At 39.0% G+C, this 72089-nt stretch overlaps 1 long non-coding RNA gene across 1 annotated transcript; it reads right to left on the bottom strand.

Annotated features, from left to right (window-relative positions):
• Positions 1 to 27932: 27932 nt before the first annotated feature.
• On the bottom strand, positions 27933 to 49262 carry LOC309484298. The gene is made up of 4 exons (XR_014200834.1): positions 49186 to 49262; positions 36774 to 36875; positions 28754 to 28840; positions 27933 to 28350 (listed from the first exon to the last, which is right to left on the bottom strand). It is a non-coding gene; the product is annotated as an uncharacterized lncRNA (long non-coding RNA).
• Positions 49263 to 72089: the final 22827 nt, after the last annotated feature.

Raw genomic sequence — 72089 nt, 5'->3', positions numbered from 1 at the left:
ATAAATCATTCAATGGCCTAGGACCTCAATACATTGCAGATATGCTCACTGAATATAAACCCAACAGATCACTCAGATCATTAGGATCATATCAGCTAGAAATACCAAGGGTTCATTCTAAACATGGTGAGTCTGCTTTTAGCTATTATGCCAGCCGCAGCTGGAACCAGCTTCCAGAAGAGATCAGAGGTGCTCCTACAGTGGTCACATTCAAATCCAGACTCAAAACACTTCTGTTTAGCTGTGCATTTACTGAATGAGCACTGTGCCGCTGTTCGTCCGACTGTTTGTACTGTACTGTATTTTACTCTATTTTTCTAAACTGTTTTAATTATTCTTATTTCTTTTAATTATTTTAATTTCTCCTATGTCAGCAGGGCATTTAGCCCGAAACTGTAAATGCCCACTCAGAAGGTGATAATGTGAAAGTGACGTGTATTAATGTGGGTTTGAAAGTAGAACAGTATTTAAATGACGATATTAAAGTTTTCGTCTGAGAAAGAATGTGAACGCAGTGCTAAAGTGCTAAAGAAAGTGAAAAGAACGTGTGAGTAAATGAGGGAGAAAAGAAAGTTAAAGGAAAGTTGATAGATGGAAGTCGTAAGAAGATTGAAGGTTAAAAGAAGGTTGAAAGATTTAAGTCTTAAGGGAATCCTTTGAAAGAAAGATCTATAATAATATTCTTTTTTTATTTTTTAAAAGTACTGTATTTTATTTTATTTTTCTAAACTGTTTTAATTATTCTTATTTCTTTTCATTATTTTAATTTCTTCTATGTAAAGCACTTTGAATTGCCATTGTGTATGAAATGTGCTATATAAATAAACTTGCCTTGCCTTCCCTTGCCTTGCCTACTGGGGTGAGGGCGGGACAACCTGTCACTCAAATAAGACTGTCCAATGGTCAAGTCAAGTTAAGTCACCTTCATTTATATAGCGCTTTTTATTGTTTCAAAGCAGCTTTACAGTGATAACAGGAAAATAATGCAACAAAGTTTTTTTCTAGAAGAAAATAGTGTCATAGTCCAGCTTAAGTTAGGTTCATTTTTGTTGTAAAAAAAGTTATTAATGTAGTTAATTTATATATATATATATATATATATATATATATATATATATATAAATTATATAGATTTTATATATATATTTATATATTTGATATATAGCCGCTCTGGAGAAAACCGTGATATCATCGTCCAGCTCAGTTCAGTTCTCATATAATGGTGTCAATGCAGGCAGATCAGCAATATTGTTGAATATTAAATGTCCCCAACTAAAGGCTGGTTCACACGGCAGGATAATTAGGCCGATTTTAGCCCCGATTCACCCCTTCCGACAATCTTAAGGATGCTCCGATTATCGTAAAATAATCTGATCAGATATTCCTGCCGTGTGTGGTGTGTTAAGGCTGCTCTCGTCTGCTCGGAAGGACGTCGGGACCGCTCCGATCTCAAATCGGGGATATCCAACATGTTGGATTTATTTGGCCCGATTTCTTCTCGTGTGTGGTGTCCCCCGAGCACGCAGCCTGTGGACTGTGGAGTGTAGCCAATCAGAAAGCGAGGTGACGAGGCGGCGAGGAAACACCGGGAAATATAATCAAAACAGCCGGCGGCATGGCGCACCAGAAAGTCCGGTGGACGTCAGAGATCATCGCCTTTTCTTTTGATAACGTTTTTTTTCGGTTAAAAACAAACTACAAACTATTGCCACTGCATCCTCTTCGTCCGCCATGATTGTTTACTCTGAAGTCACGTTTGATCTCGAGGTATTTTGCGCGATTTCCCGTCTGATCTAGGAATGCTCGGGAGTCAAATCGGTTCGTGTGTGATGTGTTGATTTTGCCGTGTGGCTGCGCACCACACACTGTACGACCAAAACTGTTAGACCCGTGATTTTTTATCCCCGTGTGTGGGGTCTCTCAGGTTTGGAAAATCGGCCGACAATTTTAAAATCGTCCCGTGTGAACCAGCCATAAGCAAGCCAAAATCCAAAGGCGACAAAGGCGACAGTGGCAAGGAACCAAAACTCCATCAGGTGACAGAATGGAGAAAAAAACCTTGGGAGAACCCAGGCTCAGTCAGGGGCCAGCTCCCCTCTGGCCAACGGACGTACAGTGTATGATTATGATCCAGGCCGCATTACTGGCCAGAAGTCAGATTGGATTGGAACATTCAGAATATTTCAATAGCAGACCACAACCACCCATCCAATCAATTCCCCATGGACAAAATCAAGTCCCACCCAACATTTTTTCTTGTTTGAGAATCCGTTTCACTTGGATATACGTCACAACTGGGAAGAAAAAAAACTATTGCAACTTCCATTACATGACCGCTTTAAAGAAGCTCTTAGCTCAGGCTGTTTGCTGCTCGTGACCGAACTCTCACCCTGTGGCTGCTTTCCAAACACATCTTTTATCCTCATTCATATTTCAGTTTTGTGATCTGTATCTATTGTGGAGCTGAAATGTGAGTCTCAAAAAGCTACAAAAGGATTCTGTCTTCACGGCACGCACAGCCAAGTCGGCAGGGACCCACATACACGCATATCGACAGCATGATGATTTGGAGTTTGGAGACAGATGAAACATAAGGGCGTAAGTGTGTTGGTCAAAAATATTACAATCAGAGACGGTATGAGGAGCAGGACATGGACAATAAAAAGGATGTCTCTCATTCCACTCTAGTTCCCAATGACATGAATCAGTATATTGTGAACACAAATCTGGGCACTAGCAAGCTCCTCCATCCACTAATTATCAGACACTGACGGCTTGGATTCCTGCGGCACAATTACATATTTGTGCGTTCAAACACTGGGATTTCAACAGCTATAACAACGTCTTTCGGATATCATATGTGTAGTTTAGCATGCATCTATGTTTCTGTAAATTGCAATACCATCATATGTGCTGTTCTCCTCCATTTCTGAATCTTTTAAAAAATTCAACAAATTATTATGCAATTTTTTATTAAATTATTTATAAAACATACTAATAGGCTAAATAAAACAGCAAAAATATTACAAAGGGACTATATGCAATTTTTTGTCACACTTTCCTAACATTTTACAGTGTCCTTTTTACACGTTACTACAATAATTACTACAAATTGTGCATAATTGCATGCAACTAACCCCAAAATACCCTAATCCTAACCCTATAGTAAGTACATGCAGTTCATTCTTATTTATTACTCTTATTACTAAGATTAATAAGAGTATTACTCTTAGTAATAAGAATAATAACTCTTATTATTCTTATTACTCAGTATTTAAATGTATAATTACGTTGTAACACCGACACCTTAAATAAAGTGTAATCCAATTAGATGATACAGTGCACTTATTGCGTACATCATACTTATATTTAAAAAGGAAATACCTGCATGTAATTACATGTATGATCACACTGTTGACCATTCCCTTCTACCTTAACCCACCCTTAAACCCACAGACCACCAAGCCTGTAACCTTACCAGTATCCCACTGCAATAACAGGTGTTTTGCAATAAAACACAAACACAACAAATGCATGGTACATATATATATATATATATATATATATATATATATATATATATATATTAGGGCTGTCACGATATGATATTGCGATTATCGCATCCAAAATAAAAGTTTGTATTTTTATAATAAATGTGTGTGTACTGTGTATAATTATTTTGTATATTTAAATACACATACGTGCATGTATATATATATATATATATATATATATAAAAAAAGTTATTTAGATATACAATATTTATATTTATATAATATAAATTATATATAAATCTATAAACTGTATATGCATGCAAATATTTCTTAAATATATGCAAGCATGTGTGTGTATTTATATATATAAAATAATTCTACACAGTACACACACACATTTATTATGTAAATACAAACTTTTATTTTGGACGCGATAATCGCGATATCATATCGTGACAGCCCTAATATATATATATATATATATATATATATATATATATATACTATATATATATATATATTTTTTTTTTTTTTTTGTATGTAGTTAAATACATCAAAAATAAAGGGTGACCCAATTTTTTATAATAATCCTCTATTTTTTTATGACTGAGGAAGGCATTACAACATTTCCAGTAAGCCATTTCCTGAATGCCATGATTGACCAATCGGAATCCAGTATTCCAGGGAGCTGTGTTATAATGAACCATAAACTAAGCACACAGATATATTTCAGATGTCTTTTCCATAAAGCAGGACACTTGCATCCCGACAAACCAGGGGTGTCCAAACTCAGTCGAGGAGGGCCACTGTCCTGTAGAGTTTAGCTCCAACTTGCCTGGAAGTTTAGTATGCTAAGTAATACTTTGATTAGCTGGTTCAGGTGTGTTTAATTGGGGTTGGAGCTGAAATCTGCAGGACAGTGGCCCTCCAGGAGCAGGAATGGACGCCCTTGCTAAAAACCATCTGTCCAGTGGCATTGTCAAGATGAATAATGACTGAACTGACATCTTCCAATAAAAGCTGTTTGTTTAATAATTTAATTTAATACAAATTTTATTTAACCTTATTTTATTTTATTTTACATATAACAACCCTGGTCAAGACTTCCCGAAACAACAGCAGACAGCAACCGCACATGTATGTCAGACTGGAAAGTAAAAGTGTCTCTTGCCATGGACAAGAATAAAGCGTGTAGTGCCACATTTAGCAGCAGAGCACACAATAGCATTTAGCGGAGTTAGGAACAACTTTAGATAGCTTGCTATAGATAGAGAGGTGTTTCCTCAAACAACTGAGGCCTGTCACCAAGTTAGGGAAGTAGAGGTAGTTTGTAAACTTGCTTCTAACAGGTCGTGTTATATTAAAACAATATCCAAAATTATGTTCAGTCATGATTTAAGTTTATAAATGTAAGTTTACTTGTTCACCTAACACTACCGTTCAAAGGTTTGGGGTCTGTGTGATTTGTATTTATTTTTTTGGAAAGAAATTAATTCTTGCATTAAATCTATCAAAAATTACATTTATAATCTTACAAAAGATTTCTTTCAAATAAATGCTGTTCTTTTGAACTTTCTTGTTTTCACCATTGATAATAATCAGAAATGTTAGACTGTTAATCATATTAGACTGATTTCTGAAGGATCATGTGACACTGAAGACTGGAGTATATGATGCTGAAAATTCAGGTTTGATCACAGGAATAAATTACATTTTACAATATAGTACAATAGAAAACATAAAAAAAAATTTAATAATATTTCTCAATATTACCATTTACTGTTTTTTTTTTTTTTTTTATCAAACAAATGCACATTGACTAGCTGTACATTATTTCACTACATTCACTCACATACACAATTAACAAAAACATCATCACCCCAGATTTTTACACTGTTATTACAGAATTTGTTTAAATGCTAAACTTTTAAATGATTATTTTGTTTAAAAATGACTGCAGCAAAGTAATTGTGCATACATCAGGTTTAATCAAATGCATGATGTGCATAATGACAGATGTAAGCCTTTAATATTTCACTGGAACTGGTGGGGCCCAGAGGGGTATGCTGGGAACTTCCTAACGTTTATGAGATGTGAGGGTCTCTCTCTCAGGAATTAGCCTCATGGCCTCTCTGTCATATGACCTTAGTTATTGCTGGATGCATCTGGGCATGTCTTACTGGATCTGATTAGGTGCAAATGAAACCTTCATCCATTGTCAGAGCATATTAAAGAAACGAGAGGAAGGGCGCCTTTGTTCTAGACTTTACAGTCTCTACATATTTACAATACAGCTGAACTACAGCACTGCTATAGGACAGAAAGTGTACATATCATTTGCAGAAGCTGCGAATGTTTAGGATTTTTACAAAAATATTTAAATAAGATAATATTTTTATGTTAAGAACCCAAATAACACATATTGACATATTTCAAGAGAAAATAGTAACTGAAATGGCATATTCTGTATTTTTTTAAAAAAAAATTTGTGTGTGTGATTCCTTCTCTAGCATCAATGCCTGTTTGCAGTGTTTTGTGATAGTCGTGTACAGTTGTGGGTAACACATTACAAATAATGCGTAATCAGATTACTTTTTCCAAGTAACCAGTAAAGTAACACATTGCTTTTAAATTTACAACAAAATATCTGTTACTATTTCAAACAAGTAACACAAAATACTTTGGTTTTTTTAGGCTTATTCATTTCACTTTTGGTGTGAGGGCCTTTAAATTTGCCAAAACTTTTTTTTTATTAAAAAACAAATAAGCAAGCCCATGTCAGAAAAAGTAATGCATTACTGTCCATGAAAAGTAACTAAGTAACATAATTAGTTACTTTTTTAGAGAATACCGTAATATTGTAACGCATTACATTTAGTGGTAACTTTCCCCAGCACTGGTCTTGCATTAGTCTGGCAACGTAAGATCTCAACATCATACATACACAGTGAGGAAGAACTGAATAGTTTTGCACATTTATATTTATATTTATATTTATATTTTGCAGCTTTTCCTGACACTCAAAGCGCTTTACCTATGGAATCTCCTCAACAACCACCAGTGTGCAGCCTCCACCTGGATGATGCGATGACAGCCATATTGCGCCAGAAAGCCCACATCACATCCGCTTATTGGTGGAGAAGAGAAAGTAATGAAGCCAATCAGTAGATATGGGGATAATTAGGAGGTCATGATGATGGAAGAGGCCAATGGGCACATTTGGTCAGGGTGCTGGAGTTGCCCCTACTCTTTTTCGAAAGACATCCTGGGATTTTTTTTTATGAGCACGCAGAGAGTCAGGACCTCAGTTTAACGTCTCATCTGAAGGATGGTGCTTTTTGACAGTATAGTGTCCCCATCACTATACTGGGGCTTTAGGACCCACACAGACCACAGGGTGAGCACCCCCTGCTGGCCTTACTAATACAGCATTCAAGCAATCTTTGTCAAGAACAAAAATGGCTTCAAACAAACATGTCCAAGTTAATGGTTGAATCTGAAGTGTGCAAAATACTGAACAGTAGTTTTTGTGTAAATTCAGGTATTATTGTGTCTTTGTCACAAGTGCACTGATCCTCCCTCACTGCAGCACTCCCTCATTCACAGTCTAGACTACAATTCCCAGCATTCCCCCTGCTCATCACCTGCACTCACTCAGCCATCATCTGCACCTGATCAGCACGCTCATCACCACAGTATTTAAGCACACACCTCAGTTACACGCATGGTCTGGTCTCGTTTATGAGAAAAGGACTACTTTCCTACGTTCCAATGTGCCGAGGGTATGTTTCCATCTCCTTCATGTCTCCATCATCTCCAGTGTTATCTACCTGTGTGTTTAAGGATTACCTGTCTACTCACCGTCAGAGTTACGAGGTGTATGCATCCCCAGTCCCCGATCCACAATCTCCTTCATCACATGCAAAGACAGTAAACATAAGTTATCACCCATTCATCATCTCTATACTGCTAACGCTCTGGTTTCCTTACCTGCAATTCCTATTACTCATTACTTTAATAAATATCTAACCATCAGTCTGAGATTCTACAACAGTTGTGTGGAATATATTTCTATCTGCAATTTCAAATAGCTTCAATATGGCAGCAGCAAATAATTAAAAAAATAAAAAAATAAAAATAAATTGCAGCTTGCAATGCATATATAAAATATGATCACTTTACAATAATAATAATAATAATAATAATACAACTTTTACGAATACTAATGGAGATAAGAGGAAATATTTAACATCACAGCACAATTGCAAGAACAAGTATCTGTTTTGGTCACTTGTGCAACAGACAAATCCACTCTGAGAATCACAGTCATGCTATTAACAGCCAGCGAGCGATGGCATAAATACGACACAAACACAAACAGAGGCAGTTGTGCCAGCCCAGTCTGTGTTCCCTGCCGTCAGTGACTTGAGCACATATGTGTTTTGCAATGCAGATCCCGGCCTGCGACTGGCAGCAGTAAATCCATTTGCTCGACTACGAGGGTCTGTCTGCCCAGGCTGGGAATTAGTGTTTGGGGAGGGGGATCTACCGGCTTCCACTGATAACGTGCTGGCTGAACTAGCCAAAGACTGTCTGCAGGCATGCATTAAGCATCTCGATGGCACTTACCAACCCCTTATTCTGCCTCAACCGTCTCTTCTCAGAAAGCATGGGCAAGGCTTTGATATGGAACTACGGAAAGCAGCTTTTGACTGATTGAGTGTTTTGGGGAGATACTGAACAGTCTGTGTGTGTGTGTGCATATTCGACATAATTTGTGGGCTTGTACTTTGGTGGAAAAAAATGGAGTTGGAGGCAGAAAGCAAGTCAAAAAATGGGAGGAAAAAAATAACTGTAAGTCTTGTTGGTTTTAACAAATGCTTTTCTCACTGAAATTATCTAACACAATGTTTTCAAACCTTTTTTTTTTCTGTATTCCTTAACATATTATCTGCTAATCATTACTGCATTTAGTTTTGATTTTGATTTGTTTGGCTGAAAAATTTGATATGGTTCACTCGCATTGCATCAGTTTCTTAGCTGACGATATGGGGTAACTCCGTTTCTCATAATACTGAAGCCTGATTAGTTTACGTCTGTGAACCTGCACAGACAAATGGCCTTTCAGGCCACCAAAACGGGCAGGGCCGACTGCCTATATAAGTTGGCGCTGGATGCCATTTCCTCAAAATCTTTCTCCTTCAGCGCAAAGATCATCTCCTCATGGACTCAGAAGAAGAAGAAGACAAAAAAGAAGTCTTCCTACTCACCATAGAAAAAGCACCAGCAGCGGATTAATGACGCTAACAGCTCGGTAGCTGAGAACACAGTAGACAGAACTGCAACTGAGAACAACGCTGACAGCTTTGTGCTTCTCCCTTGCGGGAGAGTATATTTCCAAGTTTGTTTCAAAACGCCGCGCCATGAGTGTGGCATTTGCAGGGCTTCCCTGCACCTCTGATGAGCACTTTGCCCACACCTAGCCTCATTCAGAGATGGATTGTTCTGACTGAGAAAACATGAGTCTCATTTCGCTGCGCTCATGGACCGCTTTCTCTTAAGAAAGTGACTCTGCTCCTTGTGCTCCACCGTTAACCGTGGAGTTACAGGGCTGAGCGGACAGGACGAAGTGAGCTAACGCTGGCCCATATCACACGTGCCTCACTCTCCCTACAGCAAGGGGATTCCTCTGTGCTCTTCTCCCGCAAAGACCAGCGCCCGTGGCGGGTGCAAGCAGTTTGGACTCTTTTAAGGGTTCAAAGGAGGAATTTGCCAATGATATTTGCAACTATGGATACAGAGGAGTGGTCGGACTCCATGGAGGACTGGCCTGAACTTGTTGTGAGTTCGGTATAGAGTGGTTGGCCCCGGAAGTGCCTGCCCACAGCCATCAGTGGGCCCGCCGCCAGGGACCTACCCCCTTCATTCATTAGCTTGCCAGTTTGTGGCGCGCCCCCTACTCGGCCTATGTCCAATCTTCTGCTTCGCCCGCCCTCAACATTGTTGACGGCACCAAAAGCTTTCCCCCGCCGACGGCGCTCTGCCCGTCCACAGCCCTGGGATGGAAAGCCAAGGCTGTTCAACCCTCTAAGCCGTACAGGGCCACTTCTGCCTTAACAGCCAGAGCCTATTCTGTGGCCTGTCAAGCTGGATCCGCTCTCCAGAGCTGACAGGACACCAGGTCCTGGTCTGGTCGAACATCATTACAGTGGTGGCCTTCCTAAATCACCAGGGGGGACTCAGGTCATGACTGATGAGTTGCCTCCTTTTTTGGGCTCAACACAACCTCTGCACAGTGTCATCAGTACAGGGTGCATGTGCCAGGCTCTCTGAACAAGGGAGTGGACATGCTGTCCCGAAATGAACTGTCTCCAGGGGAATGGAGGCTCCACCCCTAGACGGTGCAGGTGATTTGAAGTATCTTCAGGTGAGCAGAAGTAGACCCCTTTGCATCGAAAGAGAACTCCCATTGCTCAATGTTCTTCTCGAAGGAACAGGATGTGTTGGCCCATTAAGTTGGTTCCATTAAGGAGGGGCATCCTTTCCCCAGCCAGTTGTGGAGCCTTCACTATGGTGGACTCACCCCATTTACGCTCAAAGTGTATGTGATGGCCATTGTTGCTTACCATGCCCCAATCAGCAGGAAGAAAGAACCTAATTGTGAAGTTCCTTTGGGGTGCCAGAGGGCTAATTCCGTATCTTCCCCTTAGGGCAGGCGTACACGGTGCGAGTTCGGACACTCGGGAGGTCGTGAGATATTGCACACGTTGCGAGTCAGTTTAACTGATAATCGCGTCAAAGCAGCTGGTACACGGCACGACTGTCCTGCACAAAATTTATCCTGAGCCGGCAGCAATCACGTGAGCTTTCGTGCTAAACACAGAGACCGTTAATGTTGCATGCAGGCAAAGCTTCAGATAGAAAAATGACAGAAATGTGTGTGCAAATGATTTGTTGAAAAGCAGAGAACAGTAGCCATTCCTTTCAACATAAAAAACTTTTTTTTGAGAGAGAGAGAGAGAGAAAGAAAGAAAGAGAAAAGTGTGTGTGTGTGTGTGTGTGTGTGTGTGTGTGTGTGTGACAGTGTACTGTATGCGCACGCTGTATGGTTGCTGCCACTGAGGTATAGCCCCATCGACGTGGTTGTGTATGATTAGGGCAATAGGGGACAGCTGGTCAAAATCGGGCCGACTCCCCCAATTTTTTAAACATGTTTAAAAATTATCGGGAGGTCGGGATGGTGCTCATAACGTGCTCGGCTCGGCTCGTAATTCCTCTCACACGCTGTGAGCCGTGACCATGCAAGCATCACCGATTCCACGCGATTTCTCCCGAGTGAAAAAAATCATCTGCGAGCTCGTAAAAACAGCAAAAATCGCACCGTGTATGCCCGCCTTTACAGTTCTGCCCTGGGATCTGTCCAGAGTCCTTAGGGCGCTTCGAGACTCTCCGTTTGAGTGGATTCTGATGACTGAACTCAAACCCCTTTTGCTCAAGACTGCCCTGCTGCTAGACCAGCATCAGTCAAGCTAGTTGGTGACCTACAGGCGCTCTCATTGGAGGTGTCTTGTCTTGATTTGGGACCTAATCACAGTACCATTCATGGCCTTCAGAGCCAAGGTCATAGCACTCCCTACACTTCCTGCTTTGAGGACGAGCAATCGTCACATCTAATCTGCCGGTCCAGGCCATCAGAGTAAATATTAAGTGCTTGAGAGAGTTCCAGCAATCAGAGCAGCTGTTTGTGTGCTTCGGAGGCCGCTCTAGGGGGCTGCCAGTCACGAAGCAGACACCATCTCGATGGATAGTGTAAGCAATAGCACGGGTTCCTTGGGATTACAGTGTCCTATCGGAGAAAAGGCTCAGTCCACCAGTGGAATGGCCTCCTCCTGTGCGTGGTCAAGTGGAGTGTCCACTGATGGCATCTGTGGGGCGGCCGGCTTGTCCTCGCTGTCCACCTTTGCCAGGTTTTATAACTTAGACGTCCCTGCTCTTCAAGCACGGATTCTGCCTGTTTAAAGCTAGTCCCAGGCCCCTGAAAGGGTCCTGCTGGGCTGGGATATCCTGTCTCAAAGAGCTCCAGCCTCCAGTCTGGGCATGCTATGATGGGTAAATTACAGCTTTGCCTCCATGTATTTTCTCCTGATCATAAGGATAAAATAGGGCCCAAACCCCCAAGTGCCCTTGGGCTTGGCTCGCAGGATGGACTCCATCTCCATTCTCCATTCACAGTAAGTGTGCTTCCAGTTTTAATCAGTGTGTACTTTACTTGAACACAGCCCTAACAGTTTGGTTTAAGCATTGAGCATTAGTTTAAGTGACTTTCTAGCAGCTCTCTAATTAAACTACTTAGAGTACTAATCTTTACCCTGATATGAGTAATTTTTAAATGACAGTAAGGATAGACTTCACAATATAGTAATTCTGTCTGAAATGAGTCTCATCTTTATACCAAGATGTTATTAACTGAAATTAAAACCACATCCTATTGCAACATGTAGTCAGTTTTTATTTCATTTTCACTGTGTGTTCCATTCCTGTTTTACCTGCCTGAGTTCCTAGTTAGTTTTCTTGGTTATTAATTAGCTCTACACCTGATCTGTTTTACCTCGATTACCACATTGGTGTATTTAAGCTCTTTGTTTCTTCAGTTCATTGTCTGTTATTGTCAGTATAAACGTCTTAGTTAAACGTGGTTAAATGTTAATCTCCTGTGAGTTTTAGATTGTGGATTTATTAAAGACCTTCATTGTGCGCTTCTCTACAGCCACACCTGACACCTATATTCTCAATATCGTTACTTAAATGACTGCTAATAAAACCTTTTTGATCACACATCTATCACCAATGGTTGCAGCAATAAGCACATTTTAAAAATCAAAGTGTGTCTGAATTGTCATAATGTAGTTGATGGAACCAAGTATATCAAAGTAAGTACATTGATTTTTTGAGATTGTATTAAGAAGTTGGTCTCTTTTATGTAGTGACCATTTTGAATACAATGCTCAAACAAAAATGAAGAAAAAAAAATTAAGGGATAGAACAATTAAGGCTCTGAAAGCATTTTTGCCACAGGCTGTCAACATGATTCACCAAACAGACTTCAATAGAACATTGACAGACAATCAATCATACAGCTTAATCCAGCAATACTGTGGTTTTACAAACAAGTTATGACACCTCTGCATTCTTTTGCATAAGATGGGACCACCTACCCAACAGAATGTAATCACTCCAGGTGTACCTATACAACTGTCATGGAGTTGTACTCGTAAAATATAAACTTTAAAGGCCTGTTATGTCAGGTTTAACAAGTCGTTTTTCTGGATTCAATAAGGAAATATCATCAACATATCATCAGAATGATTTACATACATTCTGATTTACAACATAAACGTTGATGCAAGTAAATGCAGCTGAGGGAAGGCCTTAAGTGCAGCGCTCGACTCAAGATGATCAAATGACAAAGAAGTTGCCACACAATGCTTCAATCAATACAGATTCTTTCCATCAAAAATGACCCGTGGTTAAACACAATCCACATAAGTCCCCCGAAGGGTCATACAAACGCTCCTGTGACTCTAGCCTTCAAAAGAAATCTTTAATCACCCAAGGCTTCTCATTTAGCAATGTCAAAACACAACTATACTCTCAGCAATATGAGTAAGCACACAAGTGAAAACATCCAAGTCGGCTGGTGGGATCGAAGCAATGACAGATAGGTTAATACCGACTGCAGTGAGAGAATTTGACAAATTAGAGCAGCACCTGGGCTGTGATTTATCAGGCTTCTGTGATGTGCCTGCTGGGGAATTGAGAGAGAAAGAGAGAGAGAGAGGAATATGAACAGCTTTCACATAGGAATGCTTTTCCTTGAAATTATTAATAGCATTCTTGACCACAATTCATTTTGACAAATCGGTACTCAGGGTATTAGGATAGTTTGACTGTGTCTAACATTGCCTATACTCCTAGTTTGATAACCTCCCATCTGCAAATTTCTGTAGGATGTTTGATGAAGAGATATCGCAGATGGCATTGCAGGGTGTTCGCAGAAATTCTCAAGGCAATAACCCATACATTAAAAGGATGCGCAAGAGACGCTTTTCTCCCCGAACGTCTTGTCGGACTGTCAGTCAAAGGGAAGCCTGCTGAAAGAGAGTCGGTGAGTTTAACTGTTGGAAATGAGAAACACGCAATTAGTCAGCTGTCAGACAGGCTTTTCTTCATGGCTCAAACACACATCGATCAACACGTCACTATATGATTCTAAATATCTCTGTCAAAACATATAACATTTATAACATGATATTTAACACTTAAGCTGATGAAAATAGTTTGGTTTAACAGAGAGTGAGATAAGCTGGTGTTCAATGTATTTTTTAAGGCATTGATATAACTATTATATGAGGTGTGAAAAAGGTGTTTACATTTTAAATCATAATGTTTTAATAACCTTTAAAGCAGTGGTTCTCAACTCCAGTCCTTGGGACCCGCTGCTCTGCACATTTTGTATGTCTCCCTTATTTAACACACCTGAACCAGATCATCAGCTCGTCAGGAGAGACTCCATGAACTGATTTGAGTGTGTCAGATAAGAGAGACATACAAAATGTGCAGAGCAGCGGGTCCCGAGGACTGGAGTTGAGAACCACTGCTTTAAAGCATATGTTTTAATGCATTTATTTTGATGTGTTAACTGAAGCACATTTAAAGTACTTGATTATAATTTTAACTAGTGTGTTATTCGATACTACATTTAAAGTTAATATTTTAAATGTACTAAATTGAACTTCATCAAATGTGTAATGACAAAAATATTTCAATATACAAGTAGAAATTATATTAAAGTATATTTTAATTTACCATAAATGCTTGTCAGTGCATTCAGTAGTAAACTTTAACCATACTTTAAAGACAATAGAAGTATTTATGAAATTACATATAAAGATTAAGATAAAGATTACTTAAGTCCTATAAGTGGGTCAAAAAAACAAAGTTCAACTAATTTATCATTTAATTTATCATTAAAGTCTGAAAATATGTAGTTCACACATATGTATCTATTTTTAAGTATATTATTTCCATAAAAAAGTATTCTTTTTAAAATTACACTAAAGTGTAGATACACTTTAAAAAAAAAATATATATATATATATATATATATTTTTTTTTTTCAGGTTGAATACATAGGAACAATTAAGGGGCCGATAATCTTTTTTCAGATCAGATCCAGCTCTTTATTTTTATTTTACTTCAACCATTGCTGACAATTATATGCAGTATATTCATTTGTTATTAAAGGGGAGGTTGATTATGATTTCACTTTTCTAACTTTAGTTAGTGTAATGTTGCTGTTTGAGCATAAACAACATCTGCAAAGTTATAACGCTCAAAGTTCAAAGAAAAGGGAGATATTTTATTTCAAAGAAATTGCTCATTATCACTAAACCCTACAATTTACATAAACCCCGCCCCCCGGAACACATGTATAGATTATCAAGACAGAATATGCTAATCAATGACTAGAAGATAACTACACATAAACAACATAAATTCATCAACTAACCATTCAGAAATGTTGTCTACATGTTGTCACTTCTTCTTGAGTCTTTCCATCTTTGTCTGACTCAGGTTTGAACATAAAAGGCAAAAAGTTTTTGAAATTTTCAGTGCATGTCTGTGTGAGTGGAAGCTGTTGAAGCTCCGCCCCCTGTGCAGTAATTAATTTGCATTTAAAGGGACAGACACAAAAACTGTGCGTTTTTGCTTACCCTCAAAAAGTGACAATTTTAAGATGCTATATAGAAACATCTGTGGGGTATTTTGAGCTAAAACTTCACATACACACTCTGGGGACATCAGAGACTTATTTTACATCTTGTGAAAAGGGCATTATACCACCCCTTTAAACAAATGGTATTACAATCATATAATGAGACATTTTGAGTGGACCATAGAATCAGACTGCTGAATTGATTCAGTGAAAATAATATTGTGAGCTGATTCACATCAATGAATCACAATGATGAGTTTAAACCAGAGATGTGAAGAACCAGAAGCATGCCGTCGGATCTGAGTCTTTAGGTGATGTAGGTTCTTATCGTGGTCCTGAGGGGACACATATATCTTTCTATTTCAACTGTGTCAAACAGTGCAGGAAAGGGGACCAGAGGGGGTGTAAGGAAGAGAATCTGTGATTGATGGGTGAAGGGACCAATCTGCTCCATGACCCTTCAAATGGGTGCTGTCTGTAGGGCAATAGCAGGTCAACCGTCAGGGCAGCCTAAAGAAACTCTTAGTGCAGCTGCAAGAAAGACCTTGAACCTTGAACAGTCCTCAGATCATCTGTCACCAAGGAGAACACGAATAGTTGACAAGTCAATGCCTGCAAAGCTTTCTTGTTACATAATATTACTCCACATGATAATGATGGAGGATTGAACAATTTCATGTGACAGTGTCATGTGAGCTTGACTTTACAGAAAAACAATACAACTAACCACATAATATCTTGCAAAAAAAAAGCCAAAGGTTGTGTATCCAATCAAATTCTACATTAATTTGGGGCAAATTCATTTGTCATATGGTAGAATCTAGTCAAATTAGACAGACGAAAACATGGACGAGTAAAAAAAAAAAAAAAAATTACACATTTTGTGTTGCTTTTTATGCAATTGCCAGTTTTTTTTTTACGTTTTTTTTTAAACATAAATAAATGCTTACACTGCAAAAAAAAAAAAATTCTTCTTTTTTGTCCTGTTTTTTTTATTTTTTTATTTTTTTTTTTAGTAAAATGTCTAAACATTCTTAAATCAATATACATTTACCTAAGAAGTAGAAAAATAAACTTGTTTTCCATTTAAATGAAGTTTATTTTGCTGACCCCATTAGCAGATCATTTGTTCTTGTTTAAGCATAAACGCTTAAAGGTGCTCTAAGTGATGTCACGCGTTTTTTAGGCCAAAACATTTTTTGTCGCATACAGCAAACATCTCCTCACTATCCGCTAGCTGCCTGTCCCCTGAACACACTGTAAAAAAACGCGGTCTCTGTAGACACCACAGGCTCCACAAACGGCAACAAAAACAAACTGGGCTCACCCGCACCACGAAACACAACAAACAGTGCTCCAGCCAATAACTGGCGAGAAGTATTTGAGGGTGGGGTTTGGGGGTTAGTGCGCGTGCACATGAAGGGGGTGTGTAGGAGGAGAGAGAAGCATGAAGAGGGAAGTTTGAATTATGGCCGACACACGACCAAAGAGACGACGTTCCGATGAACAAATTGCAAAGAAGAGGGACAAGGATAAGGAACGCGCGAAGTCCCGAATTTACATCGGAAAAACCCTCGAAAGGTGGCGAGAACTCCGCCGGCAGAAGGGCTTCCAATCCGACATTCAGTTGCTCTGTTTTTGCAGAACAGGTAAATCCATTTTTCTTTCTAAATTGACGTTCATGTTCGCCAAACCAACACAAGGATGTAATTAGCTAGAACTATGCAGTCAGCGTTAGCTTTGGTGAATACAACATATATGTTTCTAGCAGCTAGCGATCAATCTCTATTGTAAATGGTCAAGCAAATTCACAGTAGGGCGACAATTTGTGTGAATGATTGTTTTCACCCACTGTTTGTTATGGATTTGAATGTTCATTTATAGGCTATTGACAACTTTGACTAAATTTGTTTACGCCGCCGCCGTTGTTTATGCTCACTGGGAAACGCAAAGCTAACGTTACCTTGCTATTATTGCGTCCTTGTATGGGAGCTAACGTTATAGTTATAACCTCAGGTGGCGAAACGATTTTAAGACAATGTTTCTCTTTTTCTGCATTCTGTTCTGCAATATATAAAAGCATTTATCTAACTTGGTGACATTACACATTGAATGAAGTATCAGTAAAACTTAACTTTGTTTTTAGTGACTACTTTGACTTTCCTTTATGCCGGAAGGGAGGGGAGGGGAGGAGGGAGGGTCTAGCTAGCCTCCGTTTTGTTTGACAACAATTCGAATGTCAACACTCCCGGCATCACTTAGAGCACCTTTAATTTTGATGCATTTTTCGGAAAACAAAACTTAATACCTTAAAGTTGCAGTACGCAATTTCTGAGAAACAGTTGATATTTGGAATAAACCCAAACAAACACATTTCTACCTTTATAGCTCTACCCCCAAGATGCACAAACATACAATGCAAGAGTGGATAAGAAAAACAAAATAATGCTTAAACGTCAAAAGAAATAAAGATGAACATGCAGTACACAAGAGTATATACAAGCAAGAACTACGGTGGCCGAGAGGGCTCAACGCACTGCAACTAAAGAAAACATGCAAATAGAAAAACACCCGCAAATTAAGAAAACATCTTTGTGCGTGAAACATGCGCTCAAACGTTTTCACAAGCAAATCATGATTCATAAATAACTTTCATTCTAATCTAATTTAATCTAAATTTATGAACAAATGTAAACTAAAACCACTCGTACGCAAAAATCACACATACTTGGCCTTACAAACATGTTAAGATAAAATTTTAAACAGATATGAAAGTCCCCGTGAAATCAACATTTTTGTATTTTGGCTTTAAGTATGAATATGTTAGCCTCAAGGTTATCTATAAGCTAGTGTGCTCCAAAACAATGACAACATTCTCATTAACAATTATGATACGATACAATATATTTTATTGTCCCCTTAGGGAAATTTTTCTTGTGCTTAGTGTATGCTGAATTTTAAAATCACACAATACTTAAACCAATCGCTTGTGCATTTAGAAGATAATAAGCGTTCAAAACTTAAAGTCTCTCACTATGGAACAACGATTTTGATGACATCACTTTGCACTTCAGCTTCTCATCAGATTTTCTGTCCAATCAAAGGCTCTCTAGAATCTGAAGCTTCGCCCCCATACTATAAATAGACGCTGAAGCTACGGTTGAAATCAGTCACTTGTTCGCAGATTTACTATTTTCTAGGGTTAATGGCACATAGTGCACTATATAGGGGAATGGGAATGATTCAGACAGTCTGCTCCAGTCCAGAGGCACGATAGCACAGAGTGGATCACATGCGCGAGTCGGCGCAGACCTGAAAACGTAACGGACCCATTTGAATTCTACACAGAATGCTGTATTTTAAAGTGATATGGAGATTAGGAGGAGAAACGGTTAGACAGACTCGGCATTAGAAACAGAACTGATAGAGGAGATAACATCGGTGCCATGCACCAACATAAATTACACACTTTTCAAACTACACATCCTCGGCATGATTATGCTCAGTTTTGCTTAAGTATTTCATATTAAATCTAAAAAGGGAACTATTAGACTGTGGCTGTCTGGGCGAGCTGTGATATAAACAAAATGCTATTGGCCATTTAAAAAAAGGGGAGGAACTGTTCGAAATGTCCCGCTCTGTCTTCCCGTTTCAGTGGAAATTCTGTTAACTCATTGAATAATGCTGGGCATTTCAAGGCATGCCAGTGGGCTTTTAAGTAAGAAAAGGTGCGTTATAGCTTAAAGGATTAGTTCACTTTCAAAACAATTTTTGCTGATAATTTACTCTCCCCCATGTCATCCAAGATATCCATGTCTTTCTTTCTTCAGTCGAAAAGAAATGAAGTTTTTTTGAGGAAAACATTCCAGGATTTTTCTTCATATAATGGACTTCAAAGGCAACCAACGGTTTGAAGGTTCAAATGTCCGTCTTAATGCAGCTTCAAAGTCTCTATACGATCCGAGAAATAAGGGTGTTATCTAGCGAAACGATCAGTCATCTTCTAATATATATATATATATATATATATATATATATATATATAAAAATTAAAAATAAATAGAATATATAAAAAGCTCCTGGAATGTTTTCTTCAAAAACCTTAATTTATTTTCGACTGAAGAAAGAAAGACATGGATATCTTAGGCTATGTTCACACTTAGCGTCTTTTTTCAAATTGCCAGCGTCTGTTCTACATTATAACCCTATGGAGTAAACCGTTTTTTCAAAAAAGTCCTGAGCGCTTTTTTAGACGCCACCGCCGGCGTCTTTTTCTGCAGCTCAGAGCGTCTTTTTAAGTTGAAAAAAGTTCAACTTTTCTGAAAAGAACGCCCTACGTCAAGCGCCTTTTTGACAGCTGACCAATGACAAGCGAGTAGCGAGACCTGTCGTTTCCATAACAACAAGAACAACTGTCTGTCGTGCACCCACAAACGTCTTTGTGAACCGACATTCTCCTCCCCGGTAACTTCAAAAGCCAACGCAAGAGCCAACTTTCTCTTTCTCGACATTTTTTGCATCACACAGCACTAGGCTACTGTTGCAGCTCTTGTTATAGCAGCCCGGTCTCACCCCAAAACGTCATATACTGACGCGTCTTGACCATGCGTCAACATACGACGAAAAGGGTACCCCTTTAACGTCAATATGAGACGCAGACAGAAGCGCACCAGCAGCGCCTCCTAGCGGTACCCTAACGCATACCTAAACCTACCCATAACCCGAATCGTCACATATGGACGTTATGGGGGTACCCTTTTCGTCGTATGTTGACGCATGGTCAAGACGCGTCAGTATATGCGCCAGCCACAAAAGACGCGCTCGGCTGCTATTTGTAACCGAACGCTGCCAGCGTTTTTTTTTGCTAAAAAAACGCCGTTGTCAACTTTTTCTTGTCAAAAAAGACGCTAAGTGTGAACATAGCCTTAGATGACATTGGGGTGAGTAAATTATCAGCAAAACTTTTTTTGAAAGTGAACTAATTCTTTAAGCTGCGGGTAGCTCTGCATAAAGACGCAGATACGCATGTACATCTGGCTAATCAGAGGTCTGTAATGTCTATATAAAAAGAGTTTATCGCGTTTTAACTTGTTTTGAGGATGGCACTCTAGGCATTGCTTGAGGATCTTTCTGTGCGTACTCGCATGCGAGAATGCGTCTTTAGAGAGCGTCATGTTTGCTGAAAGTGATGAAAGAAAGGGGTGTACAGAATGCCCTTATATGGACGTGTTTTAAGTAAATTGACTACGTCTTTCAGGAGATTATTTTGTGTGTATAGCCTGCATTGTGCTCTCTTCTGGAAGCTCTTCTGGAAGCGATTTCTGTAAAAGAAAATATCTCCCTTTGCATTAAACTTTGAGTGTTGTAACTTTGCAGATGTTGTTCATGCTCAAACAGCAACATTACATTACTAAAGTTAAAAAAAGTCAAATCATCATCAAATACCACTTTAATATAGCTAACATTATAACAACAGCATATCTTGGTTCTGTGAAACACAGCAATACCAATGTTACTCACATAAGGAGCAGAAACAACACAACCTCGCCGTCTGTTTTCAGGCCTTCCCGCTTCGGTCTCTCCAGCGTTGGAAAGCTTTTCTAATATTAACGCGGGTCCTAAAGCTCTTGCCTGACCATATCTCTTCTTTTTCCAGTGATATTCCTCTGACCTTTTCTCATTGTATCATAATTTTATCATGTGTTTAGAAAACCAGACAAAAATCCTTTATTATTTTTTATAAAAAAAAATGTTCAGTGTAAGGACATTTTTGTGTACTTCTGTACAATAAACATTTTTGATGTCACCACTTGATGTCCAACATAAAAGTTGGGTCCAGGAGTCTACCTGCAAAAAGCGGTTTCAGGGACATTATTTTGCAAAGAATCATGGGATTTCTAGAAAATCTCAGAAGCATTTTGACAGCACGGTCAGCCGAGCACCGAAGACACAAGGTGGAATATTGTAAGTGCACACACTCCAGTGAAGAGGACTCCAGGCAAGGTTACCTTCTCTTGTTTTGGCTCTCCTCGTGCATGCTTTCAATGGTTCCTCCTCCCTCAGGCCCTTTGGAGAAGCAAACAATCCAGCCCCTCCTCGGGTAGTAACATCTGCTTATCCCTCACCGCCTGTAGCATGGCTCCAGGTTCCCTCTGGCTGGAGCACACAATGTCATTTTCTGTCATGAGCACAGAAATTTGTAGTGACAATGTTAAGGCTTTTAGAAGCTTTGGCCAGCTTAGGTTTGCTGCCAGCTCCGGCCTACACAGCAGAGATGATACGGCCCCTTGTGTCACTCTTTCTTCTCTTCAATTTCAGCAGACACCCAGAGCACAGCGCAGCGTTACTCGTTTTTATTCCCACATCGTTCTGCTTGCATTTTTTTTTCTGCCAATCCTGCTCTTTTTGGCTACTTTTTTATTTTTTTAATTTTTTTTTAGGCCACAACCTTTTCCTGTTAGTACTTATTACTATTCTTGCTTTAAAAAAAATAAAAAACCTTATGGTGATCAGGATATGTACATCAGATTTGAATCTGCATCCACTTGTCTCTTATTCTTTGTGTACTACAACACAGCTCCTACAGTAAAGTATACATTTTTAAATATTAACAAAACTGCAGGCTTTGTAGCTGTGGCGTACAACACTAGGTACATTAAGCCTTGGTGTTCCTTCAGATTATGCAAGTTACAAGTTACATATCTTGTTGTTGTATCAATAAAAGTATCAAAAAGGCCTTGAGTGAATGAACAAATGAGTGAAAAATATAATATAATATACCGTAGAATTATATATACTACCGTTAAAAATGTTGGGGTTAGTAAGTGTTTTTTTTATTATTATTATTTTTTAAATAAATGATTGCTTTTCTTCGGCAAGAACACATTTGAGGTACACCATGAAGCAATAAAAAACAAAACTGCATGCATTTTTCTGCAGAACATTGTTTTGGTTGTGCTTCAGATGAATATGGTTATTATCATACTGCTCATAAAATATTCACTAGGCTTCAATTCAATATTCACTCTCTGTCCACTTTTTTTTCTTTAAAACAGGTGATTCCCCGTAAAGTTAGAGATTTAGCTTCTCCAGGTCAACCTTTCTTACTTCTTGTGACAACTAACCTCTGCCACTCCCACTCCATATATATATATATATATACAAAGTAGCCGGAAAACGTCTCGGGTTACGACTGTAACCCTTGTTCCCCGAGAAGGGAACTCGCACTGCGTCGTCGTCGTGACGACACTATGGGAACGCCCCCAGCGTAACGCATCTGAAGTATGAATGAAATCTGTCCAATCCTGATTGGTGCTGCGTCATGACGTAGTAGATGACGGCATGCCCGGAAGATACAAAGGGACGCTGGCTCAAACACACGTTAGCTACTTTGCGATGAAGCAAGCGCTCTGAACGTGATAGGTGTGGCGACGAGACGCAGTGTCTCGTTCCCTTCTCGGGGAACAAGGGTTACAGTCGTAACCCGAGACGTTCCCCTTCGAGGGAACTCGCACTGCGTCGTCGTCGTGACGACACTATGGGAACGCAATGCCCACTATGCCACACCGTAAGCACGCCACCCTAGTGTGAAGCTGGGAGACCAGGCACACTTAGGACGCGATCACTCTGGCGCCAGGCGTCACAGGGAGTTGCAGACTATAAAATCTTATGAAGGTGTGTGGAGTGGCCCACCCAGCCGCTTCGCAAATATCTTGAAGCGAGGCTCCAGAAAGGAGGGCTACCGAGGAGGCCATGCTCCTGGTAGAATGAGCCCTCACAGCTATAGGTGAAGGCAAACTGCGCACCTGATAAGCCATGGCTATAGCCTGAACAATCCAATTACTGATTGTCTGCTTGGATGCAGGCAGCCCTTTCTTGGGTGAACCAAAGCACACCAACAACTGGTCTGACTTCCTCCACTGAGAGGACCTCTCAAGGTACACTCTCAGGGCTCTGACCGGGCAGAGCAGGTGAAGTCTCCCCTCTTCCGCCGTCACGTGAGGTGGAGGATGGAATGCCTGAAGAACCACTGACCGTGCCACATTAGATGGCACCTTGGGCACATAGCCCGGTCTAGGATGTAAGATGGCCTTAACTCCGCCAGGGGCAAACTCCAGGCAAGTTGGCGATATCGCCAAGGCCTGGAGATCCCCCACTCTCCTCAGAGAAGTGATAGCAAGGAGAAAGGCCACCTTAAGGGTCAGGTTCTTTGCCTCAGCCGACTCCAGTGGCTCGAAGGGGGCCTCAGCCAACCCTTCAAGTACCACCGCCAGGTCCCAGGTTGGGACTCTGGAGCGAGCCGCAGGCCTCATCCTCCGAGCCCCACGGAGGAAACGTACAACCAGATGGTGCCTCCCCAAGGGCCCATCACCTATAGGCGAGTGGAAAGCCGCAATGGCAGCCACATACACCTTAAGTGTGGACGGGGTAAGACCGGCGGAGAAGCGATCTTGGAGGAACTCCAGCACTGAAGCCACTGGGCAGTTAACTGGGTCCACCTCACGCTCTCTACACCAAGTGGAAAACACATTCCACTTCAGGCTGTACAGTCTCCTGGTAGAGGGAGCCCTGGAGCTGAGTAAGGTCTCGACAACATCTGCTGAAAGGCCAGCCTCTAGGTACCGAGCCCCCTCAGGGGCCAGACCCAAAGGTTCCACAGCTCTGGCCGGGGGTGGAATATTGTGCCCCCTGCCTGAGACAGCAGATCCCTCCTCAGAGGGACCTGCCACGGGAGGCCGTCCAGCAGTGCTACAATGTCCGAGAACCATACTCGGGTCGGCCAGCGGGGTGCTACTAAAAGTAGACTGATCCCCTCCCGGCGGACCCGCTCCAGGACTCCCGGGAGCAGAGCGATCGGGGGAAATGCGTACAGACGCAGCCTCGGCCACGTCTGCATCATGGCGTCCAGCCCCAGCGGAGCTGGATGCCTGAGAGAGAACCACAGTGGACAGTGAGACGTCTCTTGAGACGCGAACAGATCCACTTCCACTGGGCCGAATCTCACGCACATGGCTTCCACCACCTCTGGGTGGAGTCGCCACTCCCCGGGCCTCAGCCCCTGCCTCGACAGGATGTCTGCTCCCTGATTTTGGTCCCCGGGGACGTACATCGCTCTGAGAGACGACAGTTTCCCCTGGGACCACAGAAGGATCTGGTGTGCCAGTCTGCATAGAGGGCGCGACCTCAGACCCCCCTGATGATTCAGATACGCGACTACAGAAGTGTTGTCCGAGCGTATCAGGACATGGTGGCCGCGGAGGTCTGGGAAAAAGCTCCTCAGAGCTTTGTAGACCGCCAGCATTTCCAGGCAATTGATGTGCCAAGAAGAGTGCCGGGTCTCCCACAGACCTCTCGCAAAGCGGCCGTCCATGACCGCGCCCCAACCAGTAAGGGAGGCATCTGTTGAAACGGCTTTCCGGCAACATGATGCTCCCAGTACTGGTCCCTGGGACAGGAACCAAGGTTTCCTCCATATGACGAGAGAACGAAGGCATCTGCGCGTTACTCTGATCATACGGAACGGATTTCCCCTCGGGGAAAACCCCTTGGCTCTCAACCACCACTGTAGGGGTCTCATGTGTAGCAGGCCAAAAGGTATGACGTTGGACGCTGCTGCCATGTGCCCCAGCAGTATTTGAAACTGCTTCACAGTGAGGTTGTGGCCTAGCTTCACTCTGGAGACCAACGCCTGTATGGAACCCACCCGAGCAGGAGACATTTGTGCCCGCATCGTCGTGGAGTCCCATACCACTCCCAGGAACGTAGTCCTCTGGGAGGGCGTCAACACGCTTTTCTTCGTGTTGAGTCTCAGCCCCAAGCACCTGATATGAGCGAGAACGACATCTCGATGTCGAACTGCCATATCGTATGACTTGGCTAATATTAGCCAGTCGTCGATGTAATTTAGTACACGGATGCCCTGGAGTCTCAGTGGAGCCAGCACTGCATCCATGCACTTGGTGAAGGTGCGAGGGGAAAGAGCTAGGCCAAAGGGAAGAACCCGATATTGGTACGCTTCGCCCCCGAAAGCGAACCTCAGGAACTTCCTGTGACATGGAAGGATGGAGATATGGAAGTATGCGTCCTTCAGATCTATCGTGACGAACCAGTCCTCGAACTGGATCTGACTCACGATGGCTGGAATTGTGAGCATCTTGAACCTGAATCTCCTCAGAGAACGATTCAAGTGCCTGAGATCTATTATTGGACGCAACCCCCCATCCTTCTTGGCTGTAGAACCCGGACTCCCTGTCTGGCAGAGGAACACGTTCTATGGCCTCCTTGACCAACAGGGATTGAACTTCCTGTTCCATAACCCGAACCTGCTCTGGGCCGACCACAGTCCAGACCACCCCGTTGAACTTCGGGGGAGGGGAGCTGAACTGCAGTCTGTAACCCAGCTCTACAGTACGCAGGGCCCACGCAGATATATTGGGAAGGCATGACCATGCGCCGAGATAATCTACTAAGGGAACCAGCCTCTCGAGGCTGGCCTCGGGTGTCAACCGAGCCTCGTTCCCGACCCCCTGAAGCGGCTGACCGGCAGGGAGCAGTCGAGAATGATTTTCGGTGTGCGTACGCGTTCGCTGCCCAGCCGCAGGTCTTACTTGAGGCGGCTGGAGCGGCGTGCGTGCGCGGGAAATCAGTGTGGCCCGAAGCGTACTGGACGGCGGGAGCACAGCACTGATTCCCCGAGAGCTCCGGGACGGAGGCGACCTCAATCGCTCCATCCCGGGGGGGACAGCTCTCAGCGGTGCGGCCACGCCTAGGACCGCTTAGAGGAAGCCTTCTTCGCCTGAAGGACGGTCCTCAGATCGACCTTAGGCTGGGAGGGCTTACCTCGAGAGCGTCGCCTCCTTTGCCAGGCTCCCTCAGGAGGGGCGCGGGCGGCGACACTCTCTTTCTGCACCTGACGGTGCAAGGAGCTGGTAGACGGCTGAGACTGCCCTTTTGCGGCAGTCTTCCCCGAAGAGCTAGGACGGCGAGGGAGATACTGATGGAAGGCAGCTGACTGCTTTTTCACCTCCTGAAACCTCTCGACTACGGAATCAACCGCGCCGCCGAAGAGGCCAGAAGGCGAAATCGGAGAGTCGAGAAGAAAGTGCTTCTCCCTCTCCTTCATCCCTGATAAATTTAGCCAGAGATGTCTCTCTACGCATACCAGACCAGCCATAGAGCGGCCGATTGCACGGGCCGTCTCTTTGGTAATGCGTAGAGATAAATCAGTAGCCTTCCTCAGCTCCAAAATATCATCAGGGGAAGGACCCTCGCCTTCGTCTAGCTCTTTGAGGAGATCAGCTTGATAAGCCTGCAATACCGCCATGGTATGCAGGCAGCTACCAGCCCGCCCGGCCGCCATAAAAGCTCTGCCCACCAGAGAAGATGTTTCTCGGCATGGCTTGGTGGGCAATACCGGGGCCTTCAGGGAAGATGCGGCCTCGGGAGAAAGATAGCTCGCGAGAGCTTCCTCTACCCGAGGGATCTTCCCATAACCGTACTCTGCCGCCCCCAGTACATTAGCGAAATCGAGCACTGGGGGATTGGAGAGCCTGGCTGAATAAGGTTTTTCCCACGACTTGCACAACTCATTGTGCAAGTCAGGAAAAAACGGAAGGCCCCGGCGTGGAGGCTGAGCCCGGCGCTTAAAGAACCTCTCATCCAGTTTACTAGATGGCTGGACTACAGGTTCTTCCTGTGGCCAATTTATATTTAATTTGGCCACAGCGCGGGTCAAAACCTCCACCAGCTCTTCTTGAGCGGGTGTATGAAGCGGTGGATGGGGCTCCATAACACCCGCCTCGATGCTCACAGCATCTGACCCCTCAGAGCCTGATAGCTGAAGCATCGGTGCCTCCACCTCGCGGGAAGAAGCCGCATCGCGGGCTTCCACACGAGGCGGGAGAGCGTCAGAATCTTCAGACGAGGACTGGGAAGATGACGAATCAGTCCCATGTCCCGCTGAAAGATCCATCTGCGAACCCCATGATCTGCGGTGCCGCGCTGCCTCGGCAACGGCGGGCCCAGAACCACGAGGTTCGCGAGCTTGGCCGAGCTGATCAAATATAGCAAGCCGCGAGCGCAATACCCTCAGCGGCAGCTTCTCACACTCGCTACAAGCGGCTCCCTCGAGAGCCGCTCTAGCGTGCTGCACGCCGAGACAATGCACACACATGAGGTGTGTGTCCGTGCCCGAAATGAAACGTGGACACGGGTGCACACACCTTTTAAACTGCTCGCTTGCCATTTTGATAATAATGCTTGTACAAACAACACCAAATAAGACTCACAGAACACAGAGCGCTTAGCTGAAGAGCAAAAAGCTAACGTGTGTTTGAGCCAGCGTCCCTTTGTATCTTCCGGGCATGCCGTCATCTACTACGTCATGACGCAGCACCAATCAGGATTGGACAGATTTCATTCATACTTCAGATGCGTTACGCTGGGGGCGTTCCCATAGTGTCGTCACGACGACGACGCAGTGCGAGTTCCCTCGAAGGGGAACTTCTATTTACGGATATGATGTGATACGCACAGGTGAGTGAAGTATGTGCAATTTCCCACGAAAACCATCCTGTCAGGTCTAAAATATAAACACTTAGGCTTACCATAGTGAATCAGGGTTTGACAAAAACACGTTTTGAAAGAAGGATTGATGATGTATTGACTCATTATTTAAATTTGGTTTATTTTGAAAAAAAAGAAAATTACATCATGTACTGTACCTTTAAATAAACAATAGGTGACAGTAAAGACATTTATAATGTTAAAAAAGATTTCTATTTAAAATAAATGCTGTTTTTTAACGTTCTATTCATCAAATAATTCTGAAAAAAAAATATTAGAATGATTACTGAAGGATCATGTGACACTGAAGACTGGAGTAATTCTGCTGAAAATTCTGCTTTGCATCAGGAATGAGTGACATTTTTAAATGTATTGAAATAGAAATTGAATATACAATAATATTACAATAATATTGTAAACTAGCAACACAGGCATTTTATCAGCGTTTCAGCAGAATGTTGTGGTTTTGTTGAGTGGAGAGCAGTTCTTACACCTCATGAAGAATAACTGGAAAAACTGTGAACAAAAACAATACTATTTTTACTATTAAAGAAGGAATTATTCCAACCAAACTTGGTAACACTTTATGTTGATGGTCCCTTTTGAACATTCTGTTGACTTCACAACTACATGTCAACTAACTCTCATTAGAGTATAATAGACTCTCTGCTTAATATGCTAACTCTTTATTGTGATGATCCTCCAACAGACATTCTACTGACTATAAGTAACTTTGCAACTACGTCAACTTATTCATCTAACCCTACAAGTCCACTAGTACTCTACTAACACTCTAATGAGAGTTTGTAGACATGTAGGTGCAATGTTACTTATAGTCAACAGAATGTGTTAAAGGGACCATACAAATAAAGTGAAACCCAACATGTTTGAATGCATATCACTTGATTGATTCACTCACAAACTGATGAGTTCAACAATGATTCATGAGTGTTTCTGAGAAGCACATCTCACTTGTGGAACCGGTTCTGAATCATTTCCTTCTTTGCTGTGAAGTATCACAAAATAACACAATAATCACGTGTAAAGAACAAGACCCATATCATTTAAAAATGTGATCGCAGCCACTCAACATGCATGTGAAATCCATGTTTATATTCAGGCATCATCATACTGCAACAATTCAGTAGATTCCTAGTGAATATGTCACTCTCGCTCTTTGTGATCCAGCATGTCTCTCTCTCTCTCTCTCTCTTTCTCTCCAGGTCTCAGATAACCTTGGCCAAGAGTCAGCTGGAGGAACTAATCTGGGCTATTTGCATAGCAGATCCAGAGAAAGAGGAACAGTCTCTGAAAAGTCACTGGCTCTCTGAAGCCCGAGCATCACAGCGAGCTCCACGGGAGGGAGGTCACCGCCGATACTGCTGGGAAAGCACATTATTTGTGGACGCAGCGAGCCGAGCCACGGAGAGACAGGTGGGGGGGCTCGAGTCCCGTCCCACTGAGCTCATCCACCTCCACCTTTACAGGTGCGCCAGCATTCCTCCACTGACACAGACGGATGACATATTTATTAGCTTGTTAAAATGCAGCCTCCCCCATCCACCCGAGTGCTCACCTAGCTAAACAAAACAATTGGCTCCTCCATTGGCTAATTGGGCCGAGCCCCTGTGGCGCGACTCGCCCAAGTGCTTGATGAGGCATAAAATGATGATTAATTAATTTACTGCTCAGTTGATCATCAAACTGAGAGGTTTATGATTTGCACAGCGGTCAGCGTCTCTCTGCTGTTTAGGAACTCAGCGGCGGAGAGATCAGAGCTGAAGCCACTGCCTTTGCTTTGACCTGTGCGCCGGCAAACTTCCACATCCACATCCACACCACTGCACAACATCCTAACATCCAACACTGGCTTATGCAACTATAATATGTTAACGAGACTCCGACTTGCCAAAAATGTATATTAATCAGTGTGGGAGGGGAAAAAGTTGTTGGAGTCATTTGCTTCACAGGGTTGTGCACTGAATTGAGAATATGCTTTAAATAAAAAATAAAAAAAATAAAAAAAAAAAAAAGTTTAAATTAAGCAAACAGGATGTAGAATTGTATTTTGAATAGGAAGTACATAAGGAAGTACATTTGAAATTGAATGAAATTAACATAGCGTTTAATAATTCATTCCATTTTTAGGTTTCAATTTCAGAATATTCCAGTAATATTATATGATATTAATAATAAAACGTTTGGGGTCAGTACGATTTTTTTCAGTTTAGTTGTTCAGTGGTGACAATAAAGACGTATAATCTTACAAAAGATTTCTGTTTAAATAAATGATGTTCTATTCTTCAAATTTATTCAAGAATCAAAAAAAAAAAAAAAAGAATCACGGTTTCCACAAACTGGTTTTCAACATTGATAATGATCAGAAATGTTTCTTGAGCAGGAAATCAACATATTAGAATGATTACTGAAGGATCATGTGACACTGAAGACTGGAGTAATAATGCTGAAAATGCAGCTTTGCATCAAAGGAATAAAATACATTTTACAAAATATTCACATACAAATCTTTTTATTAAATTTAATGCAAATAAATGCAGCTTTGGTGAGCATAAGAGACTTCAATCAAAAACATAAAAAAAAAACTAAAAAACATACAGACACTAAATGTTATATATATATATATATATATATATATATATATATATATATATATATATATATATATATATATATATATATATATATATATATATATATATATATATATATAACTTTTATTTTACTGACCATTGTGAAAGAGCACATTCCCCAGAATACTCCGAAGTCTCATTCTCCTGTATTCGGCCTGACCCTGATGATTTGATTACATGTGAATTATCTTTGCATTAGAATACTCTAGAATTAGATACAGAACATTCACATGAATTATTGAAACTAAAGGACTGTTTGATGCTGAAGCATTAATATGCTTTTGATATTAATAATTAAATCTCTTTTATCAGAGGGGTTAACATAGCGCTGCCATTTCATATTAAGCTTAAATGTACATGTGTACAATGCTAATTCACTCACAGCTACAACATCCTGTGTTCGGATGAGTTTTGACCAATTACTGTCGAGTGTGGATATTGGGGTGTGTTTTTGTGTAATTGATTTAAGAATCAATGTCTTTATGGTGGTGTGACATGAAAACAAACAGGTAGGAAAGCTCATTCCATTCTGACGTGGTCTGGCATGTCACACTGACTGATTGCATGATATTCCAGTGACTTTCAGAGGAAATGCGTTCAGGGTTTCCATCACCTTAAACAGATATGTAAATTCTTCACTCATGACAAAGCTAAAGCTCACAGGCCTCAGGGCTCACATCCGCTCGTCACTCTTGATCGCTCCTGGAGCGTACTTAAGTTATAATCAGAATGACGTTGAACAAACAAAAGATAAACTGTAATTTGCACCATTCTCAGATCAGTATTTACCTTTTAGATGCTGTTTAAGTCCCGTCATTGATACTCAAATAGTCAAATGCACGCTTGACTTGAGAAACACAAACACATGTTTGAGAAAGCTGTTTCAAGTGAATTAAACATTGCTGAAGTTTAAATTGCCTTTTGTGTCCCATTACAAGACAAATAAATATTACATGATAAGCAATGGTTAAACGATTACAGAAATGCTATTAATTTTAAGGGTTTAAAGTGTTGTCTTGTTTAACATTATGTAATCTTTCAAAACGAGTTAGCAGCAGAAGTCACAGAACAGAGCGAAATGTTATAATTTCATATAGAGTAGATGACTAAACTGCTTTTAATAAATGCGACTAAAAACATGATAATTTAATTGAATTCAATAGAATCAAAATATTAATGCAACAATTTTGATATTGATAAAGAAGGATTTGTACACATTTGTATATCTAAAAATTGTTCATATGTAAATAATTTATTTTATTGTGCTGTCAATGCATCAGTATTGCATGTTTCAGTTTGTATGAAAACATACAACATATGTTTGTTATCATATGAAAACTATGTGTGGTAGGGCCAGACTTTACATAAAATTACATGAATACTCATGAGATCAGGTTGGATATGGACATCTGACAATCTTAAAATGAACAGCAAAAAATGTATAAACAGACAAAGACCTCAAACTTTATCCAGAATATAGCTGTGCAATTCTTTCCCAAAAAGTTACAAAAAGAGGGAGATGAAATGTGACAGAGCAATAGAACAAAGCTAAAACAAACATGGGCTTCAGGATGTCTGCAGGGAGATGGCTCCAAAATAAGAGCATTATAATTTAAAGCACACAGTGAATGCTTCATTACAGGAACATCAGTGTGGTCCTTGTACTGACTCTATTGATTTTACCCTACAGTGAAAAGGAGCAGGTCTCCTCCTTCCTCCAAGGCATATCAGAAATGCATGCTTGAGTTTCAGCTTTACTTTCACCTAAACCTGCATTTCCTTGAAATAGAAAATAAGGTCAAGTAACAGAGAAAAGGTTAAACTCTGAATATGAACATTTAAAACGGCTGTTCTAAATTTAGCATTCATGCAAACAACGCCAACTGTTCCACTAAATGATTGGACAAATTAATTTAGAGTAATTCTAACACTATATATGTGTGATAGCCAAGGAAGTCTATAAAACCCGGAAAGTGCTGTCCGCCAGCATTCCTATTCATCTCAGTGACATCGGTTCGGCTGGTGCATACAGTTCTGGAAGCACAAGAAACTTGGAATAACTAACTGCATAAGTGTACAGTACATCTCCTGACTAATATACTCCAAAAAAATACCCATGGTTGGGTCGAATATGGATATACCCAACTGTTGGTTTAAATTTAAACGGTTGGGTTTGTACTGTACATAGTTGACCCATACTTGGGTTGAAACAACCCAGCATTTTTTAGAGTGTACTCAGTTAAAGCACTCTTTAATTTAGTGTCTATCAACACTCAGTCTGTTTGGATAGGAGTCTGTCAGCTTGGCACATTTTGACTTTGGACAATTGTCCCACTCTTCTTTGCAAAAATGTTCCAGATCTGTTCAATTTTTATTCACTTCTTCAAGTTCAAGAAGCCGTTTCACTCGGATGTACGCCACAATAGGGAAGAAAAGATGATTGCAACTTCCGTTTCATGCTGACATTAACTGTGGAAGCCTTGACCCTTTGGTAATAGCCCCTGAAAATAGCCTCTCTTGACAGCACTGCAACTTGATTTCAAACTTTAAGTGCTAAACAAAGCATTGACATTAAGGAGAAGGAAAGTGAGAATTGAATCGTTCAGTGTGAATAAAAATGGGTAAAACAATAGAGCTATAGCTGCTGGCCTTTACACCTGCTCAGTCGACTCCAAGCGAGTCATAATTGCTTTAGGGCTTCGAATCCACTTTTGAATTCAAAGCTTTGGACAAATAATTGGATTTCCAGCAAACATGCTGAGCTGTGTTTCCTTCTCTATTGGTTTGTGTCCTGAGGGCTAAACACTCGCCAGTCTGTATACTGTAAGTGCACCTGGTGGGGGCAGGAGGTCTTGGGTTGGCGTGGAGCCTGTATAGGAACACGTTAGAATGGTCATCAGTTCTGATGAAATAACTCTAACCTTCATTCCTGGGAAAATTGAGCTAGTGGTTTTAGCATAGCATTAGCATTAGCCAAGATATCGAAAGCAATTACGTCTCATCCTGCAATATTTCATGGGCTATTTGACATTGAGCCCAGCATTTCATGTGTGATGTGACAACACAGCCTGAGCTAACAGAGAAAAGCATATTTTGTCACATATCTGAGAAGTATGTGACAGCAGGAATCAAAAGACAGAAAAAGTGACTGCTCAGATTTAAAAAAAGGGATAATAAAAAAAACAGAAACAGGAACAAGAGCATTGTATCCAAACCAGTGCCTCTTGAAAAAAAAGAGAGACGATAATAGATTTGACAGCACAGAAAAAACTTTTTTTTGTTGTTGTTTACAAAATATTAGATAAAATGATTTTTGAATTTCAATGTTTTTAGTTTTTGGTTACACTTTAATTACAACATTACTTATACTCAGCTGAATGTCTAAAGAGGTCTGTCGAGTATTAGAGTATTAGTAGACTGTTAGGGTTAGGGTTAGTAGAATAAGAGGTTTTGTACAATACATGTACTTGAAAAGTTATTTATAGTCGATAGAATGTCTGTTGGGGGACCATCAAAATAGTGTTAGCAGATATTAAGCAGACAGTCTACTAATATTCAGCTAATACTCAGATTTACTACATGAGTTAAACCCAGAAACATTCAAATTGAAATGGAATAGTAATTTATATTGTAAAAAAACATTTCGAAAAAATCGAAAGTGATTACATAAAACAAATTATATTCTACATCCACACACATGCTACAGTATAAATACAGACGAATGGCATTGCTAAAACTTTTTAAAACACACACACACACACACACACACACACACACACACACACACACACACACACACACACACACACACACACACACACACAAAAAGCTTGTTGGAAAATGGCTGCAAACTTGCTCAGGTTCCTAGTGGTGCGATTTGACATTGAAAAGTTGTCAACATGCCTTTAACATTTGTTCCCGTTACTACGAATTTACCTGCTGCATTCTGACAGCAAGCCATTACTATGAGTCTGAGTGGAGCTAGTGTCCGAGCAGATCGGACAGGAGCATTGTAGCGGGCGGATAGTGTTTTGCTGCAGGCTATATGTCCTCAGGACACACTACAGCAAACCTCCACGGAGCACACCATTAAATATTGACACCGGAAATGCTTCCTTCAACTCGGCCCACTTAAAACTCATCAGAAGTACATCAAACACTGTTAAACCTCCAACTCGGTTAACAAAACAAATATGTTCTATGAACGTTTTGCTAAAGTTTCCATTACGTTATAAAAACGTTATTCCTGAATGTTCTCTATTTCTGAATGATGGGACTCCATTGACTTCCACAGCATTTTTTTCCATACAGTCAATGGGGTCAATCAACTTTGTTTGCCCATATTAAAAAAATAAATAAAAATTATGTTCAGCAAGAAAGAAATTCTTACAGGTTTGGAACAACTTGAGGATGCGTAAATGATGACAGAATTTTCATGTTTGGGTGAACTATCGCTTTAAGGGAACATTCCATTTCATCATTCTGCACAGTAGTAACATAATAAAAAAGTAAAAAGAAAAAACATTTCAGAAAAGAAAAAAAAAACCTTCCATGAACTATGTATAGATAATGCTTTTGTGCTACGTTTTGAGAACATTATTTAAGACCAGACAACTTTGTACAAACATTACTGGAAGAACGTTTGTCCATAACTTAAAATTATCCAAAGTTTTGAAAACGTTCCCTGTTAGCTGGGGACAGGCTTGCTTATTTGTATCCAACAAATACATACAAGGGTGTTATGGCACGTGTCCAAAAAGGAAGATTGTATTTTTTGTAAACTCCATATGATCCTTGACTAATAATGAATTGAGTCAGAATGACCCAAGCAAAGGAATCAAGTCCACCTCATTTGAGAGGCTCATTGAAAAGGACCCAAGTGCCATAATCCATAATTCACAATCACTTTAAGACAATTCCTTCCTCAGAAGTACTCAGTACTCAGAAGAGCATGCTCACACGTCTAGGAGTAACTGGATCGCACAATCATCCGCGTCAAAGCTACAACAGACATAACGCTCCATGCATATTGCTAATCGGTCTCGTATGGCTCCAGGCCTGGACCGGGCTGCCAGGGCACGGCTGGTGATTGGGTTACCCAGTGAGTGATGCTAAGCTTCTTCCCTGCTAGTCACCACGGTGACCTCCACCTGGACAGGCGCTGGTAAGCAGAGCAGTCTGGCGGAAATTATTTATAAGCACTCGCCCCCCCACTCTAATTTAGTTTCATCCCGTAAGGCCCTAAAGCTCTACTTGACACAGCAACAATGGCCACTGAACTTTTGAGCCAATGAATAGTTAATGACAGATTTGATTACAAATAAGGTTCCTCATTAGATGATCTCATTGTCTGGCTGCAAAGGGCAGCTGTAGCAAATAGGTCTAAACGTAAAAGTAGCACTCCTTTGATCGGCCGTTAAACCAGTCTCATGCTAACTATTACGTAGCCTGTTCACACTTAGATTGGTTGTGTTGTATGTTAATTCCTTAACATTTATGCTGTGATAAAATCAAAACAAACATGCTATTTTGAATGTTCCCAGAGCAAATGGCTGCCGGAAGGGACGGCTATGCCGGCGCTCTTTTATTTATCTCTCGTCTGCCGACCATGATTAAACCATGGTGTTAGCAGCGGTACCAGCTGGCTCCAATAATTGCAGAGGGAACCACTTACCAGCAGTGAGCAAAATCATCAGTAGCTACATGTTCCTCAGCGCTTAGAAACATTTCCAACAAGGCTACAGTTTCAACATCGCAGCAGGCGACGCAATATTAAGCAGTCTCATTATGTTCTGTGGCCAGAGCAACACAAGAAATGTCTCAGCTCCTCAATGTGCTGGCAAAATAAGAGCATGCAAGCGTTTATCAAACAATGTGCAATGGTGATAAAACAACTGTATGTGATTTACATTGAGAATTAAATGTGTAAATATATATATATATATGCATATTTACACATTTAATTGTGTTATATTAACACTATTTAATAGTTAGTTAATAGTTAATAGTTAATATTGTGTTAAATTAAATTGTGTTTAATTTAATATATATGTATATGTGTGTGTGTCTGTGTGTGTGGGTGTGTAACTAACAACAAGTTAGTTAGTCATTGCATAAACCAAACAGATTATTATTATTAATTTTTTTCATCTTAATATTTGTCTTTTGAAATGTTCATCAAACTGATTTGTGTAATTTAATGAATCAGGATGAATGTTTTACAGAGATACAAACAAACTAGGAGCACAACTCATCCCAGAATTCATCAGATTCATTGATAATACTTACTGATGTTTGTGCTGCTTCTGTTTCCCTCCAAAATGATCGCACTTCCTGTTGGCTGATGTCAAGTTAAAGTGACTAACAAGATGGAATCTGACATTGAGGACACTGGAACAAAAAAACAAAAAAACAAAATAAAATTAGGCCTATGTATTTATATAAGACTTCCATTCGAGAAAAAAAAAAGTGAATAAAGACCTGAATTATTTCTGAATAGAAGCAGTAATTGTTAACTTCATTGTAATATTGTGATAAAAGGCAGCAGATTCACGTTTCCTAATTGAAACAGTACATTAAGCACAGTTCTGACGCAATTAATGTCATGTTTAATATTCTGTAATATTTATTTGAACACAGCATGTGTATTATGGTTCACCTTGCAATGAGTGCAATGTCCTCTGAGGGGACATTGCACACACACACACACACACACACACACACACACACACACACACACACACACACACACACACACACACACACACACACACACACACACACACACTTCACTATATGATTACTGTAATACTAAGCAAACGTCTTTGCATACATACAAGAATCTCTACTATCATCATTTAATCCATTTCACACAGAGAGAATCATTCGCAATGCTGTTGTTTGTCTAACAAGTGCCTTTGACTTTGACAAATGTTTAATTGCATTGTGAGGGTAAAAAAAAGAGAACATTCTGAATCTGTCAGCGGTTTCTTTTATGCGACAGTAGAGCCAGGGCAGCTTTGTCCGACACTGAGCTGTAAATAATTTAGCGGGGAAAAAAGAAGAGGAGCCATCGAGTGTGACAGTTGCCCTTGTTGTTGTGGCGGCTGCCTAACGTGGCCTGTAGGACAACACTGGCAAGGTTATAGTTAATGTAGGCAATGAGAGGAGACGCTACACACCTGACACACACACACACACACACACACACACACACACACACACACACACACACACACACACACACACACACACACACACACACACACACGTAACCTATAATTTAATATCTGTGTCTAAGTGCACATACTCACACATATACAAAAGCATATAGTGTCGATATGAACATACTGTATACTGTATGTATAAATACAGTAAATATAGGCATAATAAAAGTCATGCTGTATTTAATTTACAAAAACACACACACGCACACCCACAACTTAAACAATCCATTTTACTATCTTATGTGCACACACACACACAGAGAGAGAGAGAGAGTGTGTGTGTGTGTAATCAAAGACTCCAACTCATCGGGGTAAAGCAGTTCCTGCATGTTGAACACATGAGTGCAGCTCTAAGGTGTCACTGTTGCAGATCCGCAATGAGGCGAAACATGTCGTCCATGAGTGGAGGTGTTTTATCAGACGCACAGAACTACTTGCATATCATTGAGCATCGAGCTATTCCCTGATACCGCCACACACCAGCATGAGTAGCAGTGGTGTAAAGTTTTTGAGTAAATGTAATTAGTAACTGCATTGAGTATATTTTTGGCTACTATCAAAGATTTTTTGCAACTTTTACTCTCTACTTGACTATATTGTTGAATAAGAATATGTACTCTTTAATCCAATACATTTGTGATGATGAGTAATGCAATTTCGCATGACACCAAACTTTTTCTGCAGGAGTTTATTTCTGCCACAAAAGAAGCTATATTGCCATCTACAGGGCATTAAAGGCACTATATATTGTGTGTTTTGCTCTTACTCACCCAAACTTGTCAATTAATCTAATTTACACAAATGTGAGTGCATTGGCAGATAGTTGTTGAATTGCAGGTGTTTTATACTTGAGATGAGGACATGACTTCAGCAGGTGATGAGGCCAAAACCAGCACATACAGTGCAAGTAGGCTTTGACATTGTATTGACGAGACCTTTTAAAAGGATATTGGTTTAATTGAGCTTAACTAAGACTTGAGTGTAGAAGTTTAAGAGGCTTTGTTGTGTCGACCTTGATTTATTGCAATGTTGATGTGTTCAGTTTTTTTTTGATTTTAGAAAAGAAACTTATGATTGCTCTCCTCACAAATCAACTGTTTCTTATTTTTCACTGGCATGTCTCTTAGGAGTTGAGGGCTAGTGCTTTTTTTGAGTCAACATTCAGTATGAGTAAAATACTTAAGTACTGTTAAAATCAGATACTCTGAGGCCCGGTTTCACAGACAGGGCTTAGATTAAGCCAGGGTTAGGCCTTAGTTTAATTAAGGCATTTAAGAAGTGACTTTTATAAATGTAACTTTAAAAAATAAATAAAAAAAAAGCATTACTGGTGATTATCTTGAGACAAAACAATGGCACTGACACATTTTTAGATATGCCAGTGCAAGTTCAAACATGCAGTTTAGTCTGGGACTAGCGTAAGCCTTGTCTGTTAAACCGGGGGTTAAACTTTTACTCAAATTGTATTGGAATTGGTGACTTGTAACCTGTAATGTAGTCATTTTCGCTGTAAGATATCTGTACTTTTGCTCAAGTATGGTTGTAAGGTACTCTTTACACCCCTGATGAGTAGACAAGAGTCTGGAGATGAACTCACATCAGTGCTGACTGATTCAAGAATGTCTACATTTCATGGGATTTATATTATTTCTCTGAGAGGATGTTTGGCTAGATGAGGCAGAACATTGAGCTGAATTATACACGGAATTTATGTTTCTTGTGATCTTAAACAGCATTTGATCAAAAGGCTTCTTCTTAATACTGTAAAGCCTGACATATGAAATAATACCATTAAAAAAATTATAAAAAATAAACAAATGGCAGTTGATTAAACCTTTAGACAAAATAAAACAAGTTCGTTTTATGTTTTTGAGCATCATATTTTATACACCAGGCTTCATGGCTCATATGATATAGTGAGAATATGGAGCTTATACTCGAAGAGGAATAACACCTCAGATTTATTCAAAATCTGAGCAAAAATGCGTTCAAATGTTGATATTTATATGGCCAAAAAGCAAGATGAAATTATGATAGCTTCTAAATCAATGAGATCTTTCTAACAGTAGCATGCTACTAACATACAATTATATGAATATCAGTTGTTACACTATAACTCCCAATAATGTAAGATGACATTTAAATGTTTTTTTTTAATTTTTTTTTTTATCAAAGATCTGTAGTTTCAAAACATATAATGCAATGCAATAATGATTAAGAGATTAACAAATATGCGTTCCTCAATAGCCTGATACATCATATTTGATGCTCACATTTTAACATGAAGTTGCTTCAGTCCAGTAAGTGTGCATGTTGAAATACTACTAACAATACAAAAGTTAATAGTAAATTTGCTTCTTTTGTTTTTAATCAGTATTGCATTACGACTTGAAGACGGATGTTTTACTAAAAAGGCTTTTTACTTGCTAAAAACCTATAAACTATCAATCAGACAACAGAAGGCATGTAGAAGTCATGTTTTTCCTAAAGTTTTGATCACATTGATAACATTAGAGGCCTTAAAAATGTGCATATCAAATTTGATACAGTGGCTTAATGGTTAAATTCTGTATTTCTTCTTTATTTAGTAGATAAATATGTTAAAAGTCCCCCATTATGCACCGGGTTGATGAATGTTCAGAGTGAACATGAAATATTATTTCAGAAGTGACAGATGAAAATGTCACTGGAAATGAGTAGTTTTTAATACAATTGTATTCATTGAACAGCTTGTAAACATACTTTATCAGTAGAAGAAATGGAAATAACCTGTTAAACATTAAATAATTATCCAGTCATTCAAGACATTTATCCTTATATAAAACTATTTTGGCATAAAAGGTTGTTTAAAATGGAGAGAAGAACCCTAGTATTCTATATAGACCTTTTTTTTTTCTTTTTTTTTTAAGAGTGTATAGCAACATGACAGTCTTAGGAAAAGCCACGCGGTCTGTTTGACTCGGGTGGCATTGTGCTGCTGATCTCTCCCTCCCATCCTCCATCCTCATGACTTTTAACTCTAAGTACCCCAGCCGAGCTACAGCGGGACACGCGCCCCTCCCTTCACATGACAATGATAGATTTGACAGCAGGAAAGTGTTAATGATGGCGGGCCATGATGGCGGGGGCTACTTCAACAGCATTTGCATTTCCATTCATCTCTGCAGCATTTATCATTATGAGGTGGCTGCCAGATCTAATTAAAGTGTGAGCTAACAGGGGCGACATAGACGCCCAGCCACTCGCCTCCGAAACACGGGACTGACTCCAGCAGGAAGCACCAAAACCAATTAACTCCCTCGCAAATTAAGTCATCGGAGGCCTCTTTATTAGAATTAGCCAGCAAAGAGGTGCAGAAGAAAGGAAAATAAATAAGTAAAATAGCTGGGGATTTGGTGTCATATGCGCTTTTTGCAACCATCCTTCTGGCTGATTTTAGCACTTCCCCATAAATGTGACTTGGGAGGTCCAAAATCAATCCCTCATTACATCACTGACTGTAATTGTGACTGCAATAGATGCGTCATGGACTTCAAGATGTGTTAGGGGTAAGCTAGATTTTTGTTAAAGAAATTATCTGTTATCATGCTTTTCGGTCAAAAATGACAGAATTTTTTTTGTTATTTTTTCAATGAAATTAATGTACTATATTTTAGTTTGATAATGTTTTCTATTTAATTTTTTTTTTATACTAAATTATATTTACGCTGTGTTTATAATCCATTTATTCACTTTTTGAGCATACTTTATTAAATATTAAATGCTGTAGGAGGACAGACTGAAGTTTGATCTCTTTTCAAAGACGACACTTGGCAGATTATTGCTGAAGTGAAAAAAGTGAACTTAAAAAAAGTGACACAATTGTAGGCTACGTGAATTGTTATGAAAAAATTACAAAAAATACATTTTCAGTTTTTCATGAAATATATATTTTCAATAACTCTAAAACTGCAAGAAAATCAAAGCCATAAATCTAAACAAGTTGTGTTCCAAATTTTATCTTGATATCTCAAAAAAAATAAATAAATAAATAAAAATAAAACTTTCCATAAGATTGTGTCTGGCCGCAGTACCAAAAGTTTCCACTAGATGAAATTTGTCTCCCATTACTTCCCAATGCGGTAATTTTTGGCAGTAATTTTATGTTTTATTTGTGTGTGTGTGTGTGTGTGTGTGTGTGTGTGTTATGTTTGTTTCCACAAAAATATGAAAAAGCACAACTGTTTTCAACACTGATAGCAATGAGAAATGTGTCTTCAATTAATTCAATAGATAAACTGATATCTGGCAAAAACATGAACATCCGCCTAGCAATTTCTGTAAAACGTCAAAGGTCATGGAACTATCCCAGAAATTCACTGGTCACAAAGAGTGGGAAGTCTTTTCTCATCATCATATATGGAATCTGTTTTGTGGGACAACAAAAGCTTGCCCTGGGAACGAGAGCAGGGCTGGTTGTGAGGATGTTACAGTGGCATCCTCGATTTATCAACAGCCCAGCAGGTCATGGGTGAGTGTGAAAGGTGCCATCCTTCACCAGGGATGGATGCCCACAGAGGCGTCCATATGAAAAGCTTTCCCAGCCAAAACCCCAGGCTGCTGCGCACTGGTCAGCCTCACCTCCAGATCGCACATGGGACACGGGACGCGCTACAAGTGCACAAGAGATGGATCCGCTCCACCACACCGCCGAAATGAGTTATGTCACGTTCTCCAAAGACATTAGGATGAAAAATGAGATGCCGACGGATCGTGGAAATGAGCGATAACATAAAAGCTAAATATTTTAACATACACTTATTGTGATTCACCTCTTAATCAGAACACCCTTAAACACAAATCTTTCCATTCCACAATAGCTTCTTAAAGCAGAAAAAGGTTATTTAGATTATTAAGATATTATTCACACTACGGAAACAATGGTACTTTTAAGAACTGTTCACTGAAATGGTCTTTGGGAAACAAAAATGGTTCTTCTATAGCATCAAAACAAAACAAAATTGTTTTGGAAACTTAAAGGGATAGTTCATCCACAAATGTATATTCTGTCATTGGTTGCTCACTCTAATGTCGTTCTAAACCTATAAGACTTTTGTACATCTTTGAACAAACAATTGAAGATATTCCATGATAAGATTTCACGCCAATTCGTACAAATTTTACGAGGTGGCTAATTTGTACGAATTCATACGACCTCACACGTACGAATTCGTAAGATTTTTGGTAAATCGTACAAATTTTTTTGTCCAATTTGTATGAATGCGTACGAATGACCTAACCCTGACCCTGACCCCGCCCCTAAACCTACCCATCACTGAGGTTTAGACAAATCGTACGAGTGAGGTCGTATGAATTCGTACGAATTAGCCACCTTTTACTCACGCGTATGAATTTGTACGAATTGGATATTCTTAAAGGTGAACTAAGTAACTTTTTTTACCTTAACTGAACAGCTTCGGAGTCATTGGAATGGTTATATTACTTATTTCGGGTTGAATGGTGGTCGTTTCGCACCCCCCTAGTGCCCGTGAGCGGAAAATACGCACTTGCAACTTTGAGCCGGCGGGCCGCCGGCCGCTGCGTCAGGAAGTCTCGCGTGATATCAGGTCTCGCGATGTAAACAATTGCTTTACGGCCAAAAGAAATCTGCTAAAATGCTGTCATTATTGCACTCCCTCACGCTGTCCAAACCCGAATGAAGAAGACGTTTTAAAGAATGTCCCATCTGCTTTGATGTCGTTAATCTATAGCCTCTGGTGTCTGAGAATCACCAACGAGTTTTTACAACAGTGTTGTCAAATATCTATTCCGAAGCTGTGGGGGAGCTCTAGAGAGAAACCTGCGAGCAAAAAGCGAGAATACAGCGAAGAAATCCCGAAGCTACTGAGTGCTGCTTTAATGAAATCTGAGATATTTCTGTCCCTCTCTGTCACTCACCCAAAACGCTTCAAAATGTTAGAGATCGTAACATAAATCCAAGCAGTTTAGTCTTTTGGAGACACAATCGCTTTATGATGCACACATTTAATTTATGCCTTTATTCACATAAACTTAGATTTATGAATATACATAGAACGCATCACATATGGTAAACGGAAGCTCAAGCAAGAATATGAACAAAAGTCTTACGGATTTGGAACAACATGAGAGTGAGTAATTAATGACAGAATTTAAATTTTTGGATGAACAATCCCTTAAAGATGATGAAAAACATGTCTTGCATGGTAAAAAAAAAAGTGCCTCCTGTGATAAACATCGTGTCTACTAATGCAACAAATTGCGACTGGCTGTTTTAGCCACTGAAGTCACGCGGTCATTAATGTTAACAAGCTGAGGAACAAAAGTCAGCTCTTGAAAAAAACGAGAGAGAGAGAGGGAGAGAGGGAGAGAGGGAGAGAGGGAGAGAGAGAGAGAGAGAGAGAGAGAGAGAGAGAGAGAGAGAGAGAGAGAGAGAGAGAGAGAGAGAGAGAGAGAGAGAGAGAGAGAGAGAGAGAGAGAGAGAGAGAGAGAGAGAGAGAGAGAGAGAGAGAGAAATGAAAGAAAAACAACTTTAAACATCTTGTTTTCCCTGGCTGCCTTTTGTGATAAGATGAGGCTGTAACCTGAACTTGCTTGCCCTTCTGCCATATGTTCCAGGAAGCACAGACTCTTCACCACCAGAGAGGGGCCCTGAATTATTGATTAATGATTAGCAAATGCAATAGAAATGTTAGACTCTATGTTGTGTGAGCGAGAGAGAGAGTAAGAGAGAGCAAAAAGGACTGCGTGGAGTCGGCGGTGTGTGGACTAGAAAGGGGGAACCAAATTCATTATTGATAGCAGGACAAAACAGCTAGTGTGGGAGGTGGAGAGCACTAGGTGATTTCAGGCCTGTATTGATTACTGGAAACAGCAGGAGGTGAGTGTAGTGTGACAGACTGAACACAAGCTGACAGCAGACTGACTGGCTGTCATAGTCCGTCCTCTCGCTCTGGAAACCCTCGCAGGCCGGGTAAGCATTGTTTGGGGCCCATTGTCCCTAAACCGAGCTCTTCAGCGGATGGGATCTCATTTGGCCACGCTGAAAAGTGTCATAGGCAGCGGTGAATACTGAGCAGTGGGCATACGAGAGCCTTTTGGCTTTTCATTTGAATGGGACACAGAATAACATTTCACGAGGCGAGTTACACAAAACTGTACTTCAGCTACATACAGGGGCACTACAAATGAATGCCATTGCATTAAAAATGACACTTGATCTGATGTTCTGTCAAAAACATAAAACATAAATTAAGCATTTTTTCAAGATTTATGTATTTCAAATAATAGTAAAATTCCATCAAATTGAATTGAATAATCCTCACATATTATATTCATATTATAAATTATGAATTTTAAATCAGTAAAAAATAGAGCTTAATATTTATTAACATTTTGTATAAATCTTAAACTTAAATAAAAAAAAATAAAATAATAAAATAATAAAATAATAATAATAATTATCAATACAAATCACATAAACTAAATGGTCCATTCCCTTATTCTATTAAGATTTAAACAAAATGTTTTATTAAGGCCTATTTTTATTTATTTATTTTTTTTATTTTTTTTATGTGAACAATATGTGAGGATTATTCAATTTAATTTGATTGAATATTTTTATTTTTGTATTTTCCGTTCTCATTATAATTTCAGTAACCTGTTTGGGTGTTTTTGTCATTTTTTTAATGTCTATATAGTTTTTATTACAGTTATTTTAGTACATCAAATAAAACTAAATTGAACTGAAAAATGGTTCGGCAACTTTCTGAAATAAAATAAGCTTAAGTTTTGAAGAAAGGAAAAAGTTTTCAACTAATAACTCTGGACAGACAAATGTTTGTTGGGTTTGAAATGCTAAACCAATAGATGTAGTGTTGAACATGAAGACAGTCAGTATTGTGTGTGTTTGCGGTTAGTGGATCATGTTAATAGATAATGTGATGCATTACACCGAGGTTCTTTTGTTAGGACACCTGTGTGAACTGAAAACATACATCCAGTAAAAATCACCGAAACATTAAAATACACTGAGACTTCAACAATGAATTGAAGAGAAAATATGTTGAATCTTTCCATTGCACAACAGGTTATTTCTGGTGGAAAAGGGTATTCTTCACACTAAGAAAAATGTATCACTGAAAGGTTCTTTGGGAACCAAGAATGTTTCATCTATGGCATCACTGAAAAAAAATTTAAAAATAAAAAAACTATTATATATTTGATATACCCCAAAATGAACATTCTGTCATTTGTTCACTCTCATGTCATTCTAAACCAATAAGACTAAAGGATATTTTACAAAACATTAAAATACTACGTTCACACTGCGAGCCTTAAAGCTCAATTCCGTTTTACTGGTCAGATCTGATTTTTTTTTATTATTTTTTTTACAAATATTTATAGCTGTTGTTGTTCTAAATGTGGCCAATATCAGATCCCAGTGTGAACAGATCATGGTCCTGAATCGACACGCATGCACAAACGAACGATAAAAAGATGTCGCGCAGCACGCTGTCTTACGGATGTAAACATGGAGAACATTAAAGTAAACGATTACGCGTTTATTTATAGCATGATCTGCCTCGGAAGCCAGAGAATTTAAGCGCATGTGATTATGATATAAAAAACAAAGACGAAGATGTGAAAAAAGAGAGCAGAGTTTTGAAACATTTATGATACGAAGAGGTTCCAAGCCCTCATGTTTTGCTTGTATATAGAGCTGTCACTTTAATACTTATGAGTTCTGACACATCACTGTCCTTCACCGACTACCTTTTCGCAACTTGATCTTGCTAACTTTTGGCTTTTTAAAATCTGACTCCCGTGAGCGCAGAATTGAGACGAATGTTGATCTAGAGTGCTTTCCTGTGGCATGCTGTGTTTTAAAGTTTTTACTACAGTGGAACTTTAACTATAGCAGAACTCATGGTCTGAGAAAACATTTTCGCGCAAACAATGATCAATAATGCACAATAAGGCCTATCTGTTTCCATTAAAAATATAAAGCAATTAAAAATACTATTTGGCCAGTGGAAAAGAATTACTAGAGAAATACTTTCTCTGAAATGTGTTTTATATTTGATTTATTTATTAAAAAACAAGGCAAGGATAGGCTACTAAATGATTTTTAGCAATGTAATGTGAGGGCACATCTGTATCTCATATTTTCCTAATGTCTTGTACATGGCATCACGTGGATGGATATGCATATGCAAATGATATGCAGATGAGGATATGCATAGTAAAACGAGGCGTTGTAAGCTCCATATATGGTTATTTTGGGGAGGAGACGCTGACTGGGTTTTATAAAGGGAATTTTGCACAGGTTCTGGCGTACGCACAGTTTTATAAGTCTGAATATTGTTTGGCGTACATCATTTTTGGTTTTCGGGCACATGTACACTTTTAATAAGGATCCTACACGCAGTTTTATAAATGAGACCCCTGACCTGTGTCTGATTTAGGACCACATATGGAAGTGGCCCAAATCGGAATTGAATAGATCAGATTCCATGTGGTTTGTGCTGTTCACACTGTCCTGGGAACAACAGATCAGATCTGAGTCACATAAGAGTGAAACAATGATGAAGTGAAGAGAAAAGATGTTGCATTTGTGACACACGGATACAGACACTTGCTTTGATATTGTGTATCTAATGCATTTTGATGTATTAAAGTATTAAAACACTTTCTGGGCCACTGTATGAACTAAATCATAGCCTAAGCTAATGCACAAATGCAAGTATAATGTAAAAAAAAAAAAAAAAAAAATTCTTTATGGTCTATCTAACAGTTTTGCTTTGTCATAATTTAACTGTTTTTAAGCATATATTTTTAAATGTATTTATTTCTTAAGTCTAACCTTCATGAATTGATAATGTTAATACATATTAACAGACTCTTCTAGCGTACATGTTTCAGGTAACCTGACTTCACGGCTCTCTCCTTCACCTGAGTTGACTCATCTCGTAATGAGCTCCTTCAACACACTGAGCTACAGATGCAGACGCTTCCAGCACAGTCACAACCCTCACAATCGCTTCCTTTTCATCGCAGAAATATGGAGACGCCGCTGGCCTGTTTGAGATGATATATTGGGCTGTAATAACACTTGATCATCACATTTGAGTCTAACTGAATTATGGGTAAGAGGATCGGGTTGACATATGTTTCAATATCGGTGAATGATGCATTATTCTCCGCCAAGCAATGGATTTAATGAAATATAAATGTCCATTAATCCTCACAGTTCATGCAATCAGTGAGCGCGGACTGAGCCGGCTGTTCGCTAACCACGGGAGATGAGCTGCCATCACTGGACAAAGAGAAAGTGCACGGGGGCGAAGAGTAAAAGTGAAGGAAAACAGAGCAAAAGAGAGCAATGATTATGAGATTGAGAGCAGAGGCAATGTGCCACTATTGGATGTGACCATTTACAAAAGTGTAACAGTTAATTACTACATTTTCAGATGAAAATGTAAGTGGTTTTTGCTCATGTTGCTTTGTGGGTTATAAAGTAATTTCTTCAAAATGCTGCATTATTTGAGGCATCATTCAGGTCTGTAGCATAAATAGTGCAGGATGTGTCACATGCTAAAATGCACTAGTTTAAAAATAATAATTACACTAAACATTCACCTTAATCGCAGAACAAACTGCTGAGGTATATTTACACATGAAATCAATAAATCTAACAGACACAGTTAAGATGGGTGTGACCGATACTTAAACACATAGCAGCATTCACTATTTACACTCAAAGTTTGTACATGTAGCCTACGCATGTACCTCACAAGAATATAAAGTAAATGATAAAATCATGTCCACAAACCAGTGTTAGCACGTGAGTTTTAACAAGCGTATCGACACACAGTGACTCCTGGTTAAACACAGGCAAATTTGAATCAAACATCAATATTAGCATATAGCTGGGGAAAAACAGTGCCTTTCCTTAACGTTATTATAATGACATACACACACACACACACACACACACACACACACACACACACACACACACACACACACACACACACACACACACACACACACACACACACACACACACACACACACACAAAACCCCATTCCAATATACAGGAAGTATAATGCAGTTAGCATACTTGTCGGTTCTCAAATATAAAGAGTTCATTTTCCCATGAGGCTCGTCTCTCTGCTGTTTAGTTGATCAAATCAGCCTCATCCAACATTTTCCACACTTTGATTAATAAAACACTGCAGCAACATATCTCTTCTTCTGGACTGAATACAGTGAACACAATTTACCAATCAACCAAGTCTGGTTGCTATTTCTGTAATGTGTGGAATATTTTATTTTTATTTTTTTATTATTTTTTTTGTCCTGAGGTGACTATAAGAGCTTAACTCTGGTGCGATTTTTCCATTGCTTTTTTCCCATCCACCCATGCACTAACCAAACTTACCCTACTTACCTTCCAAAATCAGACGAGATCAGCTATATCCCTGAAGTGTGCTGCAGGGAAGACGTGTTTTGTGCAGGTTTTGTGTGGTTAAAGGGGGGGTTGATTATGATTTCACTTTTTTAACTTTAGTTAGTGTGTAATGTTGCTGTTTGAGCATAAACAACATCTGCAAAGTTACAACGCTCAAAGTTCAAAGCAAAGGGAGATATTTGCTTTTAAATAATCACTTTTTAAGGACTACAACAAATGGCTGGTAGGGACTACACAACATTCCTCCATGCAGGGTTAGTGACATCACCAACCCTAAAATTACATAAACCCCGCCCCCTGAACACGATTTATAGATTATCAAGACAGAATATGCTAATCAATGACAAGAAGATAACTACACATAAGCAACATAAATTATTCAACTAACCATTCAGAAATGTCCTGTTGAGTCTCGTCTCCATCATTGTCTGAATCCGGTTTGAACATAAAAGGCAAAACGTTTTAGAAATTTTCAGTGCATGTCTGTGTGAGTGGAAGCTGTTGAAGCTCCGCCCTCTGTGCTGGGAGCAGCAGCTCATTTGCATTTAAAGGAACAGACACATAACGGTGTGTTTTTGCTCACCCTAAAAAATGTACAATTTTAACATGCTATATAAAATATACATGTGGGGTATTTTGAGCTAAAACTTCACATGCACACTATGAGGACATCAAAGACTTATTTTACATCTTGTGAAAAGGGCATTATACCACCCCTTTAACACAAGCTCAAGATATTTTCACGTCAACATAATATTTACAAGTAAAACCCCTTTGTGATTTTTTCAAAGCTTTTACTTGTCTAGAAAAAGGCAGTTGCTAACAAGTGTCTAAATGGGACTACAGAGGTTGTCAGACATTAAACATCATCATGCACACTGAACAGGTAAACTTATCTACTCAGTAGTCGCTTTCACAACCTCGATGTGTTTATGACGTCGAAGTCGTGTGGCTGTGGTGTAGTCCGTTTATAGCCTACATTTAGCTTTTTTATTTCTGGTGATTGTATTTATGCTTCAAAATTCATGAAAGTTGTGTCCATTTGTGAAGATTATCAAGTTGAACAAAACAATTGAGAACCATAAACTATTGTTGGTCACAAAGCTTATTTTCTGCAATAATCCAAAAGAAAATGGAAAAATCCTTTTGGGTTTTTGTCGAGGGAACCAGGGTGATGCTGACTTATGGGTTGGCCTTCTAAAAAAAAATCACTGCAGCTCCCTATGGCCGTTAGTCCCATAGACATGTATACATAGATGCCACATTTGTCCCCTCCAGACACGTTGATGCGTCCGACATCTTGCAACGTTTCAGATGCTGTCGTCACACACAGTACAAATCAATGAGTTTTCCAAGATGCCACAACATTGCGCAGCCTCTGGTTGTAAAAACCACCGTGATTTAAATTCCTGAAGAAATAGGATAACCTTCACAGGTGAGAATGTGTTGGTTTGTGTTTTTAAATATATGAACTCATTACAAGTTTTTAAACTATAGTAACGTTTTAATGTTATGTTAGCTATAACGCCTTCGTCTTGTTGTATTGTGTTAGTTTAGCAAAATCATCTGCTGAAGTCTATTGCAGATATAGATATTCATATGTGTATACTACAGTTGCAGACACACACAAGTGTTCACAGACCATTCCAAGAGCGGCCCAGAGAAACAGCTTTTACTGAGGCATCTACAGTACATTTATCTACTGTTAGTCCAGTGTATTTTTTTCTTTATTTTTATTTTTATTGAAGCACAGTGGGATTTGTCACTTGTGCAAAACCACCAGGATCCAGGACAGCTGGCACAGATGCAGGTGAAGTTCGTCACGTACGTATTCAGCACTCGGCTCTACAGTGGGCCTGACCTGGGCATAATTTATTGACTAAAGATGGAGTCAATAGATCCTGAAGCACACTTAAACCCAGACAGCAGTGATTACAAGGTGTTGAGCGCACGCAGCAAACTCCCTCCTCGCCCGTATGTATAGCTTACGTCTATAATAAATGTTATCTCTTCATGAGAGGGCTAAGCTGTCAACTTGATTAAGGACGCAGATGAGCATCTGAGTATCTGGCCAAACACACTGAGATATGCAAAAATACAGTCTGTTGTGTCGGGTTCTTGTTTGAATGTAATCGTCACTGCTTTTCTGCATCATTGCTTCTAGATTTCAATACAGCACACTGAGTTACTCAGATAACAGCACAGTTATTATGTTGGCAGTTATTACAGAGCTTTGATTCTGAACATTATTCATGTTTGTGTAATTGTATAAACAAAATGCACAGCAAATTTCTAGCAGAGCCAACCTTCTGACTTTTCAGTAGATGCATGTTTGATTCATTAGTGGCAAAAGACCCAAAATGATAGTAATTATAAAAACAATAAACATGAAACAGTGATTATATTTCTTCAGTTATGTTATTTTCTCGTTTTTTAACGCACTGTTATGAAAGTGTTAGGTTTCATGTCTTCCACCTGAGCGCCCAATCCTCTTTTGTCCTTTTAAATGTTATAATTAGCTAGACAAGTGTGCGGCTTCTTCACCTGCTCCGTTATCTTGTCCGCTATCTTTGAACGGGTGTTAAAAACAGGCGCAGTTGTTTGTAACGAATATGTCTGCTTTCCCGGGCCGATCCAGTGGCACTGTAAACATGACGCAGGTTAACATGAGACCATGTGGAACCTAATGCCCGCTGTGGGCGACTGCTCCTCATCTCTGCTTGCATATCACAAGTTAAAAAGCCCAAATTGTATCACCTTTCCTGGGTAACTGCACTTCCAGTAACCAGTCTCACCTCAAACTGACACTGAGCCAACCAGACAACACACATAGCAGTTACAGGAGGAGTAACAGTAGAAACAATAAGTTAGCAAAGACAGAGAGAAAACTGCAGACTCTCCCCACCTCTCCTCCATAAAAGTAATATCAATTATCACATTTTGCAGCTCCTGTCCATAAGCCTTCCATTCGTATTTGAACTTTGAACTCAATTCATTCTCTTATTCACACAAATATAAGTTGAAATGCTGAAATAAAGCCCTAGTTATATTTTATTTTAACTATATGGAAAGCCATTGGGAAAAATAAATAAAATTTTGCATACTTAGCTTATTATGTAAATAAAAATTTTAATTTTTTTAATTATACTTAACTGCAAATTAAATGCAATGTTTTCATACTCTCAATTGCACTTAAAATGAAAATGAATTATAGTGTACATTTATAATAAATGCAATTAGATCTTTAAAGTTTTTTTTTTTTTTTTTACCCACTTTGTACATCTTTACTGTATATGTAATTCATGATTACTTCTATTGTCTTTGACATATGGTTACTGATAAGTATTTATGGTAAACTAAAATATATTTTAATTTTGTATTTAAACTTGTACAGTATGTCATCTATTCAAGCACATTTGCAATTACACATTTGTAATGCAGTTGCAATTGAGTACATATTAACTTTAACTGTAATGTTGTATCAAAACATGATATTTTATTTTGACATTCTTACAAAGTTCACTCAGGTCTTAAATGTGTTAAGAAACAGTGAGCTTTATTTAAGTACACTGAAGTAGCCTTAATATTATATTGTCATTTTGAAGGTTTGAGGTACACTGGTGCACTTCTTTTTCACAAGGGAAGAGAAAAAAACACTTTTTGTGTTTCACTGGGAAAAAAGTGATGATAATTATGTGTTATATGTATTTGAATCTGTGATGAAGAGGCACTTCTCATTTTGGGGTGAAGTATTCCTTTATCAATGATACATTTTAGATGTATTTCATCTACTCTCATTGCATCTACAATACATGTAATACAGTACATTCATAATTTAGCCCTGCGTCAAAGCTGTACAAGCTGCAGCGTGTGCTGAACTGAAGTGTATTGTATCTGTTAGTAGCTTTCTGTCCCTGTGTGAGTTTGGATTGACATCGGCCTCTGTAAAGTTAACCTGGGACACATGTGGCTCTGTCGAGCAGCTGTCCAAATCAATTTTGCGGTTGTAGTGTACACAAATGCCCGGGACACACTCCGTTCCAGACGGTGAGCCTCAGTCCTCTTCCCAGGGGCTCTGAGGGTGGGGTCATCGCTCACGACGGCTCCATAGTCCCACACCAACACACACACACACACACACACACACACACACACACACACACACGCGCTCACAAGCGTCTGCCAACAGACACACACACACACACAATGATTTGACTTTATTCCTCTAAAGACATCCAAAGGCATGTTCTTTGTGTCAAACATGTTCTATTCTTAAACAACGTACCAGAATTATGTTTTATGTATATTAATATTATAAACATGCTATTTCACTGTAAGTCATTTGCTTTTTGCTCTTTAGTGAGTCCCTCTATCTACATCTACATACTGAACACTCTCAATGTGTACATTGATTTGTCAGCATCACAACTAGCAACATTAGTTCAACTGTTGGTTTCAGTTTTGGGGCGGGGCAGTCAGTTTTTTGTCTGTCCAATGGTAGATCGGGGAGGGTTCAAGAAAGTCATTAGGTGTGTTCAACTTGAAGCAGCGCTGCTCAGATCGATTGGTGTATGACAAAGTAGCGTGTGTGTGATTCGAAAGCTTACAGAACCATCTGGTCTCTAATCGATCACATGGTACTTTGATGTCATTCTCCAATCATTCTGTGCAGCGTCGCTTCAAGTCGAACACACCTAATGTTTGTTCAGTCACACTAATGTCACACTTAATTTTAATCCTAAAGATATACTATTCTTTTATGCAAGAGTGAATCTACCCAACACACTGACAAACACAACAGAAATGCAAAGACAGATCAAGTCCTGCAGTGTTTTGGGATTTGGTGGATCACATGCCCAGTTGCTTGTCCAGGGAGCATTACATGAAAGGCCAAGCCAAAATTCGCTCTCTCTGGATGCTGACAATGAAATCCAGAGGTGACAGGAGCCTAGTGGCTCTGGGAGCTCGTATTGTGCCTGTTTTCCCTTGCAAACACATGCAAACAGAAGCTGATCCCTTCACGCTCGGCCCTGCTGCCGTCTGCATGAGCGCTGGCCGTCTGTCCGACAGCGCTGGGCTCTCGGCTGCCATCTGAGCCATTTTGGCGGATGGACACGGCTGCCTTCCTGATCCGCTGTGGCGAATGCTGAGCTCCTTCACCTGGAGTCCTGCTCACAGATTCACCAGAGCTTTGAGGTGTAAAAACTTCACTTGTTTTTTGAACGAGTCATCATCAGATGACGTCAAATGTGAAGTTTTACAAACGCACCACTGACTGGGAAGAATGCAGTGAATCATTAAGGGTTTGGAAATAGCTAGTTTACCAGCACACTCTCATTAGGAAACATTACCGAATAAAATGTATGACTGCCATGAGATTCAACATAGTGAGTGAAAGAGGTTACAGTATATGCACTCGCACATGTACTATGAAAGATGCCCAAGGTTCTCTCTTCTGATTTTCTTTGTACTAGAAAAATAGTTTAAATTAGTGGTTTGTGATGTTGTGCATCTAATCTGAGATTATCATCTGAACACAAGTTTATATAGATGTTACGGGTGGATCTCGTGGATTAAAATCTGCACACCTTGTTATGAGATGGATGTGATAACTCTTACTAGATGGGGAATTTTAATGGGTTTCTTTTTCAAACCTGTGAGCCGACAAGCTCAATTTGAAAATAATGATGCCTGACAAAGCTGAAGCTGGTATAATAGACGTCCTAAAGCACAGCAGAATCAATTCAAGCCAGTCAGATAGAAAAAGGGCTTTAAAATTGTGTAGCGAATTAATTAAGGGGTGATTCATTGAACTTTACCTTATTGTACACATTGTATTAAACTACTATTAATTAACAAAAGTTAAATTCCATGGAGACTGAACAGTAGAAATGGGATGGAATTGTTGGAGAATTTAGATGTTTCTAAACCCATAGCACTGCTAAAGACATCATACAGAGATAATTCGCCTAAAAAAAATTATCATTCTCTCATAATTTACTTTACCTCATGTCATTACAACCCTTTATTCTGCAGAACATAAAAATAAAATATTTTAAAGAACACTGGTGTCCAAAAACATTGGAGCCCACTGACTTCCATAATATGGACAAAAGAAACACTGGTGTCCAAAAACATTGGAGCCCATTGACTTCCATTATATGGACATAAGAAACACTGGTGTCCAAAAACATTGTAGCCCATTGACTTTCATTGTATGGACACAAGAAACACTGGTGTCCAAAAACATTGGAGCCCCTTGACTTCCATTATATGAACATAAGAAACACTGGCGTCCAAAAACATTGGAGCCCCTTGACTTCCATTGTAAGGACACAAGAAACACTAAGACATTTCTCAAAATATCTTCGTTTGTGTTCCACAGAAGAAACAATAGTCATAACGGTTTGGAGGGACATTAGGGTGAGACAAAATGTACATTTTTGGGAGAACTACTCAATCCCAGTGAATTGGGTCATTGTATGCAGAAGTACATAAACAAAGGATCCAGTTTTTGCCTAACGCCCTGCGGCCAGCGAACTGAAGGGAATTGTTTCCTCTAAGGCCTCAGGCAGGCCCTCAAGGAGCCCTGACTCTGCACCAAAGATAAACGCTCTTGTCTCAAGGAGCTGCTCCTTGAAAACCCTCCAAAACCCAGTGAAGTATGTATGAAACCAGTAAGTAACTTCTCCGATGTAAAGTCGCAGCTCCAGAAGCATTTATGGAAAGATCAAATCATACGCACAAGTCTTCGCAGCGCAGGTCTTTTCTCGAGTGTGTCGTGTTATTCAGATGTTAAAAGCCCTGCTGGATGTTTTCTTTGAAGCTAAGTTGATTATGATGAAAGGGATGATTTTGGTGAAACAGTTTTTCTTAGACACAGAGAAGCAGCTATTAGTGATCTGAGAACATTATTACAATCACAGAGTGTCTTGTCTTTCCAAGATCATTCACCACAAATGAATTCAAACCAGAAATAATGAGCCCTGCGTGTCAATTAACAAAAGAAAAGGAAAAGAAACATGAATATTTACATAGTTAAGAAAGCATGGCGTATTGGAAACAGTACGAATGCAGCAGGTCTTTCATTGTTTTCCTGTTACCCAGATCAGATTTGGAAACACTGGTACACGTCCCACAGGACAAACATCTTCTCTGCCCTCGCGGTTGGAAATAAGGGGAGATACGCAGAGCCTTTGTTTGCCGTACATTTTAAGATCTTGATATTTGCATCTTTTTTCACATCAAACATAATGAATGTCAAAGAGCTAATTACACACAGGTACACACACTTATGGGATCTTCAGCAGGGAAAAATTTCAAACCAAGCGCAAGTCATTGATGTACAGAACACGATACACAAATTAGTTTCTGTTAAGCCCAAAGCATGCTTAGTTTTTTATACGTACGGTTATGCGTAAACATCATTACGTAAAACTCTCCATCAGCATTGTACCAAATTTTCACAAATGCGAACCTGGATTTTACTGCACAAATTAGTCGGTCCATAAAGTGGCGTCACTGGCCCGGCCCGTTGTTTCACAGACGAAAAAGAAACGGAAGAGATAGAACAACAACAAACTACAGCAACCCACAAAACAACAGACAACTTGTGAAGGGGTTCGGAGATTCACGCAGTGTTGCCAGATTAGAAATGTCGAAGTATCGTACCAAAACCTCAAAATTATCGTTTTTGGAGAAAAATTATCGTACACGAAACAAACGCATAAAATATAGCTATTTTCCAAATAATTTTACAGCCAATTTAAACAAGCTGTGTAATACGCTCACACTAACTGGAGGAAGTCTGGCTACTTAACTATTTTTTGCCAAAGTGCAAAAGATATGCCGACAGTCCACATTTTGAACTAGACCATAATTAAAATTGTAGTGTAGTGTAAAAAAAAATTGTAGTGCAAAACTGTAGTGTAGTGTTGACGTGCTGGCGACACCGTGTGGTGCCTGTGTGTGTGTGTGTGTATACATGCTTGCGTGCAGGCAGGCGAGCCTGCGAAATGATTCGGGGTCAGAGAGAGAGGCGGTAGGATGTGTGTTTGGACGAACGACTGAAAACTCTGAAATTATCGTACATTATGGGATTTTTTTCATTATTGATCGTACATCGTACAGAGGTCAAAATTATCGTACAAATACGATAATTATCGTACATCTGGCAACACTGGATTCACGCAAAGCCCTGGAGCTATCAAAAGTCTTTGCTGACAAATAAACGGGGTAAGGTAAGGTAAGGTGCAGAACGAGTAAACTTTGTTCATTTTATACTACTGATATTGTAACAATACAAAGCGAGGTAAAAATCGGTAGTCACAAATACATGAATGCATATTAATGAATACATGATGTTCGCTAACCACATATCACATATTATAGCTGTATGTTGCTGCCATATGGACATTATTATGACATTATGATCATCTTTGAGTGATAACAGAATACTCCCTAAATTGTAACACTGAAATATGCATTTTTAGTAAAGCTGCTTTGAACTAATATTATCCAAATAAAATTGAATTTAATTGAATACGCTTGAACTTAAATTTAAGTCAAGTCAAGTATATTTGTATAGCGCTTTTCACAATACAGATTGTATCAAAGCAGCTTCACAGTATTAAATTAAAATAATACAACAAGGTTTGTTTCTAGTGGAATTTATCGATTGATAAAATTAAATTCAATATCCCCAAAATATCCCCAACTGAGCAAGCCAAAGGACACAGTGGCAAGGAACCGAAATTTACAGAACTAAAACTTAAAAAAAAATTATTAACTCTGTATTAAGTAAAAAAATACCATCCTACTAAAGGAAAATCTGTTTTGTAAACCAACAGACTGACAACCACCTGGGCGAAATGCGGCAGCGCACAATAGTCGTTTTAAGTCGATTATCTTGTTTTCATAATCATTGGGAGCTGAAATCGGAAATCAATTACGATTAATCACACAGCCCTACTGTTAACCAATTAACAGGTTGTACCATAGAATTTTACATTTACCATTAAAGTCTTTTACTATAAAAACTAGAGATATACTTCCGCATTTTTGTATCCCCCATCCACAGACAGGCGGATCGACAGAGGGTTTTTAACATTTATTGTAAGAGTAGGTTTATCACGGAAAGTTTTATCCTACTATCACGTCTACTCAACAGATGTCTTACCTACACGACGGCATTCTGCTTGGGGAGTTTGGGTGGAACTGACGGAACAGCAGTTTCTTTCGGTTTTTCACCTGCGTTTGGCCTAAACACTGTGTTCATTGTCATGCAGTTTGAAATGTTGACTACAAACACGGAGGATTTTCTGTCATGGCATTCTCTCCGTATTCTTTACAGCCTTTATCCACTGCTTACAAAACCTGGATCCTTCACTGGAAACCGAAATAATTCTCAATCCCGCTATGAACGTTTACTCTTTGAAGTTTGCTAAGAAGTATTTCCTACTAAAGCAAGGCAGTATTTGACTGGTCATGCATGTTCATAGCAGACCTGTGGGAGTGGCCTTGGAGGGCAACATGCCCAAGTGCATTATGGGTATTGAAGTTTTCCTACCTATTTGGCAAAGGGGAAAACAACAGCCTTTTTTCATTTTTTTTATACAAAAAAAATAAGCTGAATAGACAGCAGCAGAATAAGAGGCATATTCTTTAAAACAAAAAACAAAGCAGCACTGTTGTGTTGAACCACTAAATTAAGGTTTTCTCCTGTAGATCAGATGGAGGCTCTTCCTCAGTGTGTGCAGGAGCACAACTCCATGGCAAATCCAATTTACAGCTCCGGGAGGTAGAAGGGGGAGTAAGAGACGGGGCTCAGAGAAAACAAATATGACTCCGGGGGACAGCCGTATCTCCCCCAGCACACCAGGCCTGCTCTCCTCTCTGCTGTTCCACCTCGACAAAGTCATCAGACGCCTCGCGCTGTGGAACGCACTCGGGAAAAAAAGTTGCCCGGGCTTCCCGGACCTTTAAATGCAAGTATATCACATCAAATTGAATTAAGTTTGTGCTTCATTTGTATTGCAGATAGGAGATAAGTAGCAGGATGGGGCTGGCGAGATGACACGGATGGCTAATCCCATAGTCAGTTATATGCTAGCATTCCCATGAGCCTCCACTGCAGTAGGAAAATGGATGAGGCAGGTGCACCTCGTATTAAATGTGCCATTCAGTTAGCTTTAGTGTACATCTTTAACATGATTAAACACACATCAATGGAACAGTTCTACTGCAAGAGGGGTAAAAGCTATTCAAGTTGTATAAAGACGATTACCACAGAAAATTATTTCCAATGTTTAATAATATGATGGGATGCAGCTGTTTTTTTGTTTGTTTTTTTGTTTTGTTTTTATATGCTTGAACAAATATAAATATTGTAAATTGTATGCAAACAACAGCACACATTTCTGAAGGATAATCTAATATGTGAAGTAATGATGCTGGAAATCCAAATAATAAATAATATTTCTCAATCTTACTGTTTTTACTGTATTTTTGATCAAATAAATGTAGCCTTGATGAGCTTAAGAGACTTCTTTCAAAACATTAGCAAGATAGCTTGATGTTGTCTATTTTTTTGTTTTTGCGAATAATAATGAAGATATGTTTCTTGAGCAGCAAATCAGCATGTCAGAATGATTTCTGAAGGATCATGTGACACTGAAGACTGGAGTAATGATACTTTGCATCACAGGAATAAATTACACTTTGAAATGTATTACAATAGAAAACAGTTATTTTAAATTGTAATAATATTTCACAATATTAGTGTTTGTACTTCAATAAAGCCTTTGTGAGCAAAAGAGACTTCTTTCAAAAACATGTTTACATTTTTTTTGTTGTTTTAAAAAAAAAAAAGAGTTCCAATGAAAGTTCAAATGAAATTAATACAAATATTGTCTATTTTTTGCCAAAGTATACCAAAAACCATAAATTGTGGGTCTACACCCGACAAACTGTATGCATTTTTTCACTTAGTACGATTTATAAGCTGTTTTCCTCAAGGGGGACCAACAAATGTCCCCACAAGGATTTCAGATATTGCCATCTTTGTGGGGACATTTTTTTCCCCATAATGTATGGTTTACCAGGCAACACACACACACACACACACACACACACACACACACACACACACACACACACACACACACACACACACACACACACACACACACACACACACACACACACACACACACACACACACACACACACACAGAGACAGGAAAAAGGATGTTAAATCGAATTAAATTGATCTGACAAAAGAGAGAAGACAGACATTCATACAATCTGAACAGAAGGATTCTTCTGGCCTTCTTCTGCACAGAGAGCTTCTTCTCTAGCACAGATAACTATGAAGGAATCAGAGCGAATAAATGAAGGCTTTACGAGATAAACATGTATTTACTGCTGCTGTGCTTGAGTGTAATCTCTCAAAGATGCTAATGCTATGATCTAGCAGCAGACAAATCCACCCAAATCCTAGAGGAGTCTTAATAAAACTGTCTAAATTCAGCCAGATAAAGACCACCGCGGCACTGCGCCATTCACACCATAAATAAAGGCAGCAATTGCATTTTAAGGTGAAAAATATTACAGAGCGAAGTGGAACATATTTAAAGCACTCTCTGCACTTCCCGTGGAGAGATTAGGCTCCTCTCAGTTTAAAGATAATCAATTGTTCTTGATACATCTGCGCCAGGCCCATGAGTGTGCTGTAATGGAGTCTAATAAATACCAGAGATGTGGCATGTGTTGAACGCCATTAATCTACATGTTCTGGAAATGTAACGGATTGTCAAAGCGCGGCTCGCACATATTCCATCACACATCCAATTGGCTTTGGCCGGCTCTACAATTCATTTGCAGTGTAATGCACCCAATAAAAATGTATTCGGACTGCTCTATTGATTGTGAAATAGCATAATCTCTACCAAAGGAAAGAGATGAATATCCCCATTTTCTCCAAGAATATAGTTTTGCCACAACCTCAAATAAGTCATTGTGGCCTAGAAAATATGCTGTTCTTTCTATACATTGCCTCTGGTTCTCCTTCATGGTATTTTGATCCATGTTATTCTGGGAGTTATTTCAAAATGATTCGGACATCTTGATACCCGCAAAAGCCTAAATAAAACAAAGTGCACATTCTGTCATCACGTACTCACCCTCATGGCGGTTCTTTATGATAAGTATAGCAGAATGTTCAAACTGTTAAAGGCATAGTTCACCCAAAAATAAATATTATGAAATCCTTTAATCACCGTCTAGTTGCTCTAAACCTGTATGAGTTTCTTTGTTCTGTTGAACACAAAGAAGATATTTTGCCAACACTTCATTTTGATGGTCACTTTTGAACATTCTGTTACTATAAGAAACTTTGCAACTACATGTCAACTAACTCTCATTAGAGTATTAGATTGCTTAATATCCGCTAACTCTTTATTTTGATGTTCCCAACAGACATTCTAACTTTGCAAATGCATGCCAACTTATTCTAACCCAAACCCTACCAGTCTACTAATACTCTACTAACACTCTAATGAGAGTTAGTAGACATGTAGGTGCAACATTACTTATAGTCAACAGAATGTGTTAAACCATCAAAATAATTTTGGTAACCAAACAGTTGCTGGTCTCCATTGACTTACATTGTATAATAAAAAATAAAAAAAATAAAAAAAATATATATATGTAAATGGTGAAAGCAACATTCTTCAAAATATATTATTTTGTGTTCAACTGAACAAAGAAAATCATAGAGGTTTAGAACAACTGCAGGGTAAGTAAATGATGACAGATTTTTTATTTGTGGGTGAACTATCCCTGTGAGATTCAGAAAAAAAAAAAGAAAAAAAAAAACGTGTCATAAAAGTGGTCAACACAATTTGCTATAGTTGAAGTTTGAGAGGAAATATACTGTGATTCACTGATTCACTTGGTCCAGCTCTGAGAAGTGTGTTCACGAGACGTTTGTTTACAAGCAGTTTACATCCGGGATACACACACGGGATACACACACGGACAGATAATTTTTAACAATAAACTGAAACAAATACTAATATACATAAATGACAATTTGTTCTCCAGATTTATCCACACTTGCCATCTGAGTATCTGAATTTGTCACACGAGAGGACATGAACTCAGCCGCTTCACAAAGCTGGACCAAGGCGAGCATTTGTCCCTAAAAAGTATACTTTTTTTCTTACCTTTTCTAAAAATGATTGTTTCACTAGAGAAGACCCTTATTTGTCGGCTGGTGTGGAACCCTTTGAAGCCTTAATATGGATTTTGGACCATCAAAAATGGTCTATGTTGGGCAGCATTCACTTGTATTAGATGGAGAAAAATCCTGGAATATTTTCCTCCCAAACCTTATTTCTCTTCGGCTGAGAGAGGACCTCCTTTAGATCCTGGATGGCCTTGGGGTGAGTAAATAATAAGGAAATGTTTTTGAGTGAAATATTCCTTTAAGTTGAAACACTTATTAATAAAAATAAAATAAAAAAATAAAATAAAATAAACAAACTAACAATGACTTACAAATAAATTAAATTAAACCTGAATAGCAATATAAAAATATAAAAATATAATATATATATATATATATATATATATATATATATATATATATATATATATATATATATATATATATATATTTATAATACATAAAATGACAAAAGTACAAAACAAAATTACAACAAAATGAACTAAAATAAATATAAATATAAAAATAAAAGTTAATTCAAAATATTAATAACATTTTAATAAATATACAAATAAAAAGTAAAATAACACTGGATATTATTTTTTAATTTTTTTTGCTATAGTCAATAGAAAATGTAAGAATCAGTGAAAAACATATTACTATTATGAATTAATCATAGAAAGACATAATCCTACAGTAAACACTACCTAAAATCATACTGATTTTATTTGCATGGCTAATGTGCTCTGAGAATGACAAACTAAAATCAGTATATCTATCTTTAAGTGCAAAGCACCTCAAACAAGGTCACATCATCACTGTCTTTCACCTGCAGACGCACTGAAGGGAATCACGGGATATGTTTATAGTGGTGAGCCGTGTGTGTTGTATGTTTTGTACAGACTAGAGCTCAGTGGATTGAGCGATTCATTAGTGTTGAACTCCATTATCTGCAGCCATCTAGTGTCTGTTTTGTGCTCTAGACTGCAGGCTTTCAGCACAGAGCTCGCCCACATGCTGTCTACAGAATAATAGCATGCACAATCTTTTATTTCATTTATCAAAGATGTGGAGACACTGTTTTTTATTTTAAATGAATGAATAATATTTTAATCAGTTTTTCAGATTCATCAATTTGACAAACACTATCATGAGTTGACGATACACATTTTTTTGTTGAAGAAATTAATATTTTTATTCAGCAAGGATGCATTAAATTTATCAAACGTGACAGTAAATATTTGTATAATGTTACAGAGATCTCTATTTCAAATACATGCTGTTCTTTTGAACTTTCTATTCATCAAAGAATCCTGAAGAAAAACTAAATTTATCACAAAAATATGAAGCAGTACAATTGTTTTCAACACTGATACTAATAAGAAAAGTTTCTTAAGCAGGAAATCAGCATATTAGAATGATTTCTGAAGGATCATGTGACACTGAAGACTGGAGTAATGATGCTGAAATTTCAGCTTTCCATCAAAGAATAAATTCAATTTTCAAATATTTTCAAATAAAAAAAGTTATTTTATATTCTACTAATATTTTGCAATATTACTGTTTTTACTGTATTTTTTATCAATTAAATACAGACTTGGTGAGAATAAGAGGCTTCTCTCAAAAACGTAAAAAAAAAAATCCTACTGACCCAAAATTGTTGATCAATAGTGTAAATTACTGTCAGTAGTCAGTGTTGTTGAACAAATACAGCTCACCAAAACAACTTTTGTTCGAAACAAAAGTTTTCTTGTATTCTCAGTTCACATAAAATAATAAACTAATTCCTCCTTTTTTTGTTGTTGTTGTTGTTCAAGTTACTTTTTGTCAGAAAAACATTTAGCAAGTTGGATTTTTAACAGTGGAGTGAAACAACTGAATTTTTAAGAATGAAGACAAAGTCTGAGGTCTGATAACACACGAGGTCTTCACCCCCGGTTTCACAGAAAAGTCTTGAGTCTAGTCCCAGACTAAAATGCATCTTTGAGCTATTTTAATGGAAAGGGACTTAAAATATGTCATTGTTTTGTCTCAAGATTCACACCAGTAATGCTTTTTTATCCATGGCGCGTTTATAAAAGCAACTAAAATGCCCTAATCCTGGCTTAATCTTAGCCCTGTCTGTGAAACCAGGCCTGAGTGTTTTCCTGAGTCTGAGTTGTTGTTATGTGGACCTGAAATCATGCACCGGCTCCCCGAACACACCTGCATCCCGCAGGCGACCGGCACGGCCCCCGGCACCCTTCACCTGGGCTGGAGAAACACCCAACGGCCCCGAGCAACACAGGTTTGGCCTGCTGTCAAGCCCCGCACCATTAATCATGAGGCCAATGCTGTCTGAGACTTTCTCACACTCACACAAACATAATAAAGTTAAATCAAATACTTTGTGGTTGCATCGAGGCAGGAGTTCTAAGTTCTGTTCTGAGTTCAGTTCTAAGAGTTGAGTCATGAGCCATATATTTCTGTGTGTCAGTGAAAATGTGTGAGGTTCGTTCAGGTCACGCAGCTTTATTCTCAACGTGAGGATCGGATGGAGTGCGTTTGATGAATTATTTTGTTTCGATGTGGGAGGCGACACGTATAGCAACACAAAGAACAGCCTCACAAGACACACTTATCCATATTGATTCAAGACATAAGGAAGCGAATGAAAAACTAATTAAAAGAAAATATGTGCTAACCCGAGGAGCGTCTGGGGTTTTACTGTACACACAGAGTCCTGTCAGATATTTGTAACTTAATTCTGTTGTGTTTCAATTACCGCCGCGGCCTCTCAGAGTCCACCGCAGGGTTAGACAAACATGACGTAGTGCGCACACATACGCGAGGTGTATGACGCTTTGGCCTGAACACATCTCACACGCTCTCGCTTTCATTTTCTCTAAGCCGAGGCTAAATGCTAGATGTGAAACTGCTGTTGTTTCATTTGTGTTGGTTCCTCGAGTTCAGAGGTCTCGTTCAAACGTGACCTCATCACAGTTACAAACAAATCATTCAGACTCCTGCATCTGGCCCTGGTTATGACTGTCCTTATTAAATACAGCTTGGAAGGTTACTAAACATCATTTGGTTTAGTTATTTTCAAGGGAGTGAAACTATATGCATGTGACATTAGAAAATATCCTTTGGATAGTATGAATGTGTCAAAAACGATTTAAATATGACACGTAAATCATATATATGTCCCAGTTACACTTAATGTTGACACATTTTCCTGGTTAAACATTACATCAAATAAGATAAACCAAATAAAGTTCTATTTTTACATTATTTAATTAATGTTCCATTTATTTTAAAACCAAGTATAAATCTCATCCATTCAGTTTTTTAAGCATTTTTACATCTATTCCAAAATAATAACTAAATGCAGTAACAATTTAAACAATATATGTTTATTTGTGAACTGATGTTCAGCTGTTCTTTTTTCGGATCATCAGTCATCTAGCTCGGTAAATACTGGTCACAGACAGGAAGATGTACCTTTAATTTCAACAAGCTGATTGCTCACCAAAAAAAACCACAGTCATGTTTTCAGGCCATTTCCAGTTTGATTTTGAGGTGATCTAAAAGCAGTGATATTTAAGTGGCTGAGTTGTTTACTTTTTAATCAGACTTCCCATTAATGCCAGCATTGCCTTTATTCAGGCCGTTTCTAAAACGCCTGCGAAAAAAGAGGCATGATTTATCGCACAAACCAATCATATCCAATCATAACCAATCCTATCCAATAAGGCATTGCCTCCTTTCAGGCAAATGCTATCTTACGACCAATTCGTAAATATTTTACGAGGTGGCTAATTTGTACAAATTCGTATGATTTGTCTAAACCTCAATGATGGCTAGGTTTAGGGGCGGGATCAGGGGTAGGTCACTGTACGAATTGGGCAACTCGTAAAATATGTACGATTTAGCAAAGTAAAAGTGAGGTCATACGAGTGAGGTCGTATGAATTCGTACGAATTAGCCACCTCGTAAAATACGTAAGAATTGCCGTGAGATCGGGTTGTCTTACGTAACTTTCCCCCATTCATTCTCAATTACCCCCCACCGCATGTCTGCCAATGTCAATGGGCTCAGGGGAGGCAAGAGAGACGCATACTCCTGCTGTAACTTCACCTGCTGTTAGACAGTAGCTGCATTTCCATTACAGATTTGCGCAAAATTTTTTGCGATATTTTAGAAAATATCGGTTTCCATTAACCAATGTTATGCGACTAATACATATTTTTTTCCTCTCACTCAGCTCAACTCAATTTATAAAGCACTTTCAACGCCAGAAGTGGAACCAAAGTGCTGTACAGAAAAAAGATAAAAACAATGTAAACATATGACATACACTGCTTACAAAGCATTTTCAAATGCTAAAGCAAATAACTGTTTTAAGCACTCTGAAATACACCCAATGAAGTAGAAGATTTAACAGACAGAGGAAGGTCATTCCAGAGTCTTTGAGCTGCAACAGAGAATGCCCGATCACTATAAGCCATTCCAAAAATCATGGCCACGGATGTTTACGTATATCTCAGCCACCGCACAAGCCATTATTTTTAATCAGAGACGTAGGTGTGTTATCCAAGCATTAATGGCAAGAAAAGCCCCTTATACTTGAAAGCGGCACATATGAGGTGTTTCTCTCTCCTATCTGCTTCAAGGTCTTGATAAATTGTGGCATTTCTTTGTTATTTAGTATCCAGTATTCCCATAATACTTTTGTCTTTTATGAGTTTAATGAAGAACTCTGTCTTCTGTCTTCTGTCCAAACATACCGCGCCATCTACGTCAGGTGACCTGTAAATGCGCAAAAAACTGTTTCCATTGCAGTTTTGCGAAATATTCCTTTTTCGAATTGTCTGAAAAACTTTTTTGTGAAATTGACGTGTTTACATTGAGCATATTTTCAATTCACAATTTGCGTAATTTGAAGGGTAATAGAAACGCGGCTGCTGTCACTTTAGAAAAATTAGTGATTACACCTGTTAATGTTAGATTTTTTTTTAATATTTGCATTGTTTTATTTTTGTGATATCAGTTACTTTCTCATCCATTTTTGAGGAGGCACTGCCTCCCTTGCCTCCTCAGGGGAAATGCCCCTACACCTATGAATATATACAATGGCTCCCCAAAAAGTATTTGGATATGTACACAACACTTAGGAATGCCTGTAAGTCGACGCATTAAATATATATATTGCTCATATATATATATAGATATATATATATATACAAAGCCTGTTCACAACAAGATAACTACAACGATATCTATATTAGCATCCACACCAGCAGACGATATCGTTCTGTTTATTCTAAGCATGTGCTGCAGTTTTGGTGTCTGCCACTTTAAATGCTCAAGCTGCAGGATAGACTCTGATTGGCTGTAAAGAAATGTATCGTTCATCAGCTAGCAAATAGTTTGTTGTGTTTGAAATGCTAAAACAATAGATGTAGTGTCGAAGATGGAAACAGTCAGTATTGTGTTTGTTTGTGGTTGATGTTGTTAGTTAATGTGATGAACTACATCTGTATCTGCGTGCAAAACCATTTATCATTATCGACACTTTTGCTTTTCTTCATACACATAAGAGGCCAAAAATGTATTCTGAAGACTGCCACACACGACAAATCATTAGATGCCAAAAAAAAAAAAATTGTGGCATTTATTTAATTTTAAGGTGGCTTTACTCAAACACCCTTGTCCCTTGCTAAATGTTTTCATAACCTCTGTCAGGATATGAGAGAGACCACCTCAATCTCATTCCTGGGAATTAAGGTAAATATGTTAGAAGTGCCTTGTATGAATTATTAAAACGCATAATGTTTCCCTTTACATCAAAACAAGAGTAGCACCATTTCTCTTCTTTGTTTTATAATATATTTCGCGCACACGTCTGTCGACTGCAAGCGCAAAGTGTTTTTCAGGTAACCTAAAAAGTCATGTGGTAACATCTAAATGAACAGGTTTTATTCAGTTAAATCAGGTTACACCAACAAAAGTCTTTAGATCCTTGAGTTAACAACTGTAGGTTACCATCAATATTTCACCATTTTGAAGTTATGTTGTCATAAAAAAGCACAATGACATATAAAGAGGACAGTCACATAGAAATATGAGAAAGGGTCTAAGGTCATATATTCTGTAACATCAAACCCTAAATTGGTCAAAAAAAAAAAAAAAGTCTGTCTAAATGTACTGCATGTCATCAATCATCCTATTCATGCCAGCAAATAGAACAGTGCTTCCTCATTTTCTGTTATGTTGTATTTGCATTCACAGAATTTGAACTTTGAACAAATGTCTTACACGTTTCTATGTAACCATTCGAGAATTCAGTTAAACGCTTCTAGAGAACTGTGTTCTTTTCTCTTTCTGTTTCTCAGTTCCTCATTGCCACAGGCACTATAGAGAAGCAGAATGTATATTTTATGAGGAAAAGATTGTCTAACTGGTGGGTCAAGATTGACTAGAGTGATTGGCAGACACTGTTTAGCATATTGAGCTTTTGTTTTGCGTGCTGTAGCAATAAATAAGGCCCCAGTTAGCAGTCGTTTGCAGTCCTATCACAGCTCTCGGCCCTATTCAGAGGAGATAAATGTGATTTAAATTAATAGCCAGTCCTAAATAACTCCTCAGATGGTAAACGATGCATTTATCAGATACAGACAGCCAATGTCCCTTGATTCATGGGCCCCTTACAACATGAAGGGAGCCTACAAAAATTGTTATTACTTTTTAATAAAGTGTAGCAGCCGCTCGTCAGTCATTTATCAGAGGAGCTCGCTCAGTCAGATGACGCCGTTTTCCCGTGCAGTGGAGGGGCAGACACATGAAATATGGCTCTCTGCATAAAAATATCAGCGCTGAGGGAAGAGCTGTGTGGGGGGGAAAAATCTTTAGCCTCGCTGTGAGGACTGAAACTTGTAGACCATTGCAACCTTTGAAGAATTAGCATTTATTGAATTTATTACATTTATTTACAGAATAAAAATAAATTTAAAAAAGACTCGCTACACTGTAAAAAGTGAAAATGTGCAGTTGTTGGATTGAGGAGCTGTTTCCACCTGATCTGAGCCTTAAACATGACCTTCACTTGGATAATTCAATTATATTCAATTATATTTTAGCTTGAATAAATTGATAATAAAAGTTAATTTGGTAACACTTTACAATAAGGTTCATTAGTTAACATTAGTTAATCTATTAACTAACATGAACTAACCATGAGCAATACATTTAGTACTGTATTTGTTAATCTTTTTTTTTTACTTTAGTTAATAGAAACAGCTGTTCATTGTTAGTTCATGTTAGTTCACAGTGCATTAACTAATGCTAGCAAGATTTTAATAAAGTATTAGTAAATGTTGAAATTAACATTAACAAAGATTAATACATGCTGTATAAGTGCAGTTCATTGTTAGTTCATGCATGCTAACTAATGTATTTAACTAATGAACCTTATTGTAAAGTGTTACCGTTAATTTAGATGTTACCACATGCAGCACACTTTTAGTTTCCGTTACAAATTTTGTTTACAGTGTGCATCAAGTAAAATGTATTTTGACCAACAAAATGTACAGTATTGGTGCGTTCAAGTCATCCTGGGAAGTTCGTATTTAGGATTTGGGAAGTCGTAATTACGACATCACATATTCAAATCACTTTTGAGTAAGATGGCGATGTACCTTTTCTACATAAAATGAAACAAGATTTTTCAACTTAACATCTACAAAAGGATGCACATCGGGTGTGTTTTTACCTTTTTATATTTTTATTCAATTTATGAAGATTCTTTAAATTGAATCGTTAGATGTTCTATCGTAATTGTACAATACTCTGGTGTTTTGTATGTGATTTAGTTTTATTTCATGAAAAAGTAACTTTCTTTCAGTTTAACAAATGTAACATTAATGTGGCAAAATCCACATCCATTTTTTTTCTTACTGACACTCTTAGCAAATCAGGCTTAAAGAAAATCCCAAGTTTCCCGTTTGTAATTACAACTTTTTGGTGACGTTCATGTGTGTTAAACTCATAAATACGATATTTCCGACATGAATGCACCATAAGCACAGTGATTAGTTGGTTATAGTTCATGGCTCACATTACATAAAAAAAAAAAAATATGTAAAGATATGTATGGTTACTTGATCATAGATTCCACCTTGTAGAAACCTGCTTACATCTCAGCCACGTGACCAAAATGCCAAGCGGCGGGGAAACAGACATCACTCATGCGGCCAGTGATTAAGAGCTCACCTTGACCTTGTTCCTCTGATGGAAATAAACAGATCAACCAGCTAATTTCTCCAACAAATAAGTGTGAGCCCTTTAATTTCGGCGCCCGACAAACAAGCTACGCGAGGAGTTTTCCTCCCCTGTGTATCGGTGCGCAGTTAAGCCTCTCGCGCAGGTAACAGTCAATCCATTAACCTTTGCTTTTAGCTCAGGCTCCAGGTCGCTGCATCCCCCCACCCACCCACCCACCTACCTGAGCTTTTAATACATTTTTCTTAATAGTTGTTCGCCCGTGAATGAAAAGGGCAACTCGCCTCCTCTTGACATTGACTCAGTCACAGCCACAGTCATAATAAGGTTTCTCCCTTTCTTATCATCAACAGTAACCCATCGCCAAGCAGCCCATCGTGTCTGTGTCCGTGGCTGTCTGCAGTCATTTCAGAGAGGTAATATGAAAGGGCTTTTGAAGGCAGAGGTCATGTTAAATTGTAACGCAAATGTTATTCCTCAATTATCCAACTGGGGTAAATGTCAACTGCTCGAGGGGGAAGATCTCTCTCGTTCTCCGTTTGTGTGGTTTTTAATTGTGTGCGAACCGCCCCGTACGTCTCCCAGGGGCCCGAGGAGTCAGGTGAGCGCTCGCGCGGGTTCCCGCAAAACACTCTCTCTTTTGTCGTATTGGTTTGGGGTTTGTCTTTACTCCTTGATGCTGGTGCAACAATACGACAACAAACCAAAGCTCTTGCCGTTTGGCGGACGAGTCAGGCCAAGCGCTGTTGATATTAAGCACTTAGACGCATTCCTGTGATAGCTGGAACTCACTGCTGTAGTGATTTTAATGAAAAAGCCCCGGGATGATTGGCAGCTGAATGGCTTAACGAACAAAAGGGGGCAGTTTGGATGGGAGGTCAGGAGTGAAGGGGAGCGCTCTGGGATTTCTCCTAAGGCCACTGCATATTACCCGTCCACTACATTTATATTTGCAATAACAAATTGACTTGAATTGGGCTAAGTGGAGATCAAGACCCAGTGTGGACAGACCAAGAAAGAAGGGCTTGAGCCGGAAGGAGACGGGTGTGGACCTCACAATAAATATACACATACTTAACCCTTTGGTGCTCTTCGCGTGTGGGTCAAAAATGACATAAATGATTTATTTATTTTTTTCAATAAAATGAATGTACTATATTTTAGTTCGACAATGTTTTTTTATTTAATATTTTGTATTTTTAGGGGATTTTATGGTACTAAATTATATTTACGCTGTATTCACTTTTTGAGCATAGACCTGAAAATTACATTTCCAACTTAAACTGTCATAAATGTTGAATGCTTTAGAGCACAGAATTAAGTTTGGTCTCTTTTCAAAGACGACACTTGACAGATTATTGCTGAAGTGAAAAAAAGTTTTAAAAAGTTAACT

The sequence above is a fragment of the Leuciscus leuciscus genome (genome assembly GCF_965113295.1).
Source record: "Leuciscus leuciscus genome assembly, chromosome: 20".
In the NCBI taxonomy this organism is placed as follows: Eukaryota; Metazoa; Chordata; class Actinopteri; order Cypriniformes; family Leuciscidae; genus Leuciscus; species Leuciscus leuciscus.
This window is presented reverse-complemented; position numbering and strand designations above follow the sequence as displayed.